This window comes from Oncorhynchus kisutch, linkage group LG11 (assembly GCF_002021735.2).
Source record: "Oncorhynchus kisutch isolate 150728-3 linkage group LG11, Okis_V2, whole genome shotgun sequence".
Classification (NCBI taxonomy): domain Eukaryota; kingdom Metazoa; phylum Chordata; class Actinopteri; order Salmoniformes; family Salmonidae; genus Oncorhynchus; species Oncorhynchus kisutch.
The window spans coordinates 75,691,248-75,758,648 of NC_034184.2; the positions used below are offsets into that span (position 1 = coordinate 75,691,248).

The window sequence follows — 67,401 nt, forward strand, 5'->3', positions numbered from 1 at the left end:
CTCCTCCTCCCTCTCTGCTGTAGCTGTGCCATGTGTTTCTGTCTCTCCTCCCTCTCTGCTGTTACTGTGCCATGTGTTTCTGTCTCTCCTCCCTCTCTGCTTGTTAGCTGTGCCATGTGTTTCTGTCTCTCCTCCCTCTCTGTTGTTAGCTGTGCCATGTGTTTCTGTCTCTCCTCCCTCTCTGCTGTTAGCTGTGCCATGTGTTTCTGTCTCTCCTCCCTCTCTGCTGTTAGCTGTGCCATGTGTTCCCCTCCCTTCTCCTTCACTACATTACTGTGCCATGTGTTTCTGTCTCTCCTTCCTCTCTGCTGTTAGCTGTGCCATGTGTTTCTGTCTCTCCTCCCTCTCTGCTGTTACTGTGCCGTGTTGTTTCTGTCTCTCCTCCCTCTCTGCTGCTAGCTGTGCCATGTGTTTCTGTCTCTCCTCCCTCTCTGCTGCTAGCTGTTGCCATGTGTTCTGTCTCTCCTCCCTCTCTGCTGTTAGCTGTGCCATGGTTTCTGTCTCTCCTCCCTCTCTGTTGTTAGCTGTGCCATGTGTTCCCCTCCCTTCTCCTTCACTACATTTAGCTGTGCCATGTGTTTCTGTCTCTCCTCCCTCTCTGCTGTTAGCTGTGCCATGTGTTTCTGTCTCTCCTCCCTCTCTGCTGTTAGCTGTGCCATGTGTTTCTGTCTCTCCTCCCTCTCTGTGTTAGCTGTGCCATGTGTTTCTGTCTCTCCTCCCTCTCTGCTGTTAGCTGTGCCATGTGTTTCTGTCTCTCCTCCCTCTCTGCTGCTAGCTGTGCCATGTGTTTCTGTCTCTCCTCCCTCTCTGCTGTTAGCTGTGCCATGTGTTTCTGTCTCTCCTCCCTCTCTGCTGTTAGCTGTGCCATGTGTTTCTGTCTCTCCTCCCTCTCTGCTGCTAGCTGTGCCATGTGTTTCTGTCTCTCCTCCCTCTCTGCTGTTAGCTGTGCCATGTGTTTCTGTCTCTCCTCCCTCTCTGCCTGTTAGCTGTGCCATGTGTTTCTGTCTCTCCTCCCTCTCGGTTGTTAGCTGTGCCATGTGTTTCTGTCTCTCCTCCCTCTCTGCTGCTAGCTGTGCCATGTGTTTCTGTCTCTCCTCCCTCTCTGCTGTTAGCTGTGCCATGTGTTTTCTGTCTCTCCTCCCTCTCTGCTGTTAGCTGTGCCATGTGTTTCGGTCTCTCCTTCCTCTCTGCTGTTAGCTGTGCCATGTGTTTCTGTCTCTCCTCCCTCTCTGCTGTTAGCTGTGCCATGTGTTTCTGTCTCTCCTCCCTCTCTGTTGTTAGCTGTGCCATGTGTTCCCCTCCCTTCTCCTTCACTACATTTAGCTGTGCCATGTGTTTCTGTCTCTCCTCCCTCTCTGCTGTTAGCTGTGCCATGTGTTCTGTCTCTCCTCCCTCTCTGCTGTTAGCTGTGCCATGTGTTTCTGTCTCTCCTCCCTCTCTGCTGCTAGCTGTGCCATGTGTTTCTGTCTCTGCTCCCTCTCTGCTGTTAGCTGTGCCATGTGTTTCTGTCTCTCCTCCCACTCTGCTGTTAGCTGTGCCATGTGTTTCTGTCTCTCCTCCCCTCTCTGCTGTTAGCTGTGCCATGTGTTTCTGTCTCTCCTCCCTCTCTGCTGTTAGCTGTGCCATGTGTTTCTGTCTCTCCTCCCTCTCGGTTGTTAGCTGTGCCATGTGTTCTGTCTCTCCTCCCTCTCTGCTGCTAGCTGTGCCATGTGTTTCTGTCTCTCCTCCCTCTCTGCTGTTAGCTGTGCCATGTGTTTCTGTCTCTCCTCCCTCTCTGCTGTTAGCTGTGCCATGTGTTTCTGTCTCTCCTTCCTCTCTGCTGTTAGCTGTGCCATGTGTTTCTGTCTCTCCTCCCTCTCTGCTGTTAGCTGTGCCATGTGTTTCTGTCTCTCCTCCCTCTCTGTTGTTAGCTGTGCCATGTGTTCCCCTCCCTTCTCCTTCACTACATTTAGCTGTGCCATGTGTTTCTGTCTCTCCTCCCTCTCTGCTGTTAGCTGTGCCATGTGTTTCTGTCTCTCCTCCCTCTCTGCTGTTAGCTGTGCCATGTGTTTCTGTCTCTCCTCCCTCTCTGCTGCTAGCTGTGCCATGTGTTTCTGTCTCTGCTCCCTCTCTGCTGTTAGCTGTGCCATGTGTTTCTGTCTCTCCTCCCACTCTGCTGTTAGCTGTGCCATGTGTTTCTGTCTCTCCTCCCTCTCTGCTGTTAGCTGTGCCATGTGTTTCTGTCTCTCCTCCCTCTCTGTTGTTAGCTGTGCCATGTGTTTCTGTCTCTCCTCCCTCTCTGCTGTTAGCTGTGCCATGTGTTTCTGTCTCTCCTCCCTCTCTGCTGCTAGCTGTGCCATGTTTTTCTGTCTCTCCTCCCTCTCTGCTGTTAGCTGTGCCATGTGTTTCTGTCTCTCCTCCCTCTCTGCTGTTAGCTGTGCCATGTGTTTCTGTCTCTCCTCCCTCTCGGTTGTTAGCTGTGCCATGTGTTTCTGTCTCTCCTCCCTCTCTGCTGCTAGCTGTGCCATGTGTTTCTGTCTCTCCTCCCTCTCTGCTGTTAGCTGTGCCATGTGTTTCTGTCTCTCCTCCCTCTCTGCTGTTAGCTGTTGCCATGTGTTTCTGTCTCTCCTTCCTCTCTGCTGTTAGCTGTGCCATGTGTTTCTGTCTCTCCTCCCTCTCTGCTGTTAGCTGTGCCATGTGTTTCTGTCTCTCCTCCCTCTCTGTTGTTAGCTGTGCCATGTGTTCCCCTCCCTTCTCCTTCACTACATTTAGCTGTGCCATGTGTTTCTGTCTCTCCTCCCTCTCTGCTGTTAGCTGTGCCATGTGTTTCTGTCTCTCCTCCCTCTCTGCTGTTAGCTGTGCCATGTGTTTCTGTCTCTCCTCCCTCTCTGCTGCTAGCTGTGCCATGTGTTTCTGTCTCTGCTCCCTCTCTGCTGTTAGCTGTGCCATGTGTTTCTGTCTCTCCTCCCACTCTGCTGTTAGCTGTGCCATGTGTTTCTGTCTCTCCTCCCTCTCTGCTGTTAGCTGTGCCATGTGTTTCTGTCTCTCCTCCCTCTCTGTTGTTAGCTGTGCCATGTGTTTCTGTCTCTCCTCCCTCTCTGCTGTTAGCTGTGCCATGTGTTTCTGTCTCTCCTCCCTCTCTGCTGCTAGCTGTGCCATGTGTTTCTGTCTCTCCTCCCTCTCTGCTGTTAGCTGTGCCATGTGTTTCTGTCTCTCCTCCCTCTCTGCTGTTAGCTGTGCCATGTGTTTCTGTCTCTCCTCCCTCTCTGCTGCTAGCTGTGCCATGTGTTTCTGTCTCTCCTCCCTCTCTGCTGTTAGCTGTGCCATGTGTTTCTGTCTCTCCTCCCTCTCTGCTGTTAGCTGTGCCATGTGTTTCTGTCTCTCCTCCCTCTCTGCTGTTAGCTGTGCCATGTGTTTCTGTCTCTCCTCCCTCTCTGCTGCTAGCTGTTGCCATGTGTTTCTGTCTCTCCTCCCTCTCTGCTGTTAGCTGTGCCATGTGTTTCTGTCTCTCCTCCCTCTCTGCTGTTAGCTGTGCCATGTGTTTCTGTCTCTCCTCCCTCTCTGTTGTTAGCTGTGCCATGTGTTTCTGTCTCTCCTCCCTCTCTGCTGTTAGCTGTGCCATGTGTTTCTGTCTCTCCTCCCTCTCTGCTGTTAGCTGTGCCATGTGTTCTGTCTCTCCTCCCTCTCTGCTGTTAGCTGTGCCATGTGTTTCTGTCTCTCCTCCCTCTCTGCTGTTAGCTGTGCCATGTGTTTCTGTCTCTCCTCCCTCTCTGCTGTTAGCTGTGCCATGTGTTTCTGTCTCTCCTCCCCTCTCTGTTGTTAGCTGTGCCATGTGTTTCTGTCTCTCCTCCCTCTCTGCTGTTAGCTGTGCCATGTGTTTCTGTCTCTCCTCCCTCTCTGCTGTTAGCTGTGCCATGTGTTCCCCTCCCTTCTCCTTCACTACATTTAGCTGTGCCATGTGTTTCTGTCTCTCCTTCCTCTCTGCTGTTAGCTGTGCCATGTGTTTCTGTCTCTCCTCCCTCTCTGCTGTTAGCTGTGCCGTGTGTTTCTGTCTCTCCTCCCTCTCTGCTGCTAGCTGTGCCATGTGTTTCTGTCTCTCCTCCCTCTCTGCTGCTAGCTGTGCCATGTGTTTCTGTCTCTCCTCCCTCTCTGCTGTTAGCTGTGCCATGTGTTTCTGTCTCTCCTCCCTCTCTGTTGTTAGCTGTGCCATGTGTTCCCCTCCCTTCTCCTTCACTACATTTAGCTGTGCCATGTGTTTCTGGTCTCTCCTCCCTCTCTGCTGTTAGCTGTGCCATGTGTTTCTGTCTCTCCTCCCTCTCTGCTGCTAGCTGTGCCATGTGTTTCTGTCTCTCCTCCCTCTCTGCTGTTAGCTGTGCCATGTGTTTCTGTCTCTCCTCCCTCTCTGCTGTTAGCTGTGCCATGTGTTTCTGTCTCTCCTCCCTCTCTGCTGCTAGCTGTGCCATGTGTTTCTGTCTCTCCTCCCTCTCTGCTGTTAGCTGTGCCATGTGTTTCTGTCTCTCCTCCCTCTCTGCTGTTAGCTGTGCCATGTGTTTCTGTCTCTCCTCCCTCTCGGTTGTTAGCTGTGCCATGTGTTTCTGTCTCTCCTCCCTCTCTGCTGCTAGCTGTGCCATGTGTTTCTGTCTCTCCTCCCTCTCTGCTGTTAGCTGTGCCATGTGTTTCTGTCTCTCCTCCCTCTCTGCTGTTAGCTGTGCCATGTGTTTCTGTCTCTCCTTCCTCTCTGCTGTTAGCTGTGCCATGTGTTTCTGTCTCTCCTCCCTCTCTGCTGTTAGCTGTGCCATGTGTTTCTGTCTCTCCTCCCTCTCTGCTGCTAGCTGTGCCATGTGTTTCTGTCTCTCCTCCCTCTCTGCTGCTAGCTGTGCCATGTGTTTCTCTCTCTCCCCCCTCTCTGCTGTTAGCTGTGCCATGTGTTTCTGTCTCTCCTCCCTCTCTGCTGTTAGCTGTGCCATGTGTTTCTGTCTCTCCTCCCTCTCTGCTGCTAGCTGTGCCATGTGTTTCTCTCTCTCCCCCCTCTCTGCTGTTAGCTGTGCCATGTGTTTCTGTCTCTCCTCCCTCTCTGCTGTTAGCTGTGCCATGTGTTTCTGTCTCTCCTCCCTCTCTGTTGTTAGCTGTGCCATGTGTTTCTGTCTCTTCTCCCTCTCTGCTGTTAGCTGTGCCATGTGTTTCTGTCTCTCCTCCCTCTCTGTTGTTAGCTGTGCCATGTGTTTCTGTCTCTCCTCCCTCTCTGTTGTTAGCTGTGCCATGTGTTTCTGTCTCTCCTCCCTCTCTGCTGTTAGCTGTGCCATGTGTTTCTGTCTCTCCTCCCTCTCTGCTGCTAGCTGTGCCATGTGTTTCTGTCTCTCCTCCCTCTCGGTTGTTAGCTGTGCCATGTGTTCCCCTCCCTTCTCCTTCACTACATTTAGCTGTGCCATGTGTTTCTGTCTCTCCTCCCTCTCTGCTGTTAGCTGTGCCATGTGTTTCTGTCTCTCCTCCCTCTCTGCTGTTAGCTGTGCCATGTGTTTCTGTCTCTCCTCCCTCTCTGCTGCTAGCTGTGCCATGTGTTTCTGTCTCTCCTCCCTCTCTGCTGCTAGCTGTGCCATGTGTTTCTGTCTCTCCTCCCTCTCTGCTGTTAGCTGTGCCATGTGTTTCTGTCTCTCCTCCTTCTCTGCTGTTAGCTGTGCCATGTGTTTCTGTCTCTCCTCCCTCTCTGCTGTTAGCTGTGCCATGTGTTTCTGTCTCTCCTCCCTCTCTGCTGTTAGCTGTGCCATGTGTTTCTGTCTCTCCTCCTTCTCTGCTGTTAGCTGTGCCATGTGTTTCTGTCTCTCCTCCCTCTCTGCTGCTAGCTGTGCAATGTGTTTCTGTCTCTCCTCCCTCTCTGCTGTTAGCTGTGCCATGTGTTTCTGTCTCTCCTCCCTCTCTGCTGTTAGCTGTGCCATGTGTTTCTGTCTCTCCTCCCTCGCTGCTGCTAGCTGTGCCATGTGTTTCTGTCTCTCCTCCCTCTCTGCTGTTAGCTGTGCCATGTGTTTCTGTCTCTCCTCCCTCTCTGCTGTTAGCTATGCCATGTGTTTCTGTCTCTCCTCCCTCTCTGCTGCTAGCTGTGCCATGTGTTTCTGTCTCTCCTCCCTCTCTGCTGCTAGCTGTGCCATGTGTTTCTGTCTCTCCTCCCTCTCTGCTGTTAGCTGTGCCATGTGTTTCTGTCTCTCCTCCCACTCTGCCGTTAGCTGTGCCATGTGTTCCCCTCCCTTCTCCTTCACTACATTTAGCTGTGACATGTGTTCTCTCTCTCCTCTCCAATACCCTCTGTCTTGACATAGGAGTAGTGTGCTCTTATAGCACTGTGTCATGCCCAGGGGAGGGTCTGTGTTAATATAGCACTGTGCCCAGGGGAGGGTCTGTGTTAATATAGCACTGTGCCCAGGGGAGGGTCTGTGTTAATATAGCACTGTGCCCAGGAGAGGGTCTGTGTTAATATAGCACTGTGCCATGCCCAGGGGAGGGTCTGTGTTAATATAGCACTGTGCCCAGGGGAGGGTCTGTGTTAATACAGCACTGTGCCAAGGGGAGGGTCTGTGTTAATACAGCACTGTGCCCAGGGGAGGGTCTGTGTTAATATAGCACTGTGCCCAGGGGAGGGTCTGTGTTAATATAGCACTGTGCCCAGGGTAGGGTCTGTGTTAATATAGCACTTTGCCCAGGGGAGGGTCTGTGTTACTACAGCACTGTGCCCAGGGGAGGGTCTGTGTTAATATAGCACTGTGCCCAGGGGAGGGTCTGTGTTAATACAGCACTGTGCCCAGGGGAGGGTCTGTGTTAATACAGCACTGTGCCCAGGGGAGGGTCTGTGTTAATATAGCACTGTGCCCAGGGGAGGGTCTGTGTTAATATGGCACTGTGCCCAGGGGAGGGTCTGTGTTAATACAGCACTGTGCCCAGGGGAGGGTCTGTGTTAATATAGCACTGTGCCCAGGGGAGGGTCTGTGTTAATATAGCACTGTGCCCAGGGGAGGGTCTGTGTTAATATAGCACTGTGCCCAGGGGAGGGTCTGTGTTAATATGGCACTGTGCCCAGGGGAGGGTCTGTGTTAATACAGCACTGTGCCCAGGGGAGGGTCTGTGTTAATATAGCACTGTGCCCAGGGGAGGGTCTGTGTTAATACAGCACTGTGCCCAGGGGAGGGTCTGTGTTAATACAGCACTGTGCCCAGGGGAGGGTCTGTGTGGAACATTAAGTTGCTTACGTTCCCCTCTTTTTAGCAGTCAGCAAATAGGGTCTCTGGATTGTCCTTGAGGAGCTTGTTTTGTACTTATTCTGTACACTGATATGTTTTATATCGAAGGTGTACTGTACTGTGATGACATCTGCACAGGGATATGCCATGGAGCAGGGGATTTCAAAGGCCTCTGCATTTGGGTGGGGGAGGCTGTGAAACTCTCCTGCCAGAGATTTCACACATCTCGTTTCACACCTCCGTGCTAATTGAAGTTGCAGCCAGGTCAGTTCTGTCCTAGCAGCTTGGTAGTTTAGTAGCCTATTTACTTAGCTTTATATAAGAAAATGACCTAGAGATTATTGAACATTACTCACTCAGTTTTGTTTTGATGGTGTTTCCAGGTTTCCGCTGTGTTTCTTCTGCAGGTTTTGGTTTGTTAGAAGTTTTTTCTTGCTAGTCCTTGGTAGTAAGAATCCATTCAGGTAATTAGTCCAAAATCAAGGTTTTAGGAATGGGATTTGGATTGAAGATTTTGATGTAGAGGGTAGTATCTTGTATAAATCCTGGTGGAAAAAAATCTAAGTTTATCTACATTTATCCAACTCTAATTGTATTTAATTTAGCAGAAAGGTGTGGATCGAGGCTGATGGACAGAGGTGATGGAAGCCGCACCCAGTGCTATAAGTTAATGGGGAAGAGAGATCTGTTGTCACAAACCGCCCTCACAGCTTCTTTGGCGCCAACTGCCTCTCCACCTTTCCAGTCATCTCTTTATTTTTCTTAGTCTCCCTGCTTTCTCTTTTTCCCTCTTTCTCTCCATACCTGTAGCCTACCAACAGCTGTTTGGATGTTTTATTTTTGCATTTACAAACTGTTGTTATTTTCTTCGCCAACACCAACAGATTTATAAACATTATGGATGTGAGTTTTTCAGGGTGAAATATTCTCGGGGCTCTGCCCTCGCGCTACGCCGTAAGAGTGACCACATGAGTTCAGCTGGGTGAGACAAGACCCCCACGGTGCACATCGGAGTAGCCTACTACCAGCTCATGTGCTGCCTGCTACCATGGAGCGGTCATGGGTCGGTCTGCTGCTCCTCGCGCTCTGCCTTTTACTTACGGTGAGTAGACTAATTGACCAGGCAACATTTGTCATCTATAGGCTACTAATGGACTTTCAGAAATCATGCATGTTTATAAGTGTGTGTGGGTTTACGGCTGTGTGTGTGAGACAGACCTTCATATTCCTAGAGAGCTGGAGGCTCATTCAGAATTGTATGTGTAAGTATGAGACTAGATGTAGACAAACTGTGGTTTATCGATCTTTCTCAAATATGATTCAAATTTCAAATCAAGACTGGTCTCTTAGAATAGTTGATACCTAGCTAACAACAAACGTTCCCACAACTTTAGAGAATGTTCCCTTAAGAGTCTCATTAGGTCATAAGAATGTTCCAGCGATGTGCAAGGAATGTTTCCCAGAGACCATTCCCTTAATGTCAAATATAACTTACCCAGAATGTGGTTACCATGTTCTCAGCACTAAAGAAATAAATGTTCTAGACACATTTCATGTGTCCAGTTTTCTGTGGGTTAGGAGAATATTCCACCAACGTCCCACCAAACATACATAGAACATGGTTGCCATGTTCCTAAGAACGTAAGATATGAATGTTCTAGACATGTTAAATGAGAACGCTGCAAGAACATCCATGTGTCCAGTTTTCTGTGGGTTGGGAGAATATTCCATCAACGTCCCACCAAACATACATAGAACATGGTTGCCATGTTCCTAAGAACGTAAGATATGAATGTTCTAGACATGTTAAATGAGAACGCTGCAAGAACATCCATGTGTCCAGTTTTCTGTGGGTTGGGAGAATATTCCACCAACGTCCCACCAAACATACATAGAACATGTAAATATTATTTATCCATCTTTATTCTCATAATGTCTAAAGATTTCTCCTCTTTCATGCATTTCTGGAACTTTGACTTTGTGCCATTGAGCACGACCTCCAGATGCTTTTTCAGGTTTGATGTGGTGTTTGCATTTGACTAAAATGTTGTTCTCTTTCTCCTCAATTAACTCAAAATAATGGGAGCATTTCCACTTGGAAAGTTTAAGCGGGAAGCGAGTTAAAGCGAGTTAAGCTACAGCATGAATTCCATTAGCATGAGAAAAAGCTTTAAACACACCGGTAGAGATACAGTATGCTTCTGAAAGTAATATACAGCTTACTTGACAAGGTAAATGTAATAATATTACTATATTTGAAGACAGTAACTCGTTATATTACTCCGTTACTCGTCCCAAGTGGTTCTGTTGCAATTAGTATTTTTTTCCACATTAAAACGTGTTGTGTATTCATTTGTTATAACTGGCATCCTCATTGTTTAATAGGCAAATGTGAGAAATTACAGACATGCTACTGTAAATATACAGTATATGGTAACCATGTTCTGGGTATGTTTCTATCAGAAGCAACACTACCACCTGGGCCATGTTTCTATCAGAACCAACGCTACCACCTGGGCCATGTTTCTATCAGAAGCAACACTACCACCTGGGCCATGTTTCTATCAGAAGCAACGCTACCACCTGGGCCATGTTTCTATCAGAAGCAACACTACCACCTTGGCCATGTTTCTATCAGAAGCAACTCTACCACCTGGGCCATGTTTCTATCAGAAGCAACGCTACCACCTGGGCCATGTTTCTATCAGAAGCAACAAATTAGGAATGTTCCAGATAGAAATCCAATGAAGAGAGCAGATGTGATTCCTTATCAGAGACACATTTGTTCTACATGGTATATGCAGTGCTAAATTTCAGCTGGATCCTGACAGAACAGAATGAGATTAGTTTTCTATGATCTCTCTCCCTCTGCTCTGATAGACATGAGCCGGCAACTCTCATCTCTCCAGAGTTGCACTTCATCATTTATTTCCTTATAGAGTCATAGCTGTTTGAAGGGTTCTGGAGGAGCTGCAGTAACCCTGATACATTGAAATGCATTTGCCAAAGTTATATAATTACTGCTGTCTGTTCAGAAATAAATTAAATCATTCAGAATAGCCTACTACACCATGAGAAGGCCTATTTAGACACAGCGGATCATTAGCTTATTTTCTAAATAGCCTAGCTGTGGATTGTAGCCCAATAACAAGGAATAGCCTACAATCGGGAACACATGGCAAATCTGTCAGTGAAAAAACAGCATGCAGACAAAACAGGCATTTTGCAATATTTCAAATACAATCGAGGGAAAACACAGGTTGGAAAGTAAATGGCTCCTGCTGAAAAGACTGTGCTGTAGGCTACCAAAATATTTAATCAACTTCCAAATATTGTAAAACATAGGGCGGCGCATAACAGGCCCAGCGTCGTCCGGGTTAGGGGTTTGGCCGGGGGAGGCCGTCATTGTAAATAAGAATTTGTTCTTAACTGACTTATCTAAATAAATAAAGGTTAAATAAATCAAATCAAAAATGACCCGAACTAACGGAGGAAACATGGACACTCAAACATTAAGGGAACATTATGGCTGAAAATACAAAAACATTTTCTCCCTAGAATTGTTAGCTGGGTATGTTGTTGGCTCCACAGTCAGAAGAATCAGGTGAATCCTGTCTGTGTGTTGCTGAGCATCTATGGGAAATGGGTCAGGTGTGTGTGTGTGTGTGTGTGTGTGTGTGTGTGTGTGTGTGTGTGTGTGTGTGTGTGTGTGTGTGTGTGTGTGTGTGTGTGTGTGTGTGTGTGTGTGTGTGTGTGTGTGTGTGTGTGTGTGTGTGTGTGTGTGTGTGTGTGTGAGAGTGCGAGCGTGCGTGTGTTATATATATTTATATATTTTTTGTTGTTGTGATTATTTAATTAACCTGTTTTACAGGTGTTGTGCCTGAGGGCTTCCTTCCTTCCTCTCTATAAAAGGTCCCAGGAGGAGCACCAGAGATAACTGGTGCCCACTGGATCTTTCTCTCTCACACACAGCATCAGGACATTGAGAACTGGATGTAAATATATATCAGAAAGACGTGTCATATTATAGGGTGTTAAGTGTCTCCAGGTCTGATTGGCAGTGGTGAGGTGATGTGTGATTGATTGAGACGGTAACAGGGAAGTGTGTGATTGATTGAGACGGTCATGAGGCGATGTGTTATTGGTTGTTTGTGTTCTGGTGACAGGTAGCTTAGCTCCAAAAGGAACACAGCTCCTCTGAGGATGTGGACGATGCTGGGGAGGGGTTGAGGAGTATAAACACAGTGACAGTCCTGAACTGTGGCCAGGCGAAGCTGCTATTTCACAATAGAAACAAAACAGACCACCCAGCTGAACCTCACTCACACACGCATGACATACGCACTCACACACACACGCATGACATACGCACTCACACACACACGCATGACATACGCACACACACACACACGCATGACATACGCACTCACACACACACGCATGACATACGCACTCACTCACACACGCATGACATACGCACTCACACACACACGCATGACATACGCACACACACACGCATGACATACGCACACACACACACACGCATGACATACGCACTCACACACACACGCATGACATACGCACACACACACACACAATATAAGCATATAAACACCACACACAGTTTCTGCTGGTCTGTGAGTAAATATCCTAAAGCCTGCAAGTCAGAAGACATATGTAGTATCTGGTGTCTGTGTGAAGGGGGGTGGGGTGTGTGTGTGTGTGGGGGGGGGGGGGGGGTCATGATTAGTACCCGATGCCTTTAACCCTCTGCACCAGTAGTTCCCAAACTTTTTATAGTCCCGTTCCCCTTCAAACATTCAACCTCCAGCTGCGTACCCCTCTAGCACCAGGGTCAGCCCACTCTCAAATGTTGTTTTTTGCCATCATTGTAAGCCTGCCACACAAACACTATACATTGCATTCATTAAACATAAGAATGAGTGTTAGTTTTTGACACATCCCGGCTCGTGGGAAGTGACAAAGAGCTCTTATAGGACCAGGGCACAAATAATAATATAATAATAATCAATAATTTTGCTCGTTATTTAGCCATCTTACATATAAAACATTTTGTTAATCAAAAATGGTGAATAACTCACCACAGGTTAATGAGAAGGATGTGAATAACTCACCACAGGTTAATGAGAAGGATGTGAATAACTCACCACAGGTTAATGAGAAGGATGTGAATAACTCACCACAGGTTAATGAGAAGGATGTGAATAACTCACCACAGGTTAATGAGAAGGATGTGAATAACTCACCACAGGTTAATGAGAAGGATGTGAATAACTCACCACAGGTTAATGAGAAGGATGTGAATAACTCACCACAGGTTAATGAGAAGGATGTGAATAACTCACCACAGGTTAATGAGAAGAGTGTGAATAACTCACCACAGGTTAATGAGAAGGATGTGAATAACTCACCACAGGTTAATGAGAAGGGTGTGAATAACTCACCACAGGTTAATGAGAAGGATGTGAATAACTCACCACAGGTTAATGAGAAGGATGTGAATAACTCACCACAGGTTAATGAGAAGGATGTGAATAACTCACCACAGGTTAATGAGAAGGATGTGAATAACTCACCACAGGTTAATGAGAAGGATGTGAATAACTCACCACAGGTTAATGAGAAGGATGTGAATAACTCACCACAGGTTAATGAGAAGGATGTGAATAACTCACCACAGGTTATGCCAGGTATGAGAGGAGGTGAAACTCCAGTTAATGAGAAGGATGTGAATAACTCACCACAGGTTAATGAGAAGGATGTGAATAACTCACCACAGGTTAATGAGAAGGATGTGAATAACTCACCACAGGTTAATGAGAAGGATGTGAATAACTCACCACAGGTTAATGAGAAGGATGTGAATAACTCACCACAGGTTAATGAGAAGGATGTGAATAACTCACCACAGGTTAATGAGAAGGATGTGAATAACTCACCACAGGTTAATGAGAAGGATGTGAATAACTCACCACAGGTTAATGAGAAGGGTGTGCTTGAAAGGATGCCCATAACTCTGCAGTGTTGGGTTGTATTGGAGAGAGTCTCAGTTTTAAATCATTTTCCACACACAGTCTGTGCCTGTATTTAGTTATGCTAGTGAGGGCTGAGAACCCACTCTCACATAGGTACGTGGTCACAAAGGGCATCAGTGTCTTAATCTTAACAGCACGATTTGCCAAGGCAGGATACTCTGAGCGCAGCCCTATCCAGAAATCTGGCAGTGGCTTCTGATTCAATAAAATTTTCACAGAACTGCTTGTTGCAATTTCGATGAGGCTCTCTTGTTCAGATATCGGTAAGTGGACTGGAGGCAGGGCATGAAAGGGATAACGAGAATCCAGTTGTTTGTGTCGTCCGTTTCGAGAAAGTACCTGTGTAATAGTGTGCCCAGCTCACTCAGGTGCTTCGCTATATCTTATTTGACATCGTCCGTAAGCTTGAGTTAATTTGCACACAAAATAATGCAGACAGAAAAGAGCTCCTCAATTTTGTTCCGCACATTGAATATTGTTGTGGAAGAGTCCCTGTAATCCTAGATTCAGATCATTCAGGTGAGAAAAAACATCACCCAGATAGGCCAGTCATGTGAGAAACTCATCATCAGGCAACCGGTCAGACAAGTGAACATTTTGGTCAATAGATTTGAGCTCGTCTCTCAATTATAAAAACGTGTCAATATTTTGCCCCTTGATAACCAGCACATTTCTGTATGTTGTAAAAGCGTTACATGGTCGCTGCCCATATCATTGCAAGATGCAGAAAATACACGAGAGTTCAGGGGCAGTCAACCATTTTCACTGTAGTGTACAAAACATCTTTCAAGCTGTCAGGCATTCCCTTGGCAGCAAGAGCCTCTCATTGGATGCTGCAGTGTACTCAAGTGGCGTCGTGAGCAACTGCTTGCACGCACATTACCACTCCACAATGTCATGGCTTTTACACCATCAGTACAGATACCAACACATCTTGACCACCAAAGTCAATTTGATGTCACAAAGCTGTCCAGTACCTTTTTTTTATTTTTTATTTCTCCCCATTTGGGATACTTTTTTGCCCCACTGTACAGTCTTGTCTCATCACTGCAACTCCCGTTCGGACTCGGGAGAGGCGAAGGTCGAGAGCCATGCGTCCTCCAAAACACAACCCAACCAAGCTGCACTGCTTCTTGACACAACGCACATCCGACCCGGAAGCCAGCCGCACCAATGTGTCTGAGGAAACACCGTACACCTGCGCCCGGCCTGCCACAGGAGATGCTAGTGCGCGATGAGACAACGATATCCCTGCCGGCCAAACCCTCCCTAACCCAGACAACGCTGGGCCAATTGTGCGTTGCCCCATGGACCTCCTGGTCGCGGCCGGGAGCCTGGGCTCGAACCCAGAATCTCTGGTGGCACAGCTAGTATGCAATGCCTTAGACCACTGCGCCACCTGGGAGGCCCTGCTGTCCAGTACTTTAATAATATCCTCTCATGTTGTCCTGGTGGTTTGCTGAAGAGGATGTCTTCCTTAATTGACCCCCTATAAACGTAACGGACATATACCAGGAGCTGTGCCAGGCCCCCCACGTCTGTTGACTCATCCAGATGTAACGCATATTAATCACTGGCTTTTATGCGAAGCAGCAATTGTTTCAAAACATCTCCTGCCATGTCACTGATGTGTCGTGAAACAGTGTTGTTTGATGAAGTCATTGTCTGTGTAGTTTTTTGGGCCTTTTCCCCCAGCATTGTCCCAGCCAAATCCACGGCAGCAGGAATAATCAAGTCCACCACAATAGTGTGGGGCTTGTCTGTCCTAGCCACTCGGTAGCTCACCATAAGATGCTTCTAGCCCCTTGTTATTAATGGTGTCTGTTGCTTTTATACATGTCTTACTACTTGAAATGTGCCTTTTTTCTCACTCAAAAAACTCCTGTGGCTTATTTTTCAAATGGTCATGTTTTGTTACTAAATGTCTGCGCAAGAGTGAAGGTTTCCCGCGAGAGAGTAACGGTTAATGTGATTGGATGTTAATTATTTGACAAGGCTACCTGTATTAGACAATGTGTTGTTATATCGCTGAACACTAGATGGTTTCATTTTATTTGGGCAGTGAAATGAGGCTAAAAAAAAACTCATCCAAATGTATAGCCCCATTGGAAAATATAAATGGACTGTTTGAAAATGTGAAGATTTATTTAAAAATGTTTTTTATTATTTTATTTATTTTTAAAAAGTGAATCACATTTTTATTTGGCGTACCCCAGATGGGATTACCTGCTCTACAAATAGTGAGCTATATCTAATGGAATGAAAGAATCTCTCTCTGTCTCCCTCTTTCTTTGTATATTTCCACCTCCCTATACCGCCCCTCTCTCTTTCCACCCTCCTGTCTCTCTCCATCTCTCACAGTGTTTCTCCTCTGTTCCAATATTCCTAATTGTACAGACAATATGGAGAGGGGATGAGGAGAGGAGACGAGGAGATGAGGAGACGAGGAGAGGAGGCATTAAAGACCATTGAGACACTGACTGTTTTTCTACTTCATCTCTGTCCAGGAAGTCAGCGGGAGAAATCCCACATGTCACTTCATCTGGGAGCTGCAGAGGGCGGAGCTAGAGTGTCACAATCAGCTGGAGAAACAATCACTAGAGCCTCCCGGTAGACATGCATGCACGCACGCACACAAGTACACACAAGTACACACACACACACACACACACACACACACACACACACACACACACACACACAGAAACCTGACCCATTTCCTATAGATGCTCAGCAACACAGACAGGATTCACCTGATTTTTCTGACTGTAGAGCCAACAAAATACCCAGCTAACAATTCTAGGGAGAAAGAACGTTTTTGTAATGTTACCCATATGTGAAGATTTATTTTCCCTTAATGTTTGAGTGTCCAGTTTTCTGTTATTTAGGGGAACTACTATGTTTTAAAGTTTGGATAACATTCCCTTAATGTCAAACAGAACTTATCATCACATGTACACACACACACACAAACGTACACAAGTCAGACATGCATGCTTGTGTGTGTGTGTGTGTGTGTGTAGGATGTGGTGGTCTATGGGACAACATCTCATGCTGGGCCCCAGCAGCAGTAGGGGAAGAGGTGACTCTCTCCTGCCCCCCTGCTCTCACACACCTCTTCGGACGACATGGTAAACACACATCCATCCCTCCATCATTCCATTGACCGTACTTTACATCGTCCTTATATTGCTGTTTATTCTCTCTGTTAGGTACCTTTAGTAGGAACTGTACTGAGGCTGGCTGGTCTGACATCTACCCCAGCATCAGCACGGTCTGCTGGTCCAGCGACAACAAACCTAACAAGGTAGTTCTGCCACAGCAACTCCAAAGTTAGTAACCCAACATGGTGCAGGAACTGTGACCGTTGAACCAGAATGGACTCCACTAAATCACTACTTAGTCAGACACTGCACTGAGCTGGAACAGGTTATTCAGTCAGTTGTGCCTCAGATGGAATCTTCTCCTTTGTCTGCTTGGGTTATTGGGTAAAGGAGCCAAGGAAAATTACTTTTCGAACTCACTAAACATTTCATGTTTCTCATCCCCTACCTCTGATTGTGTGTCTGTTCCCTGTGTGCCAGAGTAGAGAGTCATAGGGTATACTTGGCGTGTTCAGGTGGTGTGTCTCTGTTGTATGACAGCCTCTATGGTTGAGTGAGTCCAGACCCTCTCACGTGTTCCATTGAGATTCCACAGTCAGAGGAGAGGATTCTGTCTGGGTTCCATTCCTTCCATCTCTGTAGAGAAGCGTCTGGACTGTCTCTCTCCAAGAGGAGGTTCCGGGGTCAAGGTCAGGGGTCAGATGTGAAAGTTTAAAGTTAGTGCTCACATTTTGGGATAAAATACAAAGCACATAGTTAGGGTTAAACAGTTTATTATTGTGTGTGTGTGTGTGTGTCTGAGTCTGATAGTGTCTCAGACTAGGGGAATGTTGTTTATAAGAATGAGAGGGTGATGGGGAGGAGAATGATGAAGAGTAGACAGACTGATACACATACAAACACACACTCACACACACACTAGCTGCTGTTATTCCCCAACCTCTTGTGATTATAACATCTATGAGAGGGCAGGAGGAATTCATGCAGGGTTGAAGCTAAGCATTGCAGTTGCAACCATGTATCTGTTGCATCCCAAACTCTTTAGGAAATAAGTTATTGAGGAGACACAGACTATTTTGACAACAGCAATGCTTTTTACTGGGCATCCAGAATGTACTCCTATGTGTGCCAGTGTGTGTGTGTTCCTTGCAGTAGCTGGTGCGTTGCAATATGTGTGTGTGTACATGACAGAGTGTGTGTGTGTGTGTGTGTGTGTGTGTGTGTGTGTGTGTGTGTGTGTGTGTGTGTGTGTGTGTGTGTGTGTGTGTGTGTGTGTGTGTGTGTGTGTGTGTGTGTGTGTGTGTTTGACTCAACCAGCTGCTGTTCTACTCAGTGGTGAAGACTCTGTACACTCTGGGCCACAGCCTCTCAATTATTGCTCTCGTCACCTCTACATTCACCCTCTGTCTGATCAGGTAACACACACTCACACACACATACACATACACATACACACTCTCTCTCTCACACATACACACACATACACGCACACGCACAGGGGTAGTATTTTGGCAGTGTGTGTGATGTCCTGTGTTTTTAATACATGGGGTTATCAAGGACCTTTGGATGTTTATAATTCCCATAATTCACAAGTTGACACTGTTTATAAACACTCTTATCCTGACCTCATACCTCCTTTCACACTGTGTGCATGTGCGTGTGTGTGTGTTTGTGTGTGCATGTGGGTGTGTGTGTTGGTGTGTGTAGGAGGCTCCACTGCACTAGGAACTACATCCATGTGAACCTGTTTGTGTCGTTCATCTTGCGAGCGGTGGCTGTGCTGGTTAAAGACTCTGTCATCTTCTCCCAGAACCAAAACACTGACTGTAGCACACAGCCCTCACTGGTGAGACTCACACTCTATCTATATTGTAAAATGTATGCAGATGTCTGTCACCAAGGACTGTAAACGTGTACAAGTGTTAACACAGTATAGGAAAATTGTGATATTTGTAGTTGGGCTGTGAAGTTAGTCTGATGGTGTTTAACTCACATGGCTAACTCTGTGTGTGCATGTGTTTTTGTGTATGCGTGCGTGTGTATGCGTGCGTGCGTTTGTGCATGTGTGTGTGTGTGTGTGGTGTGTATGTACGTGCGTGTGTTTGTGTGTGTGGTTTCTGTGTGTGTGTGTGTGTGTGTGTGTGTGTGTGTGTGTGTGTGTGTGTGTGTGTGTGTGTGTGTGTGTGTGTGTGTGTGTGTGTGTGTGTGTGTGTGTGTGTGTGTGTGTGTGTGTGTGTGTGTGTGTGTACATTAGGTGGGCTGTAAGGTCAGTTTGGTGATGTTTAACTATTTCATAATGGCTAACTTCTTCTGGCTGCTGGTGGAGGGGCTCTACCTACAGACACTGCTCCTGGTAACCTATTCATATACACACCTCGCTGTCTACCTCACAATCGGCTGGGGTAAGAACACACACACTCTTTCTCTTTAACCATGGCGGTGACAAAGAGTGTATTATTCCCAGTATAATAAATGTATGCTCACAGTATGAACACTGTTGTAATATTCTCTCTCTCTCACTATTCTCTGTTTATCCAATGTCACTTCCTGGACTAGTTGTTATTACTACATCCTTCAGCCCCTGACAGAAGTAATCCATTGTCTTAATGTTCCCTGTGTTTAGCAGGTATTGGTTGAGTATTACGGACTGTGTCCATGGTGTGTAGTTTATAGGCTGCTGTTTAGTGGCTGTTTAAATTATGGGTCTCAATGAAGTCTGGTTTCCTCTCAATTCAATTCAATTCAATTCAAGGGCTTTATTGGCATGGGAAACATGTGTTAACATTGCCAAAGCAAGTGAGGTAGATAATATACAAAAGTGAAATAAACAATAAAAATGAACAGTAAACATTACAAGTGTCATATTATATATATACCGTTTTTAACAATGTACAAATGGTTAAAGGACACAAGATAAAATAAATAAGCATAAATATGGGTTGTATTTACAATGGTGTTTGTTCTTCACTGGTTGTCCTTTTCTTGTGGCAACAGGTCACAAGAATGTGGAATTTCACCCAGTAGATATGGGAGTTTATCAAAATTGGATTTGTTTTCGAATTCTTTGTGGATCTGTGTAATCTGAGGGAAATATGTTTTTTTGTTCATTCTTTCCAATGTGTCAAGTAATTATCTTTTTGTTTTCTCATGATTTGGTTGGGTCTAATTGTGCTGCTGTCCTGTGGCTCTGTAGGGTGTGTTTGTGTTTGTGAACAGGGCCCCAGGACCAGCTTAGGGGACTCTTCTCCAGGTTCATCTCTCTGTAGGTGATGGCTTTGTTATGGAAGGTTTGGGAATCGCTTCCTTTTAGGTGGTTAAAGAATTTAACGGCTCTTTTCTGGATTTTGATAATTAGTGGGTATCGGCCTAATTCTGCTCTGCATGCATTATCTGGTGTTCTACGTCGTACATGGAGGATATTTTTGCAGAATTCTGTGTGCAGAGTCTCAATTTGGTGTTTGTCCCATTTTGTGAAGTCTTGGTTGGTGAGCGGACCCCAGACCTCACAACCATAAAGGGCAATGGGCTCCATGACTGATTCAAGTATTTTTAGCCAAATCCTAATTGGTATGTTGAAAATAATGTTCCTTTTGATGGCGTTGAAGGCCCTTCTTGCCTTGTCTCTCAGATCGTTCACAGCTTTGTGGAAGTTACCTGTGGCGCTGATGTTTAGGCCAAGGTATGTATAGTTTTTTGTGTGCTCTAGGGCAACAGTGTCTAGATGGAATTAGTTTTTGTGGTCCTGGTGACTGGACCTTTTTTGGAACACCATTATTTTGGTCTTACTGAGATTTACTGTCAGGGCCCAGGTCTGACAGAATATGTGCATAAGATCTAGGTGCTGCTGTAGGCCCTCCTTGGTTGGTGACAGAAGCACCAGATCATCAGCAAACAGCAGACATTTGACTTCGGATTCTAGTAGGGTGAGGCCGGGTGCTGCAGACTTTTCTAGTGCCCGCGCCAATTCGTTGATATATATGTTGAAGAGGGTGGGGCTTAAGCTGCATCCCTGTCTCACCCCACAACCCTGTGTGAAGAAATGTGTGTTTTTTGCCAATTTTAACCGCACACTTGTTGTTTGTGTACATGGATTTTATAATGTCGTATGTTTTACCCCCAACACCACTTTCCATCAGTTTGTATAGTAGACCCTCATGCCAAATTGAGTCAAAGGCTTTTTTGAAATCAACAAAGCATGAGAAGACTTTGCCTTTGTTTTGGTTTGTTTGGTTGTCAATTAGGGTGTGCAGGGTGAATACATGGTCTGTTGTATAGTAATTTGGTAAAAAACCAATTTGACATTTGCTCAGTACATTGCTTTCATTGAGGAAATGTACGAGTCTGCTGTTAATGATAATGCAGAGGATTTTCCCAAGGTTACTGTTGACGCATATTCCACGGTAGTTATTGGGGTCAAATTTGTCTCCACTTTTGTGGATTGGGGTGATCAGTCCTTGGTTCCAAATATTGGGGAAGATGCCAGAGCTAAGGATGATGTTAAAGAGTTTTAGTATAGCCAATTGGAATTTGTTGTATATTTGATCATTTCATTGAGGATACCATCAACACTACAGGCCTTTTTGGGTTGGAGGGTTTTTATTTTGTCTCTCTCTCTCTCGCTCTCTCTCGCTCTCTCTCTCTCTTGCGCTCTCTCTCTCTCTTTCATTATCTCTCTCTCTCTCTCATTATCTCTCTCTCTCATTATCTCTCTCTCTCTCATTGCCTCTCTTTCTCTCTCTCTCTTTCTCTCTTTCTTCCTCTCTCTCTCTCTCTCTCTCTCTCTCTCTCTCTCTCTCTCTCTCTCTCTCTCTCTCTCTCATTATCTCTCTCTCTCATTATCTCTCTCTCTCTCTCTCATTATCTCTCTCTCTCTCATTACCTCTCTTTCTCTCTCTCTTACTTCTTTCTTTATTTCTTTCTTCCTCTCTCTCTCTCTCTCTCTCTCTCTCTCTCTCTCTCTCTCTCTCTCTGTGTCTTTCTCAGGGTTACCCTCAGTATTTCTGGTGATCTGGATCTTCTGTAGGATGTATCTGGAAGACACCGAGTGAGTCTGCTCTGACATCATCAACAGGCGAATGAACATCTCCCCATCTCACAAGCTCATCAACATGCGACTAATCAATGTGTGTGTGTGTGTGTGTGGGGGTGTGTGTAGCTGCTGGGAGAGGAATGACATTCCTACCCCTAGGAGGGTGATCAACTGGCCCATAATGGCATCTGTGATAGTGAGTATCAGTAGAGCAGTAATGGCGTCCATCATCAAGCCCTTTGGGTCACTGAACAAACTAGCAGAAACAGGGTTGGGCTGCTGTCTCCCTTAGTGCCAAAATGGGGTTTCATGTCTAGGGCTGTTGCGGTGACTGTATTCATGAAGGCAGTCAAATTCCACATCACCATTTAGTCGCAGTGATTAGGCTTCTCCAAGCTCTGATGCTGCTGATGGTCATTAGTATCCTATCAAACTTGCTAACTGCCTGGTACTCAAGCACTCTATTGTCCCTCTAACCACTCTGACATCAATGCAAATGTTATCGAAAATCTAATCACACACTTCATGAGAGCCCATGAGTTCATGTTGCCCAACATTTCTATAGGCTACGCTTTTGAGCCAGAAAACAGAGTGATGGCCTCTACTAAAAAGCTTTCTATAGGCTATGCCTACTATATTTATTTCTCAGCGTTCCTAATATCAAGCGCATTGCTTCTCTTTACAACAGGAGTATAGCCTACCTGGCTGGCAGGAAAATAAACCCGGGGAAAAGCTGTGTATTTTGTCCCACTGCTGATATTTCAATGAAGTTGCATCATAATGGTCCATTCTAAATTAAAACAAATGTCACACATATATTATTTAGTGTATGTAAAGACCAGATTAAATTAAGAATAGTCTGATGGGTGATCACTTGTGAATGACATATTATCACTTGTGAATGATGCCCAGCGTAAGAAACAATGCCTTTTTTTGCGATATGTTTTAATAAGGTTAGTATCCCACCTCATGTAGCCTAGCCCATAGTCCTGTAAGGTTAGTATCACACCTCATGTAGCCTAGCCCATAGGTCTATATGTTTTAATAAGGTTAGTATCACACCTCATGTAGCCTAGCCCATAGTCCTGTAAGGTTAGTATCACACCTCATGTAGCCTAGCCCATAGGTCCATATGTTTTAATAAGGTTAGTATCACACCTCATGTAGCCTAGCCCATAGTCCTGTAAGGTTAGTATCACACCTCATGTAGCCTAGCCCATAGTCCTGTAAGGTTAGTATCACACCTCATGTAGCCTAGCCCATAGTCCTGTAAGGTTAGTATCACACCTCATGTAGCCTAGCCCATAGGTCTATATGTTTTAATAAGGTTAGTATCACACCTCATGTAGCCTAGCCCATAGTCCTGTAAGGTTAGTATCACACCTCATGTAGCCTAGCCCATAGTCCTGTAAGGTTAGTATCACACCTCATGTAGCCTAGCCCATAGTCCTATATGTTTTAATAAGGTTAGTATCACACCTCATGTAGCCTAGCCCATAGGTCTATATGTTTTAATAAGGTTAGTATCACACCTCATGTAGCCTAGCCCATAGGTCTATATGTTTTAATAAGGTTAGTATCCCACCTCATGTAGCCTAGCCCATAGTCCTATAAGGTTAGTATCCCACCTCATGTAGCCTAGCCCATAGTCCTATATGTTTTAATAAGGTTAGTATCACACCTCATGTAGCCTAGCCCATAGGTCTATCTGTTTTAACTAAAGTGGCCAAATAACTAAAGTGGCCAAATAACTTCTTAAAATGAAGCACATTAATCTGCTTTACAAGGTGTATAGAGCCTAACTACATACATAAGCAGTGTGAGTTTCAAGTTTGGGGAAGAACATTTTCACCATATAAAATACACCTTTATAATAGAAGCGTTCCATGCATAATTACATATGTGGTCCCTTTTGATAATGGTGTTTTCCCGCTAGTGGAACATTCACTCTTATAGCCTACTACCATGTGTGCATTGCTGCGCTTATAATGTGAAGAAATAGCCTAATAGTTCATCAACATTTCAAGCTAAACTTTCTGATCTGTTGAGTCAGACACATTGCGTAAAAACATTTTTGGGATGCTGGTTGATGGTTGTATTAATTTGCGATCTATCGCACAGCACTCAGGGATATGGGTATAACGGCCACTGGTCACAAAAGGCATGGATTGTTTTAGGGTGCAGTACGGCCACACAAAGGGGATACCGCTGTGAAATTCTAGGCATTATCAAGTGCTTGTCAAATTGTGAATGAGAGACTGATGAAGTGTGAACAGCCTGCGCAAAACACTATGCACAGCTCATGCCTTTCAAGAGACTTTTTTCAAATCATCATTACAGTCGTATCATGCAGCCTTAGAATGTATTAAAAATCTAAACGTAGCCGTTTGTAGAACAACGAAAGTTACATGAATAACTCTAAATGAAGCATATAGGAGTACCAATTTCTTTGTTAACCGACCAACACAGAATCGCCGCATGTACGCACCTCCTCAAATCGTTGGAGAAAAGATCCTTTCTATTTTATTCAGCTTTGTTCAATTGTATTCTTCATAATAGCCCATAGTCCTATATGTTTTATAGGACTATGGGCTACCCTGCCGGGGCTACCTGCAGCCTCGGTCAATTACAGTCAATTACCGTGAGATCGACAGTTAATGCTTTACAGTCAGTGACTGACGAAATTTCATGACCACCACTGCCCTACTCATGTCCTACTCATTCTAATGGAGGTCTCTTGTCTCATCAGATCAACTTTGTTCTGTTCATCAGTATCATCCGTATCCTGGTCCAGAAACTACTCTGCTCTGACGTGGGCGGGAACACCCAATCACAGTACAGGTACCCCTCCAACAACCAATCATAATACAGATATTCTCTCAACAACCCATCACATTTGTTTAGATTATTCTTACATACCTGTGTGTTGCAGGTGTCTGGCTAAGTCCACCCTGCTGCTGATTCCTCTATTTGGAGTCAACTACATGGTGTTTGTCTACCTGGTGGAGACAGAGAGCGACAGGATGGCAGAATATAAGATTATCTTTGATCTGGGACTGGGGTCATTCCAGGTATACCACTACCTTAACCCCTGATCTTTAACCTTTTACCCCCCTAACCCTAACCCTATCTAGTTTGACCTGGGACTGGGGTCATTCCAGGTATATAAATACACTACATGACCAAAAGTATGTGGACACCTGCTCGTCGAACATCTCACTCCAAAATCATGGGCATTAATATGGAGTTGGTCCCCCCTTTTGCTGCTATAACAGCCTCCACTCTCCTGGGAAGGCTTTCCACTAGTCGTTGGAACATTGCTGCAGGGACTTGCATACATTCAGCTACGAGGGCATTAGCAAGGCTGGGTACTGATGTTGGGCGATTAGGCCTGGCTCGCAGTTGGCATTCCAATTCGATGGGTCGGGTCAGCTCTAGCAGGGCAGTAATTTGATGAACTGACTTGTTGGAAAGGTGGCATCCTATGACGGTACCATGTTGAAAGTCACTGAGCTCTTCAGTAGGGTGATTATACTGCTAATGTTTGTCTATGGAGATTGCAAGGCTGGGTGCTCGATTTTATACACCTGTCAGCAACGCGTTATGCTGAAATACCCAAATCCACTCATTTGAAGGGGCGTCCACATACTTTTATATATACAGTGCATTCGGAAAGTATTCAGACCCCACACATATTGCTGCACTACAGCCTTATTCAAACATTTATTAAATTGTTTTTTTTCTCATAAAGGGAAAGGGGGATACCTAGTCAGAATGCATTCAACTGAAAAGTGTCTTCCGCATTTAACCCAACCCTTGGAACAGTAGGTTAACTGCTTTGCTCAGGGCTAGAACAACAGATTTGTACCTTTTAAGCTCAGGTAGTGTGATGGTTTGGGGATGCTTTGCTGCCTCAGGACCTGGACGACTTGCCTTAATAGGAACCATGAATTCTGTGAGCTGAAGCTGAAGTGCAGTTGGGTCATGCAGAAAGACAAATCTCCAAAAACACACAATCAAGTCTACATGAAAAGGGTTAAAAAGCAACACATTTGAAGTTTTGGAATGGCCTAGTCAAAGTTCTGGATGCAGGAGTGGGCCAAAATTTCTCCACAGCGATGTGCGAGACTTATCAACAACTACACAAAGTATCTGGTTGGAGTCATTGCAGCTAAAGGTGGCACAACCAGTTATTGAGTGTAAGGGAACAATTACTTTTTCACATGGGGGAATTGGGTATTGCACTAACTAACTGTTAATTAAATTAATAAAATAAGTGCCATTTTTTTTGCTATTTGTAAACTCAGGTTCCCTTTATCTAAAGTTTTGGTTGAGGATCTGATAACATTCATCATCAAAAAAATATGCAAAAATACAGAAAATCAGAAAGGGCAAATACTTTTTCACAGCACTGTAAGTTTTCAACCCCTTAGTCAGTACCTGTTAGAATCCGCTCTGTCAAGTTGGTTGTTGATCATTGCTGGACAAGCCGATATCAGTCAAAACTGTAACTAGGCCACTCAGAAACATTCATCTCAGTGTCTGTTGAAGCATCAACTTTGTTTGCCTGTTCTTAGCTCTATTTCATTTATTTTTATTATGGCTGCATCATGTTATGGGTATGCTTGTCATTAGCAAGGACTATAAAAAAAAGTCCTTGCCAATGAAGAGCATACCCATAACATGATGCAGTCATCTCCATGCTTGCCTCAAACATAATGGTTTGTATTAAGAAAAAAAAGTACATTTCTTTGCCACATTTTTTGCAGTATTACTTTAGTGCCTTATTGCCGGATGCGTGTTTTGGAATATTCTGCACATGCTTCCATCTTTTATTTCTGTAATTTATGTTAGTATTGTGGAAAAACTACAATGTTGTTGATTCATCCTCAGTTATCTCCTATCACAGCCATTAAACTCTGTACCTGTTTTAGTTGGCCTCATGGTGAAATCCTTGAGTGGTTACCTTCCTCTCCATCAAATTAGTTAGGAAGGATGCCTGTATCTTTGTAGTGACTATGTGTATTGATACACCATCCAAAGTGTAAATAATAATGTTACCATGCTCAAAGGGATATTCAAAAGCTGCCCTTCTTCGGAAAACCTCCCTGATCTTTGTGGTTGAATCTGTGCTTTAAATTCACTGCTCACCTCGACTGAGGTACCTTGACAGAGCTGAGGTACAGATAATTGTATGTGTGGGGTACAAAGATGGGGTAGTAATTTAAAAATCACGATAAACACTATTATTGCACACAGAGTGAGTCCATGCAACTTATTATGTGACTTGTTAAGCACATGTGTACAACTGAACTTACGTAGGCCATAACTAAAGAGTTGAATACTGATTGACTCAAGACATTTCACCTTTTCATTTGTAAACATTTGTAAAAACACTATTCCACTTTGACATTTTGGGGTATTGTGTGTATATCAGTGGCACAACATCTCAATTGAATACATTTAAAATGCAGGCCGTAACACAACAAAGGGTGGAAAGGTCAAGGAGTGTGAATACTTTGTGAATACACTGTACAGTGTGTTTTAGAAGCTGAGTTGATGCTGCCATATGTTGTGGTCTCCAGGGTCTGGTGATAGCTACTCTCTACTGCTTCCTCAACACCGAGGTGAGCTACTCTTACATTTCACCTCATGTTCTCGGTAACCATACTTTCTGAATCTTAATGTGTGTGTGTGTGTGTGTGTGTGTGTGTGTGTGTGTGTGTGTGTGTGTGTGTGTGTGTGTGTGTGTGTGTGTGTGTGTGTGTGTGTGTGTGTGTGTGTGTGTGTGTGTGTGTGTGTGTGTGTGTGTGTGTGTGTGTGTGTGTGTGTGTGTGTGTGTGTGTGTGTGTGTGTGTGTGTGTGTGTGTGTGTGTGTGTGTGTGTGTGTGTGTGTGTGTGTGTGTGTGTGTGTGTGTGTGGCAAGGTCCAAGGGGAACTGAAGAGGATGTGGAGGAGTGTGTCATTAAAGCATTACATCGGGTGGGACTGCCTTCTACATAATGCGTCAATCAGCCGTAACTCCACCCACTTCAAGCGGAACTCCAGAGCCCAGTCCATCCTGCAGACGGAGACCACTTCACTGTGACCCAGAAGTAGTTCCACCTCTGTGGCCTGGAAGTGGATCTAACACAATATAACCTGGAAGTGGAACTAACTCTGTCTTTGACCATGAAGTGAAGCTGGGGTAAATCAACCAACACAAGTTGAGGGTCAGCTGAAAAGCGTGCGTGCGTGCGTGCGTGCGTGCGTGCGTGCGTGCGTGCTATATATATATATATATATATATAATGTGTTCTGAAAGCTATTATAGAACATCATATATCCTATGTTTATGAGGCAGAAGCCTGGAGCACTGAGCTTTCTGTTTTCCACTGGAATGGGCTTGGTATTCCAGGTATTATATATCTATATGTATATATATATATACACACACACACACGATAACATTGCCAAATAAAGTGAAAGTAGATAATAAACAAAAGTTAAATAAACAATACAAATTAACAGTAAACATTACACAAGAATAAAGACATTTCAAATGTCATATTATGTATATATACTGAGTGTTGTAACGATGTGCAAATAGTTAAAGTACAAAAGGGAAAATAAATCAATCTGGGTTGTATTTACAATGGTGTTTGTTCTTCACTGGTTGCCCTTTTCTTGTGGCAACAGGTCACAAATCTTGTTGCTGTGATGGCACACTGTGATATTTCAACCAGTAGATATGGGAGTTTATCAAAATTGGATTTGTTTTTTGGAATTCTTTGTGGATCTGTGTAATCTAATGAAAATATGTGTCTCTAATATTGTCATACCCTCATCTCTCTGTTCTCTCCCCTCATCTCTCTGTTCTCCCCCCTCATCTCTCTGTTCTCCCCCCTCATCTCTCTGTTCTCTTCACTCATCTCTCCCCTCATCTCTCTGTTCTCCCCTCATCTCTCTGTTCTCTCCCCTCATCTCTCTGTTCTCTCCCCTCATCTCTCTGTTCCCTCCCCTCATCTCTCTGTTCTCTCCCCTCATCTCTCTCCTCATCTCTCTCTTCTCCCCTCATCTCTCTCTTCATCTCTCGCTTCTCTCCCCTCATCTCTCTTTTCTCTCCCATCATCTCTCTCTCTCTACCCCCTCTCTTTCCACACTCTCTCATAATAATGTCTCTCTCTCTGAATGGTCAGTGTGTTTCTAAAGGTGTAATAATATATAGAGGAGCAGCCATCACATAAATAAAACACTGTTACTATCTACAGCCCCCCTGCTGCTCTCTCTACAGCCAGGTCAGTGCATGTGTATGAAGGTGACACACAGCAGGCCCTCATCCCCTCATTGTACTCACTGACCGGTCTGTAGAGTCACATTCTGTTAAAGGTCCCCAAAGCACACACATCCCTGGGTCGCTCCTCTTGTCAGTTCGCTGCAGCTAGCGACTGGAACGAGCTGCAACAAACACTCAAACTGGAAAGTTTTATTTCAATCTCTTCATTCAAAGACTCAACCATGGACACTCTAACTGACAGTTGTATTGTTGTCTCTACCTTCTTGCCCTTTGTGCTGTTGTCTGTGCCCAATAATGTTTGTACCATGTTTTGTGCTGCTACCATGTTGTTGTTATGTTATGTTGCTACCATGCTGTGTTGTCATGTGTTGCTGCCTTGCTATTTTGTTGTCTTCGGTCTCTCTTTATGTAGTGCTGTGTTGTCTCTTGTCATGATGGTGTTTTGTCCTATATTTATATTGTATTTATTTGTTATTTTTAATCACAGGCCCCCGTCCCCGCAGGAGGCCTTTTGTCATTTGGTGGCGGTCATTGTAAATAAGAATTTGTTCTTAATCTGTGGTCCTATTCCACCTTAGACACACTGTGTAGTCCCAGTTGGCCACTAGGTGGTGCTAAGAGGTTAGACTCTCAGCTCTGCTATATATCACTTCAGAACACTACTGTGTGCTTCGATCAAGGGCGAAATTGTTGTGCAATTCTACACAGTTTGACATGACTTATTATGCCTCTCTTGAGGGGTATTTTAAGGGGTATATGGAGGGGTATTTTAAGAGGTATATGGAGGGGTATTTTAAGGGGTATATGGAGGGGTATTTTAAGGGGTATATGGAGGGGTATTTTAAGAGGTATATGGAGGGGTATTTTGAAAACACATTTTGAAAACACAGTATAAATGGGAGGGTAAGTGGAAGAATGCTGCAGCTTTAAAGTAACTGTCCAGTTAAAATCTCACTTTCAAAAGTTAATATTCTGTTAACTCATACCCAAATAATGTCGTTGACTCCTCCTTTTCTCATATTTGTGGTCGAAGCGTAAATTGGAAGTAAAAAAACTTCAAAAACCCAACCTCAAACAGACCGTTTAGAAAATGCTTGGTATTTCCTCACAGAGGATGATGTCATCCTCCTAAGGGGGATGAGCTGGCCAATCAGCGGTCTACTCGCCTGAATATTTTTATTGACCAGTATATGCCAACACCATAAATGCTTCCTCATAACATACTTAATTTACATTTTTTAGAAGGAAAACCATTTCATTCATATTGTAATTAATTGTAGGTCATATTTCATAGAAATCTGGAAATACTGAACAGTTACTTTAAAGCTAATTTCCTGCAATTCTACACATTTTGCCATTTTGCTTATGATGTGTTCACATTTTTGTTTGAATTTAAAGTAATTATTGGGGGGGGGGACGAATATACACCTATTGTGAATATTGGGGGTGGGGGGGGCATGTTCCCCCGTGGCAATTTCGTCTCTGTCTTAGATCAGTGTAACCACATGTACATTAGCACAACAACAGACTGTAACATACTGTATTTTAATGAAATTCTATCAATTTAAAACACAACAAAATAATCTTAAGGGCCAGACGGACAAAAAATAAGCAGAAAAGTGAAGTATGCTGATAGAGGATCTTGGGAGGAGGATGCAGGAGATGGTGAGGAGGGGAGGAGGATGCAGGAGATGGTGAGGAGGCGTGTTTACAGTGGAGAGGGTTCCAGTCATGGTCAAACATGTCTTCTTTGCTTTTTCATCACATTCAAATCTAGAGAGAGACAGAAAGATAAGACTATGTGTGTGTGTGTGTGTGTGTGTGTGTGTGTGTGTGTGTGTGTGTGTGTGTGTGTGTGTGTGTGTGTGTGTGTGTGTGTGTGTGTGTGTGTGTGTGTGTGTGTGTGTGTGTGTGTGCACAAGAATAGTAAACAAACCAAAATTTGACCAACTGGGGGCATTTTGTTAGTCCCCACGAGGTCAAATGCTATCTGTAGGGGGTTTAAGAGTTAAGGTTAGAATTAGTGCTAGGGTTAGAATTACGTTTAGGGTTAGGAGCTAGTGTTAGGTTTAGGGTTAGGATCTAGGGGTAGGAGCTAGGGTTAGGGGTTAGGGTTAGGGGCTAGGGTTAGAATTACATTAAGGGTTAGGAGCTAGTGTTAGGTTTAGGGTTAGGATCTAGGGTTAGGGGCTAGGGTTAAGGGTTAGGGTTAGGGGCTAGGGTTAGGGGCTAGGGTTAGGGGCTAGGGTTAGAATTACATTAAGGGTTAGGAGCTAGTGTTAGGTTTAGGGTTAGGATCTAGGGTTAGGGGCTAGGGTTAGGGTAGGGTTAGAATTACATTAAGGGTTAGGAGCTAGTGTTAGGTGTATGGTTAGGAGCTAGGGTTAGGTTTAGGGTTAGGAGCTAGGGTTAGGGTTAGGAGCTAGGGTTAGGGTTAGAATTACATTAAGGGTTAGGGTTAGGAGCTAGTGTTTGGTTTATGGTTAAGGTTAGAATTACGTTAAGGGCTAGGATCTAGGAGCGAATGTTAGGTTTAGGGTTTAAGGTTAGCGTTAGAGTACAGGTTAGTGTTAGGTTTAGGTTTAGAGTTAGGGAAACTACCATTTAGAATGGGACTGAATTCTGCATCCCCACAAGGTTAAGTGTACAAGACAGTGTGTGTGTGTGTGTGTGTGTGTGTGTGTGTGTGTGTGTGTGTGTGTGTGTGTGTGTGTGTGTGTGTGTGTGTGTGTGTGTGTGTGTGTGTGTGTGTGTGTGTGTGTGTGTGTGTGTGTGTGTGTGTGTGTGTGTGTGTATGTGTGAAAGTTAGCACCTTACATTGCTTTCTTTTGTTGACCCAGGATGCTTTGGGATCAGAGCAGATCTTCCCTCCTTTCACTGTGTGGAAGCTGAAACAAAACATAGAGAATATTACTACTAATGTATCAAATTAAATTGTATTGTTCACATACACATATTTAGCAGATGTTATATCGGGTTTAGAGAAATGCTTGTGTTCCTTCCTCTAACAGTGCAATAGTATCTCACTATTCACAACAATACACACAAATCTAAAAGTTAAAGAAAGGAATTAAGTAATATAGAAATATTAGGATGTGCAATGTCAGAGTGGCAATGACAAATAGATTAGAATAGATTACAGTATATGCATATGAAATGAGTAAAGCAGTATGTAAACATGATTAAAGTGACTAGTGTTCCATTATTAAAATGACCAGTGATTCCATGTTTATGGACATAGGGCAGCAGCCTCTAAGGTTGCAGGGTTGAGTAATCGGGTGGTAGGAGGCAAGTGATGGCTATTTAAAAGTCTGATGGCCTTTTTTCAGTCTCTCGGTCCCAACTTTGATGCACCTGTACTGACCTCGCCTTCTGGATGGTAGCAGGATGAACAGGCCATGGCTTGGGTGGTTGATGTCCTTGATGATCTTTATGGCCTTCCTGTGACATCGGGTGCTGTAGATGTCCTGGAGGGCAGGCAGTGTGCCCCCAGTGATGCGTTTGGCAGACCACACCACCCTCTGGAGAGCCCTGCGCTTGCGGGCAGTGCAGTTGCTGTACCAGGCGGTGATACATCCCAACAGGATGCTCTCAATTGGGCATCTGTTTGTGAGGCTGTTTGTGAAGTTTGTGAGGCTCTTAGGGACCAAGGCACTGTTGTGCCTTCTTCACCACTCTGTCTGTATGGGTAGACTATTTCAGATTGTCAGTGATGTGTACGCCGAGGAACTTGAATTTTTCCACCTTTCCCACTGCAGTCCCGTCGATGTGGATAGGAGCGTGCTCACTCTGCTGTTTCCTGAAGTCTACGATCATCTCCTTTGTTTTGTTGACATCGAGGGAGAGGTAATTTACCTGACACCACTATGCCAGGGCCCTCACCTCCTCCCTGTGGGCTGTCTCCTCGTTGTTGGTAATCAGGCCTACTGATGTTGTCGTCTGCAAACTTGATGATTGAGTTGGAGGCGTGCATGGCCTGAAAGTCATGGGTGAACAGGGAGTGCAGGAGATGGCTGAGTATGCAGCCTTGTGGGATCCCTGTGTTGAGAATCAGCAAAGTGGAGGTGTTGTTTCCTACCTTCACCACCTGCGGACAGCCCGTCAGGAAGTCCAGGACCAAGTTGCACCGGGTCGGGTTCAGACCCAGAGCCTCGAGCTTAATGATGAGCTTGGAGGGTCCTATGTTGTTGAAAGATGAGCTTTTTTCAATGAACAGCATTCCTACATAGGTATTCCTCTTGTCCAGATGGGATAGGGCAGTGTGATGGCGATTCCATCGTCTGTGGATCTATTGGGGCACGAAGCAAATTGAAGTGGGTCTTGGGTGTCAGTTAAGGTAGAGGTGATGTGATCCTTTATTAGCCTCTCAAAGCACTTAATGCAATGAGTGCTACAAGGCGATAGTCATTGAGTTCAGTTACCTTTGCTTTCTTGGGTACAGGAACAATGGTGGACATCTTGAAGCAAGTGGGGACAGCCGACTGGGATAGGGAGAGATTGAATATAAACACTCCAACCAGCTGCTCTGCGCATGCTCTGAGGAGGCAGTATGGGATGCCATCTGGGCTGGCAGCCTTGTGAGGGTTAACACACTTGAATGTCTTACTCACGTTGGCCACGGAGAACAAGAGCCCACAGTCCTTGGGAGCGGGCGGTGGCACTGTGCTATCCTCAAAGCTGGCGAAGAAGGTGTTTAGCTTGTCCGGGAGCAAGACGTTGGTGTCTGTGACGTGGCTGGTTTTACCTTTTTAATCCGTGATTGTCTGTAGACCCTTCCCACATATGTCTCGTGTCTGAGCCATTGAATTGTGACTCCACTTTGTCTCTGAACTGACGTTTTGCCTGTTTAATTGATTTACGGAAGGAATAACTACACTGTTTGCATTCAACCATATTCCCAGTCACCTTGCCATGGGGTGGGGTAGTTCGTGCTTTCAGTTTTCCACAAATGTTGCCGTCTATCCACTGTTTCTGGGTTGGGTAGGTTTTAATGGTCACAGCAGGAACAACATCGCCAATGCACTTCCTGGCAAACTCAGTCACCGTGTCAGTGTACACTACCGGTCAAAAGTTATAGAACACCAACTCATTCAAGGGTTTTTCTTTATTCTTATTATTTTCTACATTGTAGAATAATAGTGAAGACATCAAAACTACACACATGGAATCATGTAGAAACCAAAAGTGTTAAATAAATCTAAATATACTCTATATTTGAGATTCTTCAAATAGCCACCCTTCGACTTGATGACAGCTTTGCACACTCTTGGTATTCTCTCAACCAGCTTCATGAGGGAGTCAACTGGAATGCATTTCAATTAACATGTGTGCCTTCTTAAAAGTTCATTTGTGGCATTTCTTTCCTTCTTAATGCGTTTGAGCCAATCAGTTGTGTTGTGAAAAGGTAGAGGGGTATACAGAACATAGCCCTTTTGGTAAAATACCAAGTCCATATTATAGCAAGAACAGCTCAAATAAGCAAAGAGAAACCACAGTCCATCATTACTTTAAGACATGAAGGTCAGTCAATGCAGAAAAATTCAAGAACTTTGAAGGTTTCTTCAAGTGAAGTCGCAAAAACCATCAAGCGCTATGATGAAACTGGCTCTCATGAGGACCGACACAGGAATGGAAGACTCAGAGTTACCTCTGCTGCAGAGGATAAGTTCATTAGAATTACCAGCCTCAGAAATTGCAGCCCAAATAAATGCTTCACAGAGTTCAAGTAACAGTCACATCTCAACTTTAACTGTTCAGAGGAGACTGTGTGTGAATGAAGGACACCAATAATAATAAGAGACTTGGTTGGGCCAAGAAACACGAGCAATGGACATTAGACCGGTGGAAATGTGTGTTTTGGTCTGGAGTCCAAATTTGAGATTTTTGGTTCCAACCGCTGTGTCTGTGAGACGGATTGTGGGTGAACGGAGGATCTCCGCATGTGTATTTCCCACCATGAAGCATGAAGGCGGAGGTGTTATGCCATTGGGGTGCTTTGCTGGTGACACTGTCTGTGATTTATTTAGAATTTAAGGTACACTTAACCAGCATGACTACCACAGAATTCTGCAGCAATACGCCATCTCATCTGGTTTACGCTTAGTGGGATAATCATTTGTTTTTCAACTGGACAATGACCCAACACACCTCCAGGCTGTGTAGGGGCTATTTGAGCAAGAAGGAGAGTGATGGAGTGCTGCATCAGATGACCTGGCCTCCACAATCCCTCGACCTCAACCAAATTGAGATGGCTTGGGATGAGTCAGACTGCAGAGTGAATAAAAAGCAGCCAAGTGCCAGCATATGTGGGAACTCCTTCAAGACTGTTGGAAAAGCATTCTTGGTGAAGCTGGTTGAGAGAATGCCATGAGTGTGCAAAGCTGTCATCAAGACAAAGGGTGGCTATTTGAAGAATCTAAAATCTAAAAATATACTTTGATTTGTTTCACACTTTTTTGGTTACTTCATAGTTTTCATATCTTCACTATTATTCTACAATGTAGATAATGGTAAAAACAAAAACATTAAGAAAAACCCTTGAATGTGTAGGTGTTCTAAAATGTTTTACCGGTAGTGTATGTATCAATGTTATTCTCGGAGAATACCAAACAATCTTGAAGCTTGGATTCCAATTGGTCAGACCAGCTTTGAATAGACTTTAGCACAGCTACTTCCTGTTTGAGTTTCTGCGTATAGGAAGGGAGGAGCAAAATTAAGTCGTGATCTGATTTGCCCAAGGGAGGGGGGGGGGGCTTGCAGCCATCCCGGAAGGACGAGTAGCAGTGATCAAGTGTTTTAGCAGCGTGAGTTCTACAGTCAATGTGTTGGTAGAACTTTGGTAGTGTTTTCCTCAAATCTGCTTTGTTACAACCCCCAGCTACAATAAATGTGGCCTCAGGATATGTGGTTTGCACAAAGTCCAGTGTAGTTCCTTGATGGCCATCGTGGTATCGGCTTGATAGGGAATATACATGGATCTGACTAAAACTAAAAATAATTATCTTGGGAGGTAATACGGTCGGAATTTGATTGGGAGGTATTCTAGGTCAGATGAACTAAAGGACTTGAGTTTCAGTACGTTACCACAATCATACCATGAGAAGTTAATCATAATGTCACGCCCTGACCTTGGAGCTTTTTATGTCTCTATTTTGGTTTGGTCAGGGTGTGATTTGGGTGGGCATTCTATGTTCTTTTTTCTATGATTTTGTATTTCTTTGTTTTGGCCGGGTATTGTTCTCAATCAGGGACAGCTGTCTATCGTTGTCTCTGATTGGGAACCATACTTAGGTAGCTTTTTCCCACATGGTTTTTGTGGGTAGTTGTTTTCTGTTTAGTGTTTTGCACCTGACAGGACTGTTTCGGTTTCATTTATTCACTTTGTCATTTTTGTTTCAGTGTTCTGTTTAATAAAAAGTCATGAACATTTACCACACTGCACTTTGGTCCGATTCCTCCTGTTCAGAATATGACATCCGTTACACATAAAACATACACCACCGAGTTAAACGTGTGTGTGTGTGTTTGAGACTTACACGATGGCATCAACACAGGGTGGCATGGCGTTTTGGATGTGGTATGCTTGCAGTCTAAATTTGATGTGAGAGTCAGAAACTCTTGTGCAGCAACTTGTGGTTACCTTAGTTGGCCGACGATCTGATAGATAAAAGGGAAGAAAGGAAGTGACATAGAAAGGGAGACAGAGAAAGACAGAAATAAAATATTTAGACAGGCAGCCCAATTCTGTTCTTTGGTTTTTACTAATTGGTATTTTGACCAATCAGATCAGCTCTGAAAAAGATCTGATGTGAAAGAGATCTGATGTGATTGGTCAAAAGACCATTTAGTGGAAAAAATCAATGAGAATGGGCTGCCTTTTTAAACACAGCCTCTGATCTCTAAACTAACCATAAATATTATGTGTTTTTAGTTTGTATTTATTATGGATCCCCATTAGCTCTTCCTGGGGTCCAGCAAAATTAAGGCAGTCTATACAATTTTAAAAACATTACAATACATTCACAGATTTGTGTGCCCTCAGGCCCATACTCCCCCTACCACATATCTACAGTACTAAATCCATGTGTATGTATAGTGCGTATGTTATCGTGTGTGTGTGTATGCATGTGTCTGTGCCAATGTTTGTGTTGCTTCACAGTCCCCGCTGTTCCATAAGGTTTTTTTTGTCTGTTTTTTAAATCTAATTTTACTGCTGGCATGAGTTACTTGATGTGGAATAGAGTTCCATGTAGTCATGGCTCTATGTAGTACTGTGCGCCTCCCTTAGTCTGTTCTGGACTTGGGGACTGTGAAGAGACCTCTTGTGTCATGTCTTGTGGGGTATGCATGGGTTTCCCGAGCTGTGTGCCAGTAGTTAAGAGAGACAGCTCGGTGCATTCAACATGTCAATACCTCTCATAAATAAAAGTAGCGATGAAGTCAATCTCTCCTCCACTTTCAGCCAGGAGAGATTGACATGCATATTATTAATATTAGCTCTCTGTGTACATCCAAGGGCCAGCCGTGCTGCCCTGTTCTGCGCCAATTGAAATTTTCCTAAGTCCTTTTTTTGTGGCACCTGACCACACGACTGAACAGTAGAGGGTGCGACAAAACTAGGGCCTGTAGGAACTGCCTTGTTGATCGTGTTGTTAAGAAGGCAGAGCATAATTTTATTATAGACAGACTTCTCCCCATCTGAGCTACTACAGCATTAATATGTTTTGACCATAACAGTTTCCAATCTAGGGTGCCATGACGTTGGCCTCTTTGGGTATAGCAAGCCCCATCCCCCTCTCCCTGCCTCCCCCTTGCCTCCTTCAACTAGGTTGCTGTGGTCAGAGAGATGTCATAAAGTCCTGAAGATCTCCTCATGGACACACAGTATAAGAGGCAGAGTCAAATTTCATAGAGGACAAAGGAAGTGCTTCCACCTCAGAACTTGAGGTACGAACAAATTTCATGTTTCGGAGAAAGTATAAAAGATCGGTGAAGAATCCAGCTACGAACTGGTCCTTTTGTCACAACTTGGGGAAGCTCATGGGAGACGGTGTAGCCACATTACCATAACGCTGTTTATATAATAGCCTCAGATATGAGGTTTACATCTAATTGTATAAGATGAATGAGTGAGTATGATACTGTTTGTATAATTGTGTAATATGATTATGGACTGTTTAATGAAGAAAAATACAATTCCCTTTTGATTTGAACTAAATCAGAGGACCGCCCCTGAGCCCAGTTAGGGTCAGGCCTCCTGGGACTGCCCTTTTTCGGCCCTTCCGAATAAAACCCCCACTCGGGTTTTCGATCAGCAGACTGAGCTTACCTCAATTACGAGATGGCTAAAGGTTGCAGACCATTGATGAATATTTTACCATACCACGTGGTTAAACTCTTAGACTATCGATACAGACAGAATAAGAACAAGTCTTTGATATTAATTACTAGTCTGCAGCTAGGAATTCGGTATCATTGAACGCAAAGAACGACAACCGCCTAAACATCCATTCTATAACGAAACAAATTAATGTCAGAGAGAGAGGGAGAGAGATGTACAATTCTACAAAAGAAATGAACTTTTCACCAGCGATCAAGATGACACACTGAGCGTAAATATATATATTGATTGCAATTGTTCCCGAATGAGTGAGCGTTCATGTGCAAAGGATTAGCATTTCAAATGTTATAATTATCACTTTGTAGTGACTTCTTAGTCGACCCCCACTTCCCTTTTTGTCTAACAAGCCGCCATGCCGGTTTAGCCCACTAGGTCACATTCTCACTTCATGTAACCACATGTACCTTGTTTGTTTGTTTATGCATTTCTGTGAATTACTTAGTTAGTAATAAATCAATTATTTAAGACAATTGATGTATGGATGACTCATAGTGAAGACTGGGTTCATGCAGTTTACGACGTTTGGAATGAGACTAACGTGAGGTAAAGTAAATAATTCATTAATTCGAAGACTAATTGATCAGGTAAAATATCTGAAAAGTTATTTTAGGAAATGATAACTTTGTAATCTGAATATTTTTCCTTGATGCCCCGACTTCGTAGTTAATTAGTTAAGTGATTAATCAGTTGATCGTGTAATAACTAATTACAGAGAATCTTTGATAAAAACTATCAGTCTTCAGTTAATGATAGTAAAGACACGACAAGGGTTACTCCAAGTAGTTTAGTCATCTCAACTTGCTCAATTTCCACATTATTTATTACAAGATTTACTTGAGGTTTAAGGTTTAGTGAGTATTTTGTTCCAAATACGATGCTTTTAGTTATAGAAATATTTAGGGCTAACTTATTCCTTGCCACCCACTCTGAAACTAACAGCAGCTCTTTGTTGAGTGTTACAGTCATTTCAGTCGCTGTAGTAGCTGACGTGTATAGTGTTGAGTCATCCACATATATAGACACTCTGGCTTTATTCAAAGTTAGTGGCATGTCGTTTGTAAAAATAGAAAAAAAACAAGGGGCCTAAACAGCTACGCTGGGGAATTCCTGATTCTAACTGGATTATATTTGAGAGGCTTCCATTAAAGAACACCCTCTGTGTTCTGTTAGACAAGTAACTCTTTATCCACATTATAGCAGGGGGTGTAGAGCAATGACACATACATTTTTCCAGCAGCAGACTATGATCGATAATGTCAAAAGCTGCACTGAAGTCTAACAAGACAGCACCCACAATCATTTCATCATAAATTTCTCTCAGCCAATCATCAGTCATTTGTGTAAGTGCTGTGCTTGTTGAGTGTCCTTCCCTATAAGCATGCTGCAATTCTGTTGACAATATGTTAACTGTGAAGTAGATTTGTCAAACACCATTTTTTTCAGAAGTTTACTAAGTGTTGGTAACATGCTGATTTGTTGGCTATTTGAGCCAGTAAATGAAGTTTTACTATTCTTGGGTAGCAGAATGTCTTTAGCTTCCCTCCAGGCCTGAGGGCACACGCTCTCTAGTAGGCTTAAATTGAAGATGTGGCAAATAGGAGTAGCAATATCGTCTGATATTATCCTCAGTAATTTTCCATCTAGATTGTCAGACCCTGGTGGCTTGTCATGGTTGATAGACAACAATCATTTTTTCACCTCTTCCACACTGACTTAACAAATTCAAAAGTACAATTCTTGTCTTTCATAATTTGGTCAGATAGACTTGGATGTGGTGTCAGCGTTTGTTGCTGGCATGTCATCCCTAAGTTTGCTAATCTTGCCAATGAAAAAGTAATTAAAGAAGTTGGCAATATCAGTGGGTTTTGTGATGAACGAGTCATCTGATTCAATGAATGAAGGAGCTGAGTTGGCTTTTTTTCCCCAAAATGTCATTGAAGGTGCCCCAAAGCTTTTTATTATAATTCTAAATATATTTTCTCTTTGTTTCATAGTGTAGTTCCTTTTCTTTTTATTTAGTTTAGTCACACGATTTCTTAAATTTGCAGTACATTTGCCAATCAGTTGGGCTGCTAGACTTATCTGCCATACCTTTCGCCTCATCCCTCTCAACCATGCAATTTTTCAATTCCTCATCAAACCAAGGGGATTTAACAGTTTTTACAGTCCTTTTCTTAATGGATGTGTGCTTATTAGTAATTGGAATAAGTAGTTTCATAAATGTGTCAAGTGCAGCGTCTGGTTGCTCCTCATTACACATCACAGACCTGCACATTTTCTTTATATCATCAACATATGAATCACTACACAACTTCTTGTATGACCTCTTATACACTACATTAGGCCCAGCCTTTGGAACTGTGGTTTTCCTAGATATGGCTATTATATTGTGATCACTACATCCTATGGATTTGGAAACTGCTTTAAAGCAAATATCAGCAGTGTTAGTAAAGATGTGATCAATACATGTTGATGATTTCATTCCTGTGCTGTTTGTAAATACCCTGATAGGTTAACTGACAACCTGATCCAGGTTGCAGCCACTGGTTACAGTTTGAAGTTTTTTCCTGAGTGGGCAGCTTGATGAATACTAGTCAATATTTAAATCACCCAGAAAATATACCTCTGTTGATATCACATACATTATCAAGCATTTCACACATATTCACACATATACAGGAATGTGGTTCTGAATATAGACCGTAACACCTCCTCTGTTGGCATTTCTGTCTTTTCTGTAGATGTTATAACCATGTATTGCTACCACTGTAACATCAAATGTATTATCTAGGTGAGTTTCAGAGATAATCAGTCTGTTACAAGCAAGTTATTGACTTCATGGACCTTGTTTCCTAGGCTACATATGTTAATATGGGCTATTTTTAGCAATTTTCTGGGTTGTTTGATTGTTTTTAATGCTTTACTGGGAAGCTTATCAGAGGTTTTCTTTCTCATGTTATTTACATTGGAGATGATAGTGCAGGGTGAGCTGCATAAAGCTGAGACACTGACAGGAAACCATGTGACCTGGCCTATCTCAGAGGTGTCAGAGGTCTACTGAAGATGCAGTATATTCAAACGGTTAGTTATCATCCCCCCATGTAAAACTAAACAGTTAAAAAGTATTTTAAATGCATAGAGAACTGTGGTTCGTGGACCACTCTGGATCCAAGAGAACTGTGGTACGTGGACCACTCTGGATCCAAGAGAACTGTGGTACGTGGACCACTCTGGATCCAAGAGGTCTGAGTTGTAGGAGGTCTGTAGAAAGCCTGTCAATTACAGTAACTCAATGGAAACTTTAACCAAATTGTAACATTTTCTGCATTTTAACGTGAGTGTATATAGCCTAATATAGATATGATATATTAATATATGTACAATATAATGTGGTAATCAATCACTACATCGTCAATCAATCAACCAATGAATTAATCAATCAGTGAATCAGTACTCACAGTTAGCAGACACAGAGGTGAGGTACACACAGATGGTGATCAGGAGGGCCAGAGAGAGGGTCCTGGATTGGAACACGGACATGCTGGCTGACTGGCTGACTGACTGGCTGGCTGGCTGGCTGACTGGCTGACTGGCTGGCTGACTAATTGACTGGCTTACTAACTGGCTGGACGGATGGACAGATTGATGTACCGACTGTTCGACAGACCAACAGAGACAGATAGCTACTCTGCTAGGCACTAAACTACGGAGACGGGTCGGAGGTCTACTGAGTGGTCTGGTAACCGTGGCGATGAGTCTGTCTGGAAGGCAGGGGAAGTGTCAGGTTTTGTATCTCACTGTGGGTTACATTAACAGCATGAACGGCAAGTCCCACCTTGCTTTGTTCATGTGTGTGTCATTGTACGATGTGGTCAGTATTGGTAATGGTATATTCACACCTCCGCCCCTCTCTCTCTCCCTTTCTGACTTTATTTCACCCCCTACTACCTCACTTGACAAACCACCAACACTCCAACCCCCTGCAGCCGTCTTTCTGAGAAGGATGGATTAATAAAAGGTACACACACACACACACACACTAAAACGTGTGAACAACTGATGCTGCAAATGCATGGTGGTTTTTTCTGTGTCCCGTGATGTCAGACTGACGACACCAAATAACATCATTTTATTTTTTGTTTCAGTTCCAGCAAAGTTTAATAGATTTCCTGATGTTTACACCTAAGTTGAATAAATAAGCATAAAATGAAATTGTTCTGACGAACATTTCTTAAAGCTGTAACTTTATGAGGGACCAGACCAAATTCACATAGAAAAGGAGTTATAGATCTGTCATTCTCATTGAAAGCAAGTCTAAGAAGCAGTAAATCCGTTCTATGAGTGCTATTTCTTAGCTTCCAGTTCTTAAGTTTCGTTTTTGAGTCTTTTACTTTTGGTTTTGTACATCAGATTCAAACAGCTGAAAATACTATATTCTTGGTTATTGAAAATATATTTCACAGCGGTTTGGATGGTACAATGATTCTCTACACTATTGTCACAATGCGCAGCGTGGTAAGTGTTCATGACTTTTTATTAAACCGAACTGAAACAAAAATGACAAAGTGAATAAACGAAACCGAAACAGTCCTGTCAGGTGCAAGGTACTAAACAGAAAACAACTACCGACAAAAACCATGTGGGAAAAAGCTACTTAAGTATGGTTCCCAATCAGAGACAACGATAGACAGCTGTCCCTGATTGAGAACCATTCCCGGCCAAAACAAAGAAATACAAAAAACATAGAAAAAGGAACATAGAATGCCCACCCAAATCACACCCTGACCAAAGCAAAATAGAGACCTAAAAAGCTCTCTACGGTCAGGGCGTGACACACAAACTGAAATTACGCAAACTATTAGGATTTTACCAATCAGGAAGTGGTGGAGCGATTTCTGCATATTGCAAGTTTAAAATAACATTGATTAATTAAAAAAATTACAAAGTAAATGTGTCAGTAAATAAATACATTTATTAAATAACATTGATAACTCATTGACATGATGAATTACAAACAGCCAAATATGAACCTATTCATCTAAACATAAAAAAGTACTACAAGTCCCCATAAGTACTTGAATAGATTAATAAATAAACACATAAGATACTGGTTTAAAATATAATTCATAATAACTATAACAACTCTAATGAATTCTGTAACCACTGCCTCTTCAAATCAGGGCTGATTGGAAAAAGCTGTTCAAAAGAGGACATTGTATTATCAAATCCTTGTACTCCCTGACGAAGGCCGTGCAGCCGAAACGTGTCTGCACTTTTTAAACTTTGTTTCCATTGAACATGCCGTACAAAAAAGGCATTTTAATTTATTATATGAAGAGTGCCTTGGTCCTCTTCTGTCTACCAAAACAAACTATTGTGTACCTTAGCAGCACTTCCCTGCCTACTTATGTTCTCCAACTCTAGTAACCCATTTTACATGATGATGACAACTGAGTAAATTATAGCTAGTTATTCAGACTATGAAAAACATCAATATGAATAAGATATTCAATATGAATGTAATATGCATATTGGATGTCTGCTTTTTAGATATGAAAAAGTGGAATATCAGAGGAGCTTCAGCCATTGGCAGTGATTCTATTGATTGGATGTTGACTGCTGAGTTGAGGCATTCTTGTCGATTCCCGATGATGGGAGGAGGAGAGTGAGGGAGGAGAGGAGGAGTTAGAGGAAGGAGAGGAAGAGATAGAGGGAGGAGAGGAGGAGGCAGGGAAAAGAGAGGAGAGGAGATAGGGAGGGGAGAGGTGTGAGAGGAAGGTATGGATGGAAAATAGGGGGAAGCAGGGAAAGGAGGAGAAAACAGAGGGAGGACAAGAGGTGAGAGAGGGCGGAGAGGAGGGTAAGGAGGTAGTGGTAGGGGTGGAGGTGAGAGAGGGCGGAGAGGAGGGTAAGGAGGTAGTGGTAGGGGTGGAGGTGAGAGAGGTCGGAGAGGAGGGTAAGGAGGTAGTGGTAGGGGTGGAGGTGAGAGAGGTCGGAGAGGAGGGTAAGGAGGTAGTGGTAGGGGTGGAGGTGAGAGAGGGCGGAGAGGAGGGTAAGGAGGTAGTGGTAGGGGTGGAGGTGAGAGAGGGCGGAGAGGAGGGTAAGGAGGTAGTGGTAGGGGTGGAGGTGAGAGAGGTCGGAGAGGAGGGTAAGGAGGTAGTGGTAGGGGTGGAGGTGGAGGTGAGAGAGGGCGGAGAGGAGGGTAAGGAGGTAGTGGTAGGGGTGGAGGTGGAGGTGAGAGAGGGCGGAGAGGAGGGTAAGGAGGTAGTGGTAGGGGTGGAGGTGAGAGAGGTCGGAGAGGAGGGTAAGGAGGTAGTGGTATGGGGTGGAGGTGGAGGTGAGATAGGGCGGAGAGGAGGGTAAGGAGGTAGTGGTAGGGGTGGAGGTGAGAGAGGGCGGAGAGGAGGGTAAGGAGGTAGTGGTAGGGGTGGAGGTGGAGGTGAGAGAGGGCGGAGAGGAGGGTAAGGAGGTAGTGGTAGGGGTGGAGGTGGAGGTGAGAGAGGTCGGAGAGGAGGGTAAGGAGGTAGTGGTAGGGGTGGAGGTGAGAGAGGGCGGAGAGGAGGGTAAGGAGGTAGTGGTAGGGGTGGAGGTGAGAGAGGTCGGAGAGGAGGGTAAGGAGGTAGTGGTAGGGGTGGAGGTGGAGGTGAGAGAGGGCGGAGAGGAGGGTAAGGAGGTAGTGGTAGGGGTGGAGGTGGAGGTGAGAGAGGGCGGAGAGGAGGGTAAGGAGGTAGTGGTAGGGGTGGAGTTGAGAGAGGTCGGAGAGGAGGGTAAGGAGGTAGTGGTATGGGGTGGAGGTGAGATAGGGCGGAGAGGAGGGTAAGGAGGTAGTGGTAGGGGTGGAGGTGAGAGAGGGCGGAGAGGAGGGTAAGGAGGTAGTGGTATGGGGTGGAGGTGGAGGGGAGAGAGGTCGGAGAGGAGTGTAAGGAGGTAGTGGTAGGGGTGGAGGTGAGAGAGGTCGGAGAGGAGGGTAAGGAGGTAGTGGTATGAGGTGGAGGTGAGAGAGGTGAGAGAGGTCGGAAGGGAGAGCGAGGGAAATGTTGAACTCAGACGGGCCATTCTAGAAAGGAACAAATTACAATCAGTTTCATTTTCTCAGTTGCTCTTTCCTGTGTGAGAGGAGGGTAAGGAGGTAGTGGTAGGGGTGGAGGTGGAGGTGAGAGAGGGCGGAGAGGAGGGTAAGGAGGTAGTGGTAGGGGTGGAGGTGGAGGTGAGAGAGGGCGGAGAGGAGGGTAAGGAGGTAGTGGTAGGGGTGGAGGTGAGAGAGGTCGGAGAGGAGGGTAAGGAGGTAGTGGTATGGGGTGGAGGTGGAGGTGAGATAGGGCGGAGAGGAGGGTAAGGAGGTAGTGGTAGGGGTGGAGGTGAGAGAGGGCGGAGAGGAGGGTAAGGAGGTAGTGGTATGGGGTGGAGGTGGAGGGGAGAGAGGTCGGAGATGAGTGTAAGGAGGTAGTGGTAGGGGTGGAGGTGAGAGAGGTCGGAGAGGAGGGTAAGGAGGTAGTGGTATGGGGTGGAGGTGGAGGTGAGAGAGGTCGGAGAGGAGGGTAAGGAGGTAGTGGTATGAGGTGGAGGTGAGAGAGGTGAGAGAGGTCGGAAGGGAGAGCGAGGGAAATGTTGAACTCAGACGGGCCATTCTAGAAAGGAACAAATTACAATCAGTTTCATTTTCTCAGTTGCTCTTTCCTGTGTGTGTATGTGTGATTTTTAACTTACTCAAACTGCTGAATCTTGCGGCGTACCCAGGGTTGTTTATGGTAACTACAGAACAGACCCTTCTCCGTCTCAAAGCTGCAGGAGAAACACAGTGTTAACACTGAAACTGAATTGGTTGGACACAACATGTCTGGGGGCTTTGACACAACATGGCCACTACATACTGTAAAGCACTTTGTGACAACATATGAGACTGGATAAACCTAAATGAAATAGACTAAAAGTTCCTTACATGATGGCCCGTACACGGAGTCCATGGAGAACAAGAGCACCTTCTCCCAGCTGCTCACTGCACTGAGGCTAGGTAACACGGTCACCACCGATAAATCCATGATTATCGAAAACTTCAACAAGCATTTCTCAACGGCTGGCCATGCCTTCCGCCTGGCTACTCCAACATCGGCCAACAGCTCCGCCCCCCCCCCCCCCCCCCGCAGCCACTCGCCCAAGCCTCTCCAGGTTCTCCTTTACCCAAATCCAGATAGCAGATGTTCTGAAAGAGCTGCAAAACCTGGACCCATACAAATCAGCTGGGCTTGACAATCTGGACCCTCTATTTCTGAAACTATCCGCCGCCATTGTCGCAACCCCTATTACTAGCCTGTTCAACCTCTCTTTCATATCGGCTGAGATCCCCAAGGATTGGAAAGCTGCCGCAGTCATCCCCCTCTTCAAAGGGGGAGACACCCTGGACCCAAACTGTTACAGACCTATATCCATCCTGCCCTGCCTATCTAAGGTCTTCGAAAGCCAAGTCGACAAACAGGTCACTGACCATCTCGAATCCCACCGTACCTTCTCCGCTGTGCAATCTGGTTTCCGAGCCGGTCACGGGTGCACCTCAGCCACGCTCAAGGTACTAAATGATATCATAACCGCCATCGATAAAAGACAGTACTGTGCAGCCGTCTTCATCGACCTTGCCAAGGCTTTCGACTCTGTCAATCACCATATTCTTATCGGCAGACTCAGTAGCCTCAGTTTTTCGGATGACTGCCTTGCCTGGTTCACCAATTACTTTGCAGACAGAGTTCAGTGTGTCAAATCGGAGGGCATGCTGTCCGGTCCTCTGGCAGTCTCTATGGGGGTGCCACAGGGTTCAATCCTCGGGCCGACTCTTTTCTCTGTATATATCAATGATGTTTCTCTTGATCCATTCCCTGATCCACCTCTACGCAGACGACACCATTCTATATACTTCCGGCCCGTCCTTGGACACTGTGCTATCTAACCTCCAAACGAGCTTCAATGCCATACAACACTCCTTCCGTGGCCTCCAACTGCTCTTAAACGCTAGTAAAACCAAATGCATGCTTTTCAACCGTTCGCTGCCTGCACCCGCACGCCTGACCAGCATCACCACCCTGGATGGTTCCGGCCTTGAATATGTGGACATCTATAAGTACCTAGGTGTCTGGCTAGACTGTAAACTCTCCTTCCAGACTCATATCAAACATCTCCAATCGAAAATCAAATCAAGAGTCGGCTTTCTATTCCGCAACAAAGCCTCCTTCACTCACGCCGCCAAACTTACCTTAGTAAAACTGACTATCCTACCAATCCTCGACTTCGGCGATGTCATCTACAAAATTGCTTCCAACACTCAACTCAGCAAACTGGATGCAGTTTATCACAGTGCCATCCGTTTTGTCACTAAAGCACCTTATACCACCCACCACTGCGACTTGTATGCTCTAGTCGGCTGGCCCTCGCTACATATTCGTCGCCAGACCCACTGGCTCCAGGTCATCTACAAGTCCATGCTAGGTAAAGCTCCGCCTTATCTCAGTTCACTGGTCACGATGGCAACACCCATCCGTAGCACGCGCTCCAGCGGGTGTATCTCACTGATCATCCCTAAAGCCAACACCTCATTTGGCCGCCTTTCGTTCCAGTTCTCTGCTGCCTGTGACCGGAACGAATTGCAATAATCGCTGAAGTTGGAGACTTTTATCTCCCTCACCAACTTCAAACATCTGCTATCTGAGCAGCTAACCGATCGCTGCAGCTGTACATAGTCTATCGGTAAATAGCCCACCCATTTTTACCTACCTCATCCCCATACTGTTTTTATTTATTTACTTTTCTGCTCTTTTGCACACCAATATCTCTACCTGTACATGACCATCTGATCATTTATCACTCCAGTGTTAATCTGCAAAATTGTAATTATTCGCCTACCTCCTCATGCCTTTTGCACACAATGTATATCGACTCCCCTTTTTTTCTACTGTGTTATTGACTTGTTAATTGTTTACTCCATGTGTAACTCTGTGTTGTCTGTTCACACTGCTATGCTTTATCTTGGCCAGGTCGCAGTTGCAAATGAGAACTTGTTCTCAACTAGCCTACCTGGTTAAATAAAGGTGTTCTCAACTAGCCTACCTGGTTAAATAAAGGTGTTCTCAACTAGCCTACCTGGTTAAATAAAGGTGTTCTCAACTAGCCTACCTGGTTAAATAAAGGTGTTCTCAACTAGCCTAGGTGAAATAAAATAAAAAACACAAGGAGCGTTATAGTTCTGAATCCAGTAGCCTGTGATGGGATCGTTCACCTCTGTCCTAGACACTGTCTTACAGCACGACACCAGCTTTTCTCCATCTACTGAGGAGGGAGAAGAGTTTACATATGTTCAAACAAATCCTCTTGACCTGTCAATCACTTCAAAAACCATGTACCCTGTTACATCCCAGCTCTAATCCCCTAACACTCACTCCCTTCCCCTTACCTGTCCCAGTCCAGCCCAGCTCTAATCCCCTAACACACACTCCCTTCCCCTTACCTGTCCCAGTCCAGCCCAGCTCTAACACTCACTCCCTTCCCCTTACCTGTCCCAGTCCAGCCCAGCTCTAACACTCACTCCCTTCCCCTTACCTGTCCCAGTCCAGCCCAGCTCTAACACTCACTCCCTTCCCCTTACCTGTCCCAGTCCTGTCCCAGTCCAGCCCAGCTCTAATCCCCTAACACACACTCCCTTCCCCTTACCTGTCCCAGTCCAGCCCAGCTCTAACACTCACTCCCTTCCCCTTACCTGTCCCAGTCCAGCCCAGCTCTAACACTCACTCCCTTCCCCTTACCTGTCCCAGTCCAGCCCAGCTCTAACACTCACTCCCTTCCCCTTACCTGTCCCAGTCCAGCCCAGCTCTAACACTCACTCCCTTCCCCTTACCTGTCCCAGTCCAGCCCAGCTCTAATCCCCTAACACTCACTCCCTTCCCCTTACCTGTCCCAGTCCAGCCCAGCTCTAACACTCACTCCCTTCCCCTTACCTGTCCCAGTCCAGCCCAGCTCTAACACTCACTCCCTTCCCCTTACCTGTTCCAGTCCAGCCCAGCTCTAATCCCCTAACACTCACTCCCTTCCCCTTACCTGTCCCAGTCCAGCCCAGCTCTAACACTCACTCCCTTCCCCTTACCTGTCCCAGTCCAGCCCAGCTCTAATCCCCTAACACTCACTCCCTTCCCCTTACCTGTCCCAGTCCAGCCCAGCTCTAACACTCACTCCCTTCCACTTACCTGTCCCAGTCCAGCCCAGCTATAATCCCCTAACACTCACTCCCTTCCCCTTACCTGTCCCAGTCCAGCCCAGCTCTAATCCCCTAACACACACTCCCTTCCCCTTACCTGTCCCAGTCCAGCCCAGCTCTAATCCCCTAACACTCACTCCCTTCCCCTTACCTGTCCCAGTCCAGCCCAGCTCTAACACTCACTCCCTTCCCCTTACCTGTCCCAGTCCAGCCCAGCTCTAACACTCACTCCCTTCCCCTTACCTGTCCCAGTCCAGCCCAGCTCTAACACACACTCCCTTCCCCTTACCTGTCCCAGTCCAGCCCAGCTCTAATCCCCTAACACTCACTCCCTTCCCCTTACCTGTCCCAGTCTAGCCCAGCTATAATCCCCTAACACTCACTCCCTTCCCCTTACCTGTCCCAGTCCAGCCCAGCTCTAACACTCACTCCCTTCCCCTTACCTGTCCCAGTCTAGCCCAGCTCTAATCCCCTAACACTCACTCCCTTCCCCTTACCTGTCCCAGTCCAGCCCAGCTATAATCCCCTAACACTCACTCCCTTCCCCTTACCTGTCCCAGTCCAGCCCAGCTCTAATCCCCTAACACACACTCCCTTCCCCTTACCTGTCCCAGTCCAGCCCAGCTCTAATCCCCTAACACTCACTCCCTTCCCCTTACCTGTCCCAGTCCAGCCTAGCTCTAACACACACTCCCTTCCCCTTACCTGTCCCAGTCTAGCCCAGCTCTAACACACACTCCCTTCCACTTACCTGTCCCAGTCCAGCCCAGCTCTAACACTCACTCCCTTCCCCTTACCTGTCCCAGTCCAGCCCAGCTCTAACACACACTCCCTTCCACTTACCTGTCCCAGTCCAGCCCAGCTCTAACACACACTCCCTTCCCCTTACCTGTCCCAGTCCAGCCCAGCTCTAATCCCCTAACACTCACTCCCTTCCCCTTACCTGTCCCAGTCCAGCCCAGCTCTAACACACACTCCCTTCCACTTACCTGTCCCAGTCCAGCCCAGCTCTAACACACACTCCCTTCCCCTTACCTGTCCCAGTCCAGCCCAGCTCTAACACACACTCCCTTCCCCTTACCTGTCCCAGTCCAGCCCAGCTCTAACACACACTCCCTTCCCCTTACCTGTCCCAGTCCAGCCCAGCTCTAACACTCACTCCCTTCCACTTACCTGTCCCAGTCCAGCCCAGCTCTAACACTCACTCCCTTCCCCTTACCTGTCCCAGTCCAGCCCAGCTCTAACACACACTCCCTTCCCCTTACCTGTCCCAGTCCAGCCCAGCTCTAACACACACTCCCTTCCCCTTACCTGTCCCAGTCCAGCCCAGCTCTAACACTCACTCCCTTCCCCTTACCTGTCCCAGTCCAGCCCAGCTCTAACACACACTCCCTTCCCCTTACCTGTCCCAGTCCAGTCCAGCTCTAACACACACTCCCTTCCCCTTACCTGTCCCAGTCCAGCCCAGCTATAACACTCACTCCCTTCCCCTTACCTGTCCCAGTCCAGCCCAGCTCTAACACACACTCCCTTCCGCTTACCTGTCCCAGTCCAGCCCAGCTCTAACACAAACTCCCTTCCACTTACCTGTCCCAGTCCAGCCCAGCTCTAACACACACTCCCTCCCCCTTACCTGTCCCAGTCCAGCCCAGCTATAACACGCACTCCCTTCCCCTTACCTGTCCCAGTACAGCCCAGTGCTGCTATGACGACGGCTAATGTCCAGATCTTCACCAGAGTTCCACAGGTCACCATCTTTACCCTAAATGCCAGTGACTCAAATGGTACAATAAAAGTTCAATAAATAGATAAATCAACTCTCTCTCTTCTCTGCAGGCTGCTCAGCTCAGGGTCAAGTCTGTTGTGTCCATCTTCACCGGGGTTGAGGGTACTTAAGGCCTGAAAAGCAGAAGTGTTACCTCAGTCATCTATTATTTGTTTGAACGACAGAATGAATGAAAGATTAGGGGGGTTACCAACAGGAAACACTTTCATCAGCATTCAGACCAGACAAATGAACATGGGTCTTTCCCAGAATGCCTTACAGAAGATCAGAAAGCCGACAGAGGGTTTATTCTAATGTCTGAGCTACAAGTCCTCTGATTAAGACTTTACTAATGAAACACATCAGCTTGTCGGAAAATAATGAAAGGTCGAACATTTGGTGATTTTGGGTGGTGACATCATGGCAAACCCACCTCAATGACACATGGAGAGTCACAACCTTGATCTTTGTGCAGCATTGTGTTTTACGCTGTCAGATCAGTCTAACACAGGGGGTGGCCGACCCTGATCGTTGAGAGCTACGGCGTTTGCAGCCTCCACTTATGCACATGATTACACTAATGACTAATGACTAATACACTAAGGGCCATAGGAGAGACAAAAAAAATACATCACTTCACATCTTGTGATTTTTTTGTCATGTCATGTGCTATTATTGGAAATCTAATGGTGACCATTCCAATTGGAACCACAACCATTTGTGATCAAGATATATCTGGAGTACTTCTCCTGTCTTATCTGGTGTCCTGTGTGAATTTAATTATGCTCTCTCTAATTCTCTCTTTCTCTCTTTCTTTCTCTCACTCGGAGGACCTGAGCCCTAGGACCATGCCTCAGGACTACCTGGCATGATGACTCCTTGCTGTCCCCAGTCCACCTGGCCGTGCTGCTGCTCCAGTTTCACCTGTTCTGCCTGCGGCTATGGAATCCTGACCTGTTCACCGGATGTGCTACCTGTCCCAGACCTATTATTTGACCATCCTGGTCATTTATGAACATTTGAACATCTTGGCCATGTTCTGTTATAATCTCCACCCGGCACAACCAGAAGAGGACTGGCCAACCCTCATAGTCTGGTTCCTCTCTAGGTTTCGTCCTAGGTTTTGGCCTTCCTAGGGAGTTTTTCCTAGCCAACGTGCTTCAACACCTGCATTGCTTGCTGTTTGGGGTTTTAGGCTGGGTTTCTGTGCAGCACTTTGAGATATCAGCTGATGTACGAAGGGCTATATAAATAAATTTGATTTGATTTGATTTGAAGATCAGAATTAACCTGGCTTCCTTCCTGCTGACTCAACACTCTCTAGCTCCCTGGGAAAGAGGAAGGAACCACATCTAACACACACAGAGAATGTCCCGTTATCATGCTTTTCTTAGCACCTCACACTGAGAGGAGAAGGGCCACAGGAAGAATAGATCATGTGTTTGCCTGTCTGACAGAGAGAGAGAGAGAGAGAGAGAGAGAGGAGAGAGAGAGAGAGAGAGAGAGAGAGAGAGAGAGGAGAGAGAGAGAGAGAGGAGAGAGAGAGAGAGAGAGAGAAGCCTTTGAAGCCTCAATTTGGCATGAGGGTCTGCTATACAAATTGATGGAAGGTTGTGTTGGGGGGAAAACATATGACATTATAAAATCTATGTACACAAACAACAAGTGTGCGGTAAAAATTGGCAAAAAACACACACATTGCTTTCCACAGGGCCATGGGTTGAGACAGGGATGCAGCTTAAGCCCCACCCTCTTCAACACAAAGTCTGCTGCCTCAGTTTGTATGATGGCAATTTGCATATACTCCAGAATGTTATGAAGAGTGATCAGATGCAATTAATTGCAAATTAACTGAATCCCAAAACAAACATTTCCACTGCATTTCAGGCCTGCCACAAAAGGACCAGCTGACATCATGTCAGTGATTCTCTCATTAACACAGGTGTGTGTTGACGAGGACAAGGCTGGAGATCACTCTGTCATTCTGATTGAGTTCAAATAACAGATTGGAAGCTTCAAAAGGAGGGTGGTGCTTGGAATCATTGTTCTTCCTCTGTCAACCATGGTTCCCTGCAAGGAAACACATGCTGTCATCATTGCTTTGCACAAAAGGGCTTCACAGGCAAGGATATTGCTGCCAGTAAGATTGCACCTAAATCAACCATTTATCGGATCATCGAGACAAAAATAATGGTGTTCCATAAAAGGTCCGGTCGCCAGGACCACAAATACAAATTCCATCTAGATACCGTTGCCCTACAGCACACAAACTATACATACCTCGGTCTAAACATCAGCGCAACAGGTAACTTCCACAAAGCTGTGAATGATCTGAGAGACAAGGCAAGAAGGGCCTTCTAAGCCATCAAAAGGAACATCAAATTCAACATACCAGTTAGGGTCTGGCTAAAAATACTTGAATCAGTCATAGATCCCATGACCCTTTATGGTTGTGAGGTCTGGTGTCCGCTCACCAACCAAGAATTCACAAAATGGGTCAAACACCAAATGGAGACTCTGCATGCAGAATTCTGCAAAAATATCCTCTGTGTACATCAAACACCAGATAATGCATGTAGAGCAGAATTAGGCCGATACCTGATAATTATCAAAATCCAGAAAAGAGCCGTTAAATTCTACAACCACCTAAAAGGAAGCGATTCCCAAACATTCCATAACAAAGTCTTCATCTACAGAGAGATGAACCTGGAGAAGAGCCCCCTAAGCTAGCTGGTCCTGGGGCTCTGTTCACAAACACAAACCTACCCCACATAGCAACATAAGCAACACAATTAAACCCAACCAAATCATGAGAAAAGAAAAAGATAATTACTTGACACATTGGAAAGAATTAACAAAAAACGGGCGCAAACTAGAATGCTATTTGGCCCTAAACAGAGAGTAAACAGTGGCAGAATACCTGACCACTGTGACTGACCCAAACTTAAGGAAAGCTTTGACTATGTGCAGACTCAGTGAGCATAGCCTTGCTATTGAGAAAGGCCGCCGTAGGAAGACCTGGCTCTCAAGAGAAAACAGGCTTTCCACTTAAAAGTAGGTGGAAACTGAGCTGCACTTCCTAATCTCCTGCCAAATATATGACCATATTAGAGATATATAAATTTCTCTCAGATTACACAGATCCACAAAGAATTCGAAAACAAACCCAATTTTGATAAACTCCCATATCTACTGAGTGAAATACCACAGTGTGCCATCACAGCAGCAAGATGTGTGACATGTTGCTACAAGAAAAGGACAACCAGCGAAGAACAAACACCATTGGAAATACAACATTTATTTTCCCTTTAACTGGCCTTTCTTGGTTCATCTCATCATGCACATCAAGCGTGGAACAATAAAAAATAAACAGCTGATATTGACAATCATTTTGCTGATATAAAAAAAATATATATATATATTTGACAGATAATGCAAACACAAATTCTTCCAAACACGCTAAGATATTGGAGGGTATTGTGAGTAGTAAAATATGGGAGTACATGGAAAAGAATGACCTAATCACAGCCACTCAGCATGCTTATCACAAAAACCATTCCAGTACCACTGCATTGATTGACATGACTGACCAGTGGCTCAATGCTGTGGATAATGGCAGGTTCGCTGCATTGATTGACATGACTGACCAGTGGCTCAATGCTATGGATAATGGCAGGTTTGTGGGTGTACTATTTTTAGATATCAGTGCAGCATTTGATTTAGTGGATAATTAAATCATTTTGACAAAATGAATGCATTATGTGTTTAAGGAGGTAGCATTGAATTGGGTACAGTCATATCTAACTGGCAGGAAACAGCCCACCTATATCAATGGGTTGTTTTCTTCCCCTCATACTTTAAACGATGGAATACCGCAGGGCCCCTTCTTTACTTAATATATACCAACAACCTTCCTTATACCTTATCTGAAACTCAAGCTACTATATTTCTGATGAAACAACAATTTATACAGCAAGACAATCGGTTCAACAGGTACAGCAAGGTCTACAAGTAGATCTGGGAAATATCAGGGAGTGTGTTTGGTGGAACAAACTTGTTTTGAATGGCAAGAAAACCAAGGTCATGTTGGTCTAGTTCACCAGGAAAAGGCCAACACAATGGTATACAATTAAGTATGGGGGAGTACAAATTGAGGAAGTGGCAGAAACCAAACTTCTAGGGGTGCAGCTAGACAACTGCTTCTCGTGGTCGTCTCAAATAACTCATCTGTGTAAAAAAATATTACAATTGCCTGCATGATCAGAAGGATAGCTAAATATTTACCGGGAAAGATTCTTAAGCAAACAACCCAAGCATTAATTGGGAGTCAGGTGAACAACTGTTCTGTGGTCTGAGGAAATGCATCAGAGAGAGATTAAAGTAGATGTCACGTGTCAAAATTTTGATTGATGACCCTATGTGAACCTATGTGAACGCTATGTGAACCCTATGTAGTGATGACGTGTGCATGTCTTCTGGTCAGGCAAGCCTGGTTAGGTGGGGGCTATGGGGTGAGTAAGGGTCCATTTGACAGGCCGTTAATGATTGATGACCCAAGCCTGATAGACAAGCCTGGTTAGGTGGGGGCTATGGGTTGAGTAAGGGTCCCTTTGACAGGCCGTTAATGATTGATGACCCAAGCCTGATTTATGACCCTATGTAATGATTTATGACCCTATGTCATGTAGAAGGGTGCATGCCCAGGGTTGAGTAAGTGACCATGTGTCAGGTCAACCTGTTACTGTTTCTCACGGTTTGGGTTGGTTAAGGCCCCTTATAAAGCCGCTGAACAATACCTGTTTAAGAGTGCACAAGATCTTAAGAATAACCATGGAATTTGGGATCGGTACCAAAGCAGTGATGACGGTAACAACTGAAACAGGCCTTCGGGTTGCCCATAGAGCAAGGGCAAAGTATCAACCAGCAATATATGATGCGCCAAAAAAACGTTTTTTAAATGTGTATAGAACCCAAATACCGCCAGCAAATGCTCTGACAGATTAAGTGTTGATGTCTAATGGCCAGCAGTGGGGGTATCGGTTTGATTACCTGGCCTGTAGAGTGACCCTCTATACGGTAGATGAAGGAGAAGAATATACAGACCAGACTGTAGGCTTGGAATATGGTGTTGAAGACTGGTCGGTTTTTCGCAAGGTTGTGTGTCCTGAACTGAGCCTTATCACCAAGGGGTATAGTGTGTTCACGGGCCACGAGACCCGTTGGGAAGGTACCCCGGACTCCTCAGGACAAATATTTCACAGGGTGAAAATACAAAGAAAGAATGGCCGACCGTGCGGCAGCGTGGAGTTCTATATCGGCACCGAGGCAATCCGAAACCACAACCTTAGGGGTGGTGGCCTGACTGGGGATACCCGACTGCGTCTGCTTATTCCTTTTAAGAGTTGGGATGTACTGGAATTGAAAATGTTGCAACCGTTGGATGCTCTCTTTGTACAGAGCCAACAGCGTCAGAGCCTTGTTCATTTAAAGAAGTGCATAATATATACGAATCGTAAAGATTACGATGCAAAAGAGCCTCAAGAAGATACAGCGTCAGAAGAAAACTAAGTAAGCGGATGCTTTAACCCCGCCCCCCAGATACCCAATGGCCTTGTTCTACAATAAAAGAAAAAAAGCAGCCAGTTCTTCATTTCAGCATACACCATGGATCTCCAGACCATCTACGAGGAAGCCACTACGTCATGGGGGCCCGACACTAAAGACTCTATGCCACGAAGCCCTACACTCTACGCACCCCTGGCAAGACCCGTGACACCCCCGACATTTACCCAGCCTGAGGATGTGTTTGATGGGGTGGCCAGTACTATTTTTGTGGATACAATCAAGGCCTCTGTAGCTACACTTTTAAACGTGGTGATTGGCGAATATATACGAGAAAAATGCATCGGCTGTGAGATCAATCATCCCAGCCAGCGTCGTCATCCTTGCCTCTACGACCCTCCTAGATACTACTTTTTCAATCATTTTGAGGAGCTGGTGAAAAGACTGTGGTCCTGCCGTTTTATACCAGCGCTGGTCATCGCCCTGGAGTCTATGGGTATTGCGCCGTCTATCCCTAGAGTTTACGGGTAACCGAAGCCTTCCTACATGAACTGAAGGAGGCCATCTTCATCCATGAGAAACTCAAAGAAATCCGACACACCCTGGTGGACGACAACAAATACAGGGAAGCTGTGGTTGCTGATGTGATGCTTTTCTGGCTCAATAAATCCCAAGAGACCGAGTGACATTTTGTTTATTTAGAGCTATGGGTAACTATGTGTCTACGATGTTTGAGCGAATAAATACATTTTTTCTTTTGAGAGACCTTACAAATGTTATGCATCAGATTATTGAAAATAAAGTGAACAATGTAAAGTTCTACACAACCCACAATACAGGGGTTATTGTAGAGCGTGTGTTAAAAATGGAGCAAATCATGAAACAGGTCCGACATACGGGCGAGAGTTTACAATGGTCACATATGGTATCAAGGCTTGTTGAGGATTCTGAAGAACTAGAAATAACTTTGGCTAAGATTTTACATTATTTGTTTGAACCACCCTTTAATGTGAATGTGTATCATATTTGTTGTTTATATACTTATATATCAGACGTGTGTGTTTTAAAAATTCAGCGAAACAAACCTGTAAATCTAAACAATATATACAGGGTGTTGCATGCTGTGATTGTTGAGAAAACGGGGACTTGTATCTTGCAACAAATCCTGAATTGTCTGTATACGTAATAATTGTTGCATTCTTAAAATAAAAATTCACAAACTGAAATGTTGTCGTTATATGAAAGTGGCTCATTACAGTTATTGTACCTCAGAGAGGCAAGAAGGATGGCTGAGCAGCTGTTGAAAAACATATATTATAATCCCTCTAACCCCGGGTCTTATGGGGGTAAAGAGCGTTTACAGAGAGCTATAGTCGAAGAAACAGGTAGTCTGTTAAGCGATGCTAAAGTGAATGAATGGTTATCAGAGCAAGATGCCTACACTCTACATAAACCTGTAAGAAAACATTTTCCAAGAAATAGAGTTTTTTCTACGCATCCATTATCCCAATTTCAGGCGGATCTATGTGACATGCAGTCCCTTGCCGATAAAAATGATGGAAATCGCTACATGCTAACGGTTATAGATATTTTCTCTAAATTAGCCTATGTAAGGGTGTTAAAAATAAGAGCGGGGCAGAGGTGACCAGGGCCTTTGAATCGATCTTGAAGGCAGGAGGCGCCCCCAAGAAAGTGCAGACGGATGGCGGAAAATAATTTTTTAATAAAACATTTCAGAAGCTAATGAATAAGTATAATATAGTACATTTTGCTACAGGCTCTGATTTGAAAGCTTCGGTTGTGGAACGCTTTAATAGGACTTTGAAAGAGCGGATGTGGCGCTATTTTACAGCTCACAACACCAACCGATATACAGACATAGTTCAGGATTTAGTAAACGGGTACAACCACAGCTACCATAAGACTATACGTATGAAGCCCTCGGAGGTCTCTTCGGAAAACTCTTTTCAAGTCTTTAAAAATATGTATGGTTTGTTCCCACTTCGCCGTAAGAAAAAAATGACTTTTAAATTCCTAGTGGGTGACTTGGTGCGTATATCAAAGTTGAGGGGTGTTTTCGACAAAAAATACGAACAAGGCTTTAGCTCGGAGTTGTTTACCGTTACCGAATGTCTGCCACGCATTCCGCCGGTCTACAAATTAAAAGATTATGACGGGGATCTTATAGAGGGATCTTTTTATGAGAAGGAATTACAGAAGGTCCAGTTGGGTAAAGACAAAGTCTTTCACGTGGAGGAGATTCTAGATCAGAAGAGAGAAAAGGGTAAAAAATGGTTACTGGTCCGCTGGAAAAACTGGCCTCAAAAGTTCAACAGTTGGGTATTGGAGCAGGATGTGGTGGAGGCAACGGGGGTTAATTTAAACCCCTAGTCATGATAACTAGCGCATCATTCGCGTGTACACAGTTGGGCATCATGGAACACAGCGGCTTCTACCTGACTCTCCCCAGTAATGCGTCGGCACAGATATATCGTAATAATCAGAGTTCGAAGTATACAACCAATTTTCCAAAGCCTATAGAGTTATCAGAGGCTTGGGAAGTAGGTCTCAGCGAGATTACATACCCCCATAGTTGGTATAATATCAAAGCTAAGGACCGTGATTTTTATTGCAAAAGGTTCTCGGAACCTGCGAAACTTATTAAGCTTAAAAAGGTTTCTATAGAACCGTCGACAGGATCGTCTCAGAGTTGAATGAACACCTAACCCTGAACAAGATGGAAATATTCCTATTCTACAATCCAATCCATAAAAGGATACAAATCTCAGGGCCTGCTAACGGAGGTATAAAGACCAGCGGTAATTTATCCTACATGTTGGGGATGGGTCCCAATAAATGGACGTATGTGAACGATAAATTATTCCCATTCCCTGCGGATATACATGCAGGCTTTTACAACATATTTGTCTATACCGACATCATAACCTATCAAAGGGTCGGAGACAGCTGTGTGCCCCTCCTGCGAACAGTTCATATAGACGGCAAGGATGGGGACATCGTCACTGTCAATTATGACAAGCCGCACTACGTACATGTCAGCAAGAACTATATTGAAAACATTCTGGTTGAGCTTAAAACGGATCAGAACGAAAACATTGAATTTACTTATGGTAAAACGATTGTAAAACTCCACTTTAGACCCACCAAAACCTCTCTACATATATAATAGCTGTATTATATTTATAAACATAATACAAATAAAAGTGTTATGGAGCACCATCAGCTCGACCCTAACCGTTATGTTTCATACTATGTGGATCAAGTGGGTAATGGACTACCAGGATATCATGGAGCGCCGACAATGTATGGTTCGGGGATAGGAGGTATATTCCGTAACCTCTTCAGGATGGTTTTACCGTTTATGAAGAGAGGCTTCAGCATAGCCAAACCACATTTAAAATCAGCGGCTAAAAATATAGTAAGTGAGGTTGTAGCCAATGCTATGACCCGAAGGGCATCACCAGAGGTGGAGCATCAAGAAGGCTCGGGGCTTATGATATTGTCTCGAAGGCCAAAAAAGAGACCCCCTGGTTTAAGGCGTAGACCTGCACCTAAAAAGCGGCGGTTAACTGTTAAAAGAACCTCAGTAAGTCAAAGACGGGGTAAAGTGAGGAGGTCTGTACCAAAACAGGCTAAAAGAATACTAGGAAGTATTTTCTAAAAGAATAAGTGACATGGCTCTTTTACATCGAATGTCCTCTGAAGCTATAAAGACAGAACTTGATCTTTTCACGGCACCGTTAACGCAGCATTCAATAGATAGATCCAGTTATGTGGAGATAGCCCCTCTCTCTGCTATTACCGATAACGGGCCTATCGAATTTTTCATACCAGGCCATGGTGACAACTATCTGGACCTCAACAACACCTTGGTGCATTTACGTCTAAAAGTGACCAAAAGAGATGGGTCTAATATTGCAGACGATGCCAAAGTGAGCCTCATTAATTACCCCTTGGCCACCATTTTCTCCCAAGTTGATGTGACTTTGGGTGAACGCCTAATCAGTCAAAGCAGCGCTACATACCCTTATAGAGCCATCATGGAGTGTTTACTAAACTACTCCGAAGACACTCTCAAAACCCAATTTAGCGCCGGGCTGTTTAGCAAGGATACTGCAGGAGCCTCTATGGAATCGACAGACCCTTCCACCGGTGCAAACAAAGGACTAGCGGCACGAGCTCGCTACTGCGCCGAATCTCGAGAGTTTCATTTGCTAGGCCCTATACACTCTGACATTTTCTTTCAAGAACGGTTACTCTTAAATTCGGTTGATTTAAGATTAAAATTAACCAGGGCCAAGGATGATTTTTGCCTGATGTCTCCCCAAGACGGGGATTTTAGTTTGAAAGTGTTGGGGGCAACCCTTTTTATTAAAAAAGTATCTGTATCTCCGGCCGTGCGCCTGGGTCACTCACATGCTTTGATGAAAGGAAATGCCCTTTACCCTCTCCAAAGAATTACCATGAAAACCTTTAGCATACCTGTGGGCAGTAGAATCTGCAGTCAAGAAAACCTATTTCTAGGCCCTTTACCTAGATATGTGGTTATAGGTCTGGTTGATCACGCCTCTAATACGGGCAGTTTAGATAAAAAACCCTTTAATTTTCAGCACTTCAATGCAGAGTATGTAGCGCTTTGTCAGGACGGACGTCAGGTTCCGGCGAAGGCTTTCCAACCACAATTTAATAACAACATATCTGTGCGAGAATTTTACAATCTATTCCTGGCTACAGGGCGACATCTAAAAGATCTCTCTTTACCTATTGACAGAAATGATTTTGCAGAGGGTTACACATTGTATGCTTTCAATTTATCACCTGATGATGACACCTCAGGAAATCTGTCTGTGGTGTCCCAAGGTAACCTCAGGCTGGAAATGCGTTTCCGTACACCTTTAGCCTGTACAGTTAGCATGATTGTTTACGCATGCTCTGATTCAATCTTGGAAGTGAATGCCCGAAGACAGGTCTTAGTGGATTATTATTAAGGACCTTTGAACAAAGACATGAATACCCAAGAGTTGGACGGGCTCATGAGCCGCTTGATTGGAAAACAATTTTGTGGAGTGTTGGCTTGTGATGAATTACCTATGGAGATATGGTCTGAGAGGCCTGCAATGTTTATTGTCAATACCCATCCTAAACACATGCCTGGTGAACATTGGCTAGCTATGACATTAGAACAGGAAGGTGGACGAAAAATCTCAACTTTTTTTGATTCCTATGGCTTTCCCCCCGGTTTTTCACATTTCCCTAAATCTATTAAAGATTTTTTGACCCTAAACGGTACAAAGATCTACTACAACATCAAACAAGTGCAAGATAACCTTTCCACTACATGCGGTCACCACTGTGTATTTTACCTGTGCCAAGGAGCCCGGGGAGTTTCTTTTGAAGATGTTATGTCTCTTTATAAGGATGATTTAAGAAGTAATGATAACCTTGTATCTTGTTTTGTTAGAAAATATCAAAAGTGTTCAAATGTGTGTCCTTTAAGAACGCGTAATCAAGGCGTATGCTCACGTCATATGTTTCAAGAATGCCACAAATGTTAACTTGCTTATTTTTCAAATAAAAAATTTATTGAATTTAATCATAGTCATTCAAAAGTCATTTTCAAAAGTCTAACCACGCCGAGAGATCGGGTTTAGGAAAAGGTCCTGAGACGTTCATGGGAGTAAATGAGTTAGCATCATCGCTTTCATATGGGGCCGGTGTCGTTGGGGCATCTTTAGGGGTGCTGTATCTCGTTGAAGGCTTTTGTTTTAAAGCTTGAATCTGTTGACGAAGCTTATGGTTGGGTACACCGGAGAGGGGGATGTTGAGGATTGCCAGGGCCTTAAGAAACTGACGCCAGCCGGGAGGCCTTCGGTCATCAGCAACCTTGTGGGCAGCCGTGGTACTTTTAAGCAAGTCCTGCATATGGGACCCCCTAACCACAGAGCCCTGAAGGATAAACTCTCCAGAGTCGTTCCAAGCAGCTATCCCCTTTGAGTCTTTTATCTTGTTCATAATGTATTTAACATTCTTCCTGTTACGTAAAGGCACATGTGTCAGTAGGTCATGCATAACTTTATCTTCAAATGGCATTTGAGCTTCACCCGACATATTATCTCCACTAGGTAAGATCGACGGTACAGGCCTTACAGGGGCATGGCTATCGTTAGGTTCGACATCTGTTAAAGGGTCCGGTAGGGAAAGGGTTAAATGGTTAGTCTCTCTCTCCCCTTGCTTTACCCGAGTCAAATACCTTTGCATTAGGTTTGTGTATTTTTGAATCTTATCATAGGGGTTCAATCCTTTTCGGTTCAAAACATCCTTCATGGCCGTATCCAAATCATTTTCCGCTGTTTGTCTGATATCTTCAGGACCCTGCATTTGTTTTTAAGTCTATCCAACTCTTGTTGAGGCACCAAGTACATTTTAGTGGCCATCACACCACGTGTTCAACCACCACGTCTGGCCGCAATAAGGCTGGTGATGAAGGGCACGGCTATACTGAGTAAAGGTAGAAGAAAACCCCCAGACTGTTGTATACTATGTCTTTTCTTTTGAAGACTGGCCCTTTTATTGGCAAAGAGTTTGATCGCTGTCTTTTGTCTCCTTAATTTTTTCAATTGGTTCAGGGTGAGTGGAATGCGTCCTTTGAGAAGATTCAAAGCAATCTCACATAGGGCTAATATGAGATCTGAAGAACAGCGACCCAAGATGGCCTTCCGTTCTTTAGCTGTAGAACCTACTAGCCTTCTCAAGAGGGGGAGGTTTCTTTTTAAACGCAGAGACATAGCGTTTACTTTTTAGGAAGGTATGCAGCAGGCCTCTCCCCCGGAAACAGCCCTGTACGTAGCCTAAGGTGTTCTGGAGTATTTGCTTTTAAATCCACGATTAAATAAGAAAATGGCTCTTTGGTAGCGTCCTCATAGCTCTCCATAAAGTATGATTTCCGTCCAGGGTACATCTGCTGAGCTAGAGTGCTAATTTGCAGTTTGTCTCTAGGATTTTTAAACAATACCATGTAGTTGGCATTCAAGCTAATGGTCCGACTATTTTTACCTTGGTGAAACACATTCTGGACCAAGTAAAGCACGGACAGGTTTCTATGATGAGTATATTGGGTAAAAGCTTGTGCAATTTCAGGGTGTTCGCTACCAGCAAATAGCATATCGTCCAAAACCAGCAGATTATTTACATGTGGGGGGAGAAGTTCATCATCAGACAGAGAATCGGGTATTCCTTCAACAAACTTGATTTTTATTGTCTTCAATAATTCATCATACAGAGGTTGGTAACATGAATAACACCATACAATATTGTCAGGCTTTTGAGATAACACATGTTCAGAATTCTCTAAAATACTTTTTACAAAAAAAGTTTTGCCACTGTTTGAAGGGCCTGCAATTAATGCTGAAAAAGGCAATTGTAGCCGGGGGTCAAAACCCTCGACAGCAGTCATAATATCTTAAGCTTTAAGACACACTGGGGCTTGTAGCATAAGTCAGTAGCCAAAGGGCAATGTGGTACCGTCAGGCAATAGCTGTCTCTTGTCATAGACTACCCTGAATCTTTTAGTGAGTGGTGCGTTTCTTAGATGGAACCCCTTTTTATCCCTCACTATTTTGTTGTAGGAGCTCAAAATCTCCAAGTCACTATTCTTGTCCTTTACGAACCCCTCGACCAAGCGCGTGATTGATTCCAAGTTTACACGCGGTGCATTTTCATAGTTTTGAGTCACGCCTTTGGCTTTCAACACCACGTGATTGGCTTTAGTCCTAAAAGCATAGCTTTTTGGACCACATGAGGACCATTCTGTAATATGGTCACCCTCTTCGAGTTCACTCGTTAAACCCCCAAGATAGTTGCTAAGTGGGGGGGTCCAATCCCCCGGTTTGCTTACATAGACCACAGAGTCTGTGTCGTGGTAAAGAACCCGCCTCTGAAGCTGTTCCATGAGGGTGTACAGTTCAAGGCGGCCATAGGCTGTGGTAAATGCTGCAAGAAACACATTTACATTACCCGGGGGTAGAACCCACTTTTGGTGGCGCCTCCATTGCACCAAGGCAATGTCTTGACTCAAGAAGGAAAAATGTGAAATTTCGTATTGGTCCGAAAAAACAAATTCCAAAAATTCTTCGGGGTCTTTAATGATCGAAGTTGTTAGCATATTGCATCTCTGCGCTAATTTCCCCCAAAGGGAGTTCAAGTACAATTTCGACACATTTCTTTTGGTTTTGTTGACCTCTATTCTGTCAGGGTCAAGAAGTATGCCTTCTCTGTCATGGTAGTCTTGAATGTACTGGTCTTTACTTTCTTGATCTGTGACCGATGCAGGATAGCCTGAAGCCATCTGCTTGCATCTCAAGAAGGTTTTGATGTACTCTTTAAAAAGTGTGTCTGATTTCCTGGAAAAGTTCCACACTTCAAAGATTTTGGCCACACGATACCCCTTCTCTAAAGCCTTAGAGAATTCTACAGTGACCCATACACCGGTCAGGGCTCTTTCTTGATCTGTGTGATCACAGGGGTTTTCCTGGTTGTGGTTTTCACAGCATGTGCGACAAAGGGGAAAGAAAAGTTTTCCTTTAGGACCCTTGTAAGGCAACACAGGTATAAACAGCCCCCTAGGAGGGTAGACAGTCGCTTTGATTAAACCAAAATAATTTTGGGGTTCGTCAAAGTCGCTGTGAATAATTTCAGGATGCCCTATAGGATAGAATGAGGAACTCATTACATGAGGATATAGGGATGTAAAATCTACATAGCCTATTGTCTCGTCGGGTTGAGCTACATAACGCAATGTCAAAGCATTGGTCCGGCCTCCAAACAAGGCCTGTCGCGGTTCCAGGGGCTCTGGAGGGTCATAATGGGTAAGGAAGGCCTTAACACTAGGATCTACCTTTTTGAGGGCTGTCCATTCGTGCTCCCACAAAACCACAACTTTTAACCCGTAAGTAGCCTTTAAAGAATTCAGTTTGTCTTGAAACTCTTGGTACATTCCCCAAAAGTCTTTTGGGTTAGGACACACAAGGTGTGGGGGGACAAAGCATAATTTACAACCGTGGAAGAAACAACCGTTGTACTCATACACTGTCTCAACCCCGTCAATCTGTGTGTATCCATCTACATGGTAAGGCCCAAAAGCCTTCTCCCCCCGATTCAAGCATGTTGGATAAAATATCTTTATCTGGGCCAAGTACTCCAACCATTGAATGGAACCACTAGAGTAGGCCTTGAATTGGCGTCGGTAGTTGTCTGGCGATGGGATAGCTATAGATTCAGGAGTTAGATAGTGTGTACGATAGGTTTTTCATGCACGCTGATGCAATAGTTGTACAGCTCAGGGGTCAATGCCCGCATCTTTGATTACCTCTTCTCTGAATCTGAGGCATCCTTCACGAAGTATAACAACGTCATTGTCACAGTATGATTCCATCTCTTTATGGAAATCAAAGTGCCATGTCTTACGGTCTCGTACCATGTCATGAATCTCTCACGCTCTTTGGGAGACATTTGATCACACCCGTACATTTCGGGGCTGGATAAGATCCTATATATGTAGATTCTCCTCAGATGTGAAGAAATGAGGGAAATAGCCTTTGACAGAGTTTTCAAAACCCAAGGCCTCTGGCATTTGAGCCAATCTCATGGGTAAGAAGCTTAAGCTGTCAATGTATCTCTGTTTGAAGGCGGGGGTCAACAAAGCATAATATTTTACTCCCTTGAGCTATGACACTGGGTGCCACGCCTTGCTGTATCAAAGGGTTCAAGAAGCAGATAGGAGTCATAGGCCCTAGGCATTGTGAGCTATAAACGTGAAGTTTCCTGTACTGGGCTTTTCTAAAATGTTTTAGAAAGAGCCGGGCACAATTGGGTCCCTCGGCCGACCATTTTTCACCCTTGAAAGTCATGGTTGACACAAAAAATAGGCAAATGAACCCCTGATTGCTGAGTTGTCTCAAAATCATAAACACATATTTCTCTGTATGTTCATCTTCAGCCAAGGGCTGAATGTAACACTCATGTGTTACTTCTTGAACCGCTTCCGCGTCTCTGCTTTTCAAAGGACCTTTACAGATTGGGCAGTGTATAATTCCACAAACATGAGGTTTAGGGCTATCTATTTAAGGTTGTAACTTGCAATGACATTTTGGAACATTTCTTGTTAATGTCACAACTGCTTACCTATTTACATGCCTTGGGAGGATGCCATGTTTCAGTTTTGTGTTTTTCGTAACAGTAGGCCGAACGACATGTGCGGTGACATCCGCACAGGGGGTCAAGTTTAGCGGCTGCATAGGGCAATGTTTATCCAGACATACTGAACAGTTGTACGGCACGAGTGCCCCCCCATGCGTGTGTAGCCGGTATGACAGGCTGGACAGACATATGGCGCGCCTAAAAAGGCTGTGATGTTAGTTACGGCATAGTAATGCTCATTTTGCACATAAAAGTACCATAGTCTTAGGATTTGGTTCGGGTATATTTGGAACTTGAGGAGAGCGTCATTAGCCCTACTGTGGTACAAAACCACAATCTTGATGTTCAGAAAGTTTCAAATTTGACTATGTCTGAGAAAGCCCCAGCATCCTGTATACCGAGACCCACCGCAGTTTGTAGCTCTCGAGCTTTATGAACGCGGCTGATCAGTACATCCTGGGCTGAGTAAGTGGGAAAACCTATGGGCAAAACATAGCTTATTACCTGGATTGTGAAGTTTATGAGATAGGCCCTTTTATTGCTTATGATTCGGACT

The 67,401-nt window shown here is 44.6% G+C and overlaps 1 protein-coding gene, 1 non-coding gene and 1 pseudogene across 2 annotated transcripts; 1 reads left to right on the top strand and 2 right to left on the bottom strand.

Moving 5' to 3' along the window:
• The first annotated feature begins 7,770 nt into the window (after positions 1-7,770).
• Positions 7,771-28,029, top strand: LOC109898998 (vasoactive intestinal polypeptide receptor 2-like). Its single transcript, XM_031835120.1, has 13 exons — positions 7,771-8,307; positions 15,769-15,871; positions 16,285-16,392; positions 16,474-16,568; positions 17,683-17,780; positions 18,073-18,211; positions 18,620-18,767; positions 21,349-21,409; positions 21,521-21,590; positions 24,144-24,235; positions 24,327-24,465; positions 26,980-27,021; positions 27,321-28,029. The coding sequence occupies exons 1-13, from the start codon at positions 8,254-8,256 to the stop codon at positions 27,480-27,482; spliced, it is 1,311 nt and encodes a 436-aa protein (XP_031690980.1). The 5' UTR covers positions 7,771-8,253; the 3' UTR covers positions 27,483-28,029.
• Positions 28,030-30,196: 2,167 nt separating this feature from the next.
• Positions 30,197-41,918, bottom strand: LOC109899228 (uncharacterized). The gene is made up of 4 exons (XR_004211508.1): positions 41,529-41,918; positions 36,206-36,326; positions 31,488-31,558; positions 30,197-30,443 (listed from the first exon to the last, which is right to left on the bottom strand). It is a non-coding gene; the product is annotated as an uncharacterized LOC109899228 (transcript).
• Positions 41,919-43,668: 1,750 nt separating this feature from the next.
• Positions 43,669-51,219, bottom strand: LOC109900131 (putative protein TPRXL; annotated as a pseudogene).
• Positions 51,220-67,401: the final 16,182 nt, after the last annotated feature.

Coding starts and splice junctions, on each gene's coding strand:
- LOC109898998 (XM_031835120.1), top strand. CDS start 8,254: ATGGAGCGGTCATGGGTCGGTCTGCTGCTCCTCGCGCTCTGCCTTTTA. Junction 16,569..17,682: donor GCGACAACAAACCTAACAAG/GTAGTTCTGCCA, acceptor TGACTCAACCAG/CTGCTGTTCTACTCAGTGGT. Junction 18,768..21,348: donor CTACCTCACAATCGGCTGGG/GTAAGAACACAC, acceptor TGTCTTTCTCAG/GGTTACCCTCAGTATTTCTG.